The 72,089-nt window shown below is 37.3% G+C and overlaps 2 protein-coding genes across 3 annotated transcripts; one reads left to right on the top strand and one right to left on the bottom strand.

Annotated features, from left to right (window-relative positions):
* Positions 1 to 31,506: 31,506 nt before the first annotated feature.
* Positions 31,507 to 32,120, top strand: LOC123302410. The gene is made up of 2 exons (XM_044885336.1): positions 31,507 to 31,551; positions 31,607 to 32,120. The coding sequence occupies exons 1-2, from the start codon at positions 31,528 to 31,530 to the stop codon at positions 32,099 to 32,101; spliced, it is 519 nt and encodes a 172-aa protein (XP_044741271.1). The 5' UTR covers positions 31,507 to 31,527; the 3' UTR covers positions 32,102 to 32,120.
* A 20,098-nt stretch (positions 32,121 to 52,218) lies between these two features.
* On the bottom strand, positions 52,219 to 53,410 carry LOC123302401. Of its 2 annotated transcripts, none has more exons than XM_044885325.1 (2): positions 53,040 to 53,410; positions 52,219 to 52,845 (listed from the first exon to the last, which is right to left on the bottom strand). In XM_044885325.1, exons 1-2 carry the CDS (start codon positions 53,110 to 53,112, stop codon positions 52,328 to 52,330), a joined length of 591 nt encoding a protein of 196 aa, XP_044741260.1. In that variant the 5' UTR covers positions 53,113 to 53,410; the 3' UTR covers positions 52,219 to 52,327. The 2 variants fall into 2 exon arrangements, 1 of the variants encoding a protein (XP_044741260.1); XR_006535503.1 differs by lacking the exon at positions 52,219 to 52,845 and adding an exon at positions 52,923 to 52,979.
* Between the last annotated feature and the right edge of the window lie 18,679 nt (positions 53,411 to 72,089).

Genomic DNA, 72,089 nt, shown 5'->3' with positions numbered 1-72,089 from the left:
AATCCCCTTTTAACTTTATAAACATTCGCTCGTCTCAGACATTCCAGGTCCCACGGAAGGCTACCGGCCAAGACCTGCATAGCCTCCGTGGAGACCGTTTTACAAACATTCAGGCAGCCATGGAGTATGACACGTTGTGCCATACCCAACATTCTTCTGTAACACTCGTACTGTACACATTCATACCAAATACTAGATCCATACATTGCACATGCTTCAAACAAACTTTTTATTAATATTCGTACAACCCTCCCGTTAAAACCCCAACATTTTCGCAAAACCCTCCTTAACCCCCCAATCACTCTCATCATTTTTTCTCGCAAGGCAGCAATATGCTCCCTAAAGCTCATTCTCTCGCCAACCCGCACTCCCAGGTAGGTCACCGTGGTAACCAACCTGACATATCTCGCCTCATTATCCAAATTCACACGCATCCTTCTATTTACATTCATTTTACCTTTAAGGAGTATAGCCACTGTCTTGCTGTCAGACACCTCTACCCCCATTCTAGCGCCCCATTCATAAACAGGTCTCATATACTCATTCACTTTTCCTTCTAATCGTATTCTTGAATCATCATCAATCATTAAGAGGAGGTCGTCTGCAAACGCAATCACTTTCACATTCATACCCTGGAGCCTGTTAAGAAGCTCATCCATACATAGATTCCATAGCGTCGGACCTCCAATGGAGCCTTGCGGACATCCCCTCATAAGCCGGAACCATACTCTTTCATTCGCAGAATCCGCACATGCATACCTATTTGAGAAGTAGCTTCTCCACATTCGCATGTCTTGCTCTCCCACTCCATACACAGTCAGTTTCTCCAAGATACACTCCCATTGCAGGCAGCTGAATGCATTCTTAAAATCAACGAACACTCCTAACATATATTTTTTCTCGCATACTCGTACATTCTCTTTTACTCTAGCCCAGGCATCTTCTGTACTCCTTCCAGCCTTAAAGCCATATTGGAGATCATTCCATCTGCCATCCATGTTTTCATTCAACCTCCTAATCATGACTCCTTCGAGAACCTTGTCCAGCCCATTGAGCAAGCTGATTGGCCTGTAGGACCTCGAGTCACTCGAGTCCCTATCAGGGCCTTTCAGGATTGGTACAACTTTTGCCAATTTCCAAGGTCCTGGGAAGAGCCCCTCTCTCATACAACCATTAAAGGTCTCAGTCATAAATTGTGGAATTGCTTCCCAGACACGCTCAATCATATCATTCTTCAATCCATCTATACCCGGAGCTTTGCCCCTCTTCATCCTCTCCACCACACCCTCAATTTCATCCGCCGTATATTCTTCATCGATTACCCTGTTCTCCAATATGGCCTGCATCTCATTCACACCCGCACATTCAACTGAGTCGGGGAAGAACTCTCGCATGAGGACATTTACTGTTTCGCGCCAATTCCTGGTCCATACACCATCCACACAAAGAGTATTAACACCCGATTTCCTTACATTCTTACATATCTTGTATACTTGTCCCCACGGATCATCCCGCCCCGACCCAACGAACTGCTTCCAATCATTCAGCTTTGCTTGCCTCATGCAACTCTTAAAGTCTGCCTTCGCACGACTGTGTTGCTGACGCAGCTGAACTACTCTGGGTCCATGCATTCTCCTTTCTCTCTGTAACTTCTTTCGTAATTTTTTCACTTGTGCTCGTTTAGAAGACAATTCAACTGCCCACCATCTCACTCTTTTATTCGCTTTACACACACCCTTCTTCAAACATTCGTCATTGGCATCCCTAATCCATTCCTCAAGTGTCCTCACCCTGGCCATCGCTTCCAACCTTGAGAAGTTTCCTAACCCAAGTCTAGCTGCATGACCTTTTAAAACCTCCATATACCAATCCCAATTCGCTCCCTTTACACTCCACTTCGGCTGGTTGATAGAGGTGTCATTTTTATCCATACATATACGCATTAGGATCAGGTTATGATCGCTAATGCTCTCTCGCGTAACACACCAATCGATTCTGCATCTATCCCAGTTTCCTTTGCATATTGTGACATCGATGTCACTTTCACCCACTGCATTCTCAAATGTAGACAGCCGACTTGGCTCATTCAAGACAGTGAGGTTCCTGGCTACAATCCACTCTTCTAGGCTATTGCCTCTAGCCTCCACAGGCCTACCCCTCCACTGTCCCTTACTGAACCAGAGGCCGGATGCCGCATTTGCATCCATTCCAATTATCAGTTTTCCATCACATTTATCAACCACACTATCCATATACTCGATATCAACATCGATGTCACCACCAAATTCACAATAGATACTACTTACATACATTTCACCAAATATTCCCTTAATCCATACACAAATACCCCTATCACTTGAACAATCATTAACCATCATACATTCAATGGTCGGATCGCACACAACTATCGCAGCCTTCATCCTGCCATACGCAAACACTTTCATCCAACTTGGCAGTCCACAAACCCGCTCATGGCACACATAAGGCTCCTGTAGCAGCGCAACCGCTATCCCATTCGTACCTAGCCATTCCCCCAGTTCGTTCATTACCCCCGCAGACCTTTGGCAGTTCAGTTGAACCAACCTCAGGTCCACGCTTGGCTGTGCTTCCTCTCTGCAATCTAATCTACTCCTCTTACCCCCTTCTCCTACTTCATCTTCGCCCTGTCCTTTCCTCTTTCTTGTCCTATCTAGACCCATTATCCTCTCTACTCTCTCATCCCTCACTAACACTACTCTCAACTCCTTACCCCCTTCTCCTACTTCATCTTCACCCTGTCCTTTCCTCTTTCTTGTCCTATCTAGACCCATTATCCTCTCTACTCTCTCATCCCTCACTAACACTACTCTCAACTCCTTCCTCAGCTTTTCGCTTGCTGAAGGTCGGGGGTAGCAAAGCTGACCACTACCAGCACCGACCTGTACTGGGGATCCGACCCCCTGCACCGTAAGACCCTCAAAGGTCTCAGTCATAAATTGTGAAATTGCTTCCCAGACGCGCTTCCCCAGTTTTGCGCGCTTCCCCAGTTTTGCTAAGGTTTTCCTTCCCAGACGTGCTCTCTGCTTTGTGAAGCAAGCAGTTTAAGGGGACGAGCACCCCCCGGTTTAGCGGGTTTTCCTTCCCGTGTGCTTTGGTCCGGGGGAGCAAGAACTCCTTGCCAATCTGCGGTCCATGCCTACGATTAGCTCCTCTATCCGCCACCTGAGGACCCGCCTGGTACCAGTGTGCTCTGGTCCCACCGTATTTGCATCCGGCGGCAGGTGTAGATAGGGACATTAATATGTATTTGTCGTACGTGGGGTACCTAGCTATTTTTGTTAAGCCTTACCCCCACGGTCAGACAGTGCCTAAACACTGCCCAACAAGACCCCCTTCCGATAGGGCAGGCCACTGGGATACGCCCAGTTAGCGCGCTGAAACTTCTAGTGTGTCTTCCATCTCAGCTACCAAAGTCCCGAGACAGGCAGGACCGTTACCTTGGTGAGGTTCGCGCCCAATCCATAGCACTTATGAGTCTGCAGCTCATCACCCGAGTTGAGGTCCGCAACTCACACGTCGTGATAGCGAGTCAGAGTTACACCTCGTGTTAGTAACTCTTAGCTATTAAAGGAATGAACCTAAAGGTAACGAGCCAGAGTTCCAACTTAATCTCGGTCACTCTTAACCACTTCACTCGCCTGCGTTATTCAGGCTTTCAACCACTGCCACGTAAGAATCCGTTACCGCAATTAACTTGCAGCATGCAAGAAGTATACCTGTGTGAGGGTTGTTCTCGCACACCGGGCCATTGCAAGTTTCCCTTACTACTCAATGAGCCCTGAGTTGGGGCAGGTACCCAGGTATGCTTAGTTATTACGCCAAGCACACCCAGTCCGAATCAACGCTCCCTGCAACGCTAATCCGGTTCACACATACCTAATGCGTTCAAATGTGGGACCACCCGAACAAAGTCAGGTGCGCCAGATTGAAATCAAGGGAATAATAAAAATAGGCAGCCAGAATAAATAAAAGTAAAAAGAAATAAAATAAGGCAAACATACTTTGAATGAAATATGTTATGAGCTATGCCACTTGTTTTACATATCAATAAATAAGTATACAACATTTCAATATATAAGAAGTACACACATATAAATGTGTATGAATATGAATAAGCTGTTGTATACCAGTAAGCAGATGATGTGAAAGTCAAATAGGAATACAACACAGACATTAACGGAACTGTACTAAACAGTTGAAGGAAATGGTCATGTCGGTTAACTGTGTTGCATGATAAAAATAAAATATAATAATTTAGGTATTGTTATAATTCCAAGAATTCCAACAATATACTATTAATGATTTGACGATGCAATGGTTGACGTGGTATAAATCGAAGTGATTTCATTGTCTGTAAAGACAAATAAATTTATAAAGTAACAGTAATCTGCATGTTACTTTAATACTTTAAATATAGTTATGAATAAATACCAGAGAAGATTCCCTTCTCAAAAGAATGTGGAAACTATATATAAAATAAAATAAAATAAAAGCAATTTGGCTCGAAGGCCTTATTACTTACACTTTAGCTCGTAAAGCTAATGCTAAAATCCAGAATGTATTCGTCCGCACATCCAGATGTATTCGTCCGCACAGCTTAGGGTGGTGGTGCTTATATTCCCATCGCTTTTTGGTAAAACACAGACATTTCATCCATTTTGAGGACAGGGCGTCCCCTCATGCGAACTCACGAGGCTCACAGATGTTTAAGTCACAATTACGTAAGTATTTGCTACTACCAAGTGTTGTGTGTGTGTGTATAACCTGGGGTTTCCCCAGGTTACGTATGGTTTGTGTGTGTGTTTGTGTGTGTGTTTGTGTGTATTGGTGTATGTTCCGTGTATTTTGGATGAAATGATAGTTGATGAAGATGAATGATATGAAAAAGATACTTTGTAGTTGGGGCAGCTCCAAAGTCCACCAAGTTTTGGGGATGCCCCCCTTCCATTTCTCTTTCAACCCATGCCCCCTACCTAACCTTACATTCCTTCAGCTATGGCCCGTTTCCTTACCATAGCTGCTTTCAACACAAATACACTAAAGCATTCTTTTGTTTTTCTTGATGTCAGCACTTGACTGACATCCCATTCCCCTCGCCTGTTGCCCTTTATTCCCATTGCAGAGAGGTTTCTAAATCGTTCGTACATGCCACAATCACACAACATGTGTAAACTATCCTCCCATTCAGCCGCACAGGGACAACCTGGGTCCTCGCATATACCCCTGCTGAACCTGAAGCCGTTAGGTGCGCCATGCCCAGTAAGGATGTACCCTTCATCCCATGTAAACTGCCAGTTTTTCATTCTCTCACTCATCATTAGTCGAACATCCTTCACGAAGTCGTATGTTTTCCGCCCATTCTGACTCATACTCCACCTCTCTTGCCATTTATCTATCGCACGCTCTCTTACCATTTTTATCGTATCGCTTTCACCCATTTCGTTCACCTCCTCATTACTTACTAAATCTATTTCACCCATACTTAATCCCCTTTTAACTTTATAAACATTCGCTCGTCTCAGACATTCCAGGTCCCACGGAAGGCTACCGGCCAAGACCTGCATAGCCTCCGTGGAGACCGTTTTACAAACATTCAGGCAGCCATGGAGTATGACACGTTGTGCCATACCCAACATTCTTCTGTAACACTCGTACTGTACACATTCATACCAAATACTAGATCCATACATTGCACATGCTTCAAACAAACTTTTTATTAATATTCGTACAACCCTCCCGTTAAAACCCCAACATTTTCGCAAAACCCTCCTTAACCCCCCAATCACTCTCATCATTTTTTCTCGCAAGGCAGCAATATGCTCCCTAAAGCTCATTCTCTCGCCAACCCGCACTCCCAGGTAGGTCACCGTGGTAACCAACCTGACATATCTCGCCTCATTATCCAAATTCACACGCATCCTTCTATTTACATTCATTTTACCTTTAAGGAGCATAGCCACTGTCTTGCTGTCAGACACCTCTACCCCCATTCTAGCGCCCCATTCATAAACAGGTCTCATATACTCATTCACTTTTCCTTCTAATCGTATTCTTGAATCATCATCAATCATTAAGAGGAGGTCGTCTGCAAACGCAATCACTTTCACATTCATACCCTGGAGCCTGTTAAGAAGCTCATCCATACATAGATTCCATAGCGTCGGACCTCCAATGGAGCCTTGCGGACATCCCCTCATAAGCCGGAACCATACTCTTTCATTCGCAGAATCCGCACATGCATACCTATTTGAGAAGTAGCTTCTCCACATTCGCATGTCTTGCTCTCCCACTCCATACTCAGTCAGTTTCTCCAAGATACACTCCCATTGCAGGCAGCTGAATGCATTCTTAAAATCAACGAACACTCCTAACATATATTTTTTCTCGCATACTCGTACATTCTCTTTTACTCTAGCCCAGGCATCTTCTGTACTCCTTCCAGCCTTAAAGCCATATTGGAGATCATTCCATCTGCCATCCATGTTTTCATTCAACCTCCTAATCATGACTCCTTCGAGAACCTTGTCCAGCCCATTGAGCAAGCTGATTGGCCTGTAGGACCTCGAGTCACTCGAGTCCCTATCAGGGCCTTTCAGGATTGGTACAACTTTTGCCAATTTCCAAGGTCCTGGGAAGAGCCCCTCTCTCATACAACCATTAAAGGTCTCAGTCATAAATTGTGGAATTGCTTCCCAGACACGCTCAATCATATCATTCTTCAATCCATCTATACCCGGAGCTTTGCCCCTCTTCATCCTCTCCACCACACCCTCAATTTCATCCGCCGTATATTCTTCATCGATTACCCTGTTCTCCAATATGGCCTGCATCTCATTCACACCCGCACATTCAACTGAGTCGGGGAAGAACTCTCGCATGAGGACATTTACTGTTTCGCGCCAATTCCTGGTCCATACACCATCCACACAAAGAGTATTAACACCCGATTTCCTTACATTCTTACATATCTTGTATACTTGTCCCCACGGATCATCCCGCCCCGACCCAACGAACTGCTTCCAATCATTCAGCTTTGCTTGCCTCATGCAACTCTTAAAGTCTGCCTTCGCACGACTGTGTTGCTGACGCAGCTGAACTACTCTGGGTCCATGCATTCTCCTTTCTCTCTGTAACTTCTTTCGTAATTTTTTCACTTGTGCTCGTTTAGAAGACAATTCAACTGCCCACCATCTCACTCTTTTATTCGCTTTACACACACCCTTCTTCAAACATTCGTCATTGGCATCCCTAATCCATTCCTCAAGTGTCCTCACCCTGGCCATCGCTTCCAACCTTGAGAAGTTTCCTAACCCAAGTCTAGCTGCATGACCTTTTAAAACCTCCATATACCAATCCCAATTCGCTCCCTTTACACTCCACTTCGGCTGGTTGATAGAGGTGTCATTTTTATCCATACATATACGCATTAGGATCAGGTTATGATCGCTAATGCTCTCTCGCGTAACACACCAATCGATTCTGCATCTATCCCAGTTTCCCTTGCATATTGTGACATCGATGTCACTTTCACCCACTGCATTCTCAAATGTAGACAGCCGACTTGGCTCATTCAAGACAGTGAGGTTCCTGGCTACAATCCACTCTTCTAGGCTATTGCCTCTAGCCTCCACAGGCCTACCCCTCCACTGTCCCTTACTGAACCAGAGGCCGGATGCCGCATTTGCATCCATTCCAATTATCAGTTTTCCATCACATTTATCAACCACACTATCCATATACTCGATATCAACATCGATGTCACCACCAAATTCACAATAGATACTACTTACATACATTTTCGGAGGTGGAGTATAGACTTCGTGGAGTATAGACGTGTTTATGCACAGTTATTGAATCAAAATTAATGGTTTTTTATGTATAATTTTTGTTAAAAATTTGATAATATAAGTTTTTAAGAATAGTGTGGTGATATATTTGTAGGAAATATTGAAAAGTGCAAATATAAAGTTTTAGTTTTTGAGTTTCAAGTGAAATTTGAAATTTGTTTGTGAATTTTTCTTGATGTTGACTATGTTTAGTTAATTATATTGAATGCAATAAACAATAAACAAATACGAGAAGAACACTCATCATCTTTTATTTATGTGATTACTCGATACAAGTACTCTGCAGCACAGTGGTTAACGCGTTCGCTTTGTAATTTGCATTATAGAGTTCCGAGCGTTCGATTCCTGTATCTGACATCTAGGATACAATATATTTTTGTGTATTTCTTTATATAAAAATTTTGTAATATTATTGAACAAAATAACATGGAGCTATCTGCAGAAAATAAAATTCTACTTGAAGCCATTTACAAAAGATTTGATGAGAACGAAGCAAAATTTAAAGAAGAAATAACTAAATTAAAAACGGCAAATGAAGAATTAAAACATCAAATTGAAAGCAATGAAAAGAAAATTGTAAGCCAAAATGAAACTATTCTGCAGCTACAAAAGAAGATTAATTCAAATAATATAATTATCCATGGCATTGAACCCATGGCTAATGAAGAAAACTTAGAAGATGCTGTCATAGATTTGTTGAATAGTAAATTGGAGTTGCACGTGAATAGAAATGATATTCAGCAAGTTTATCAACTAGGACGTAATAAAAGTGCCAATAATCCGATCAAAGTTACATTAAATAACCATAAGATGAAACTAAATATATTCAAGGAAAAGAAGAAACTTATGGGGACCTCAATTTACATTAACAATGATCTACCAAAAGAACTTAGGATTAGAGAAGCTGAAGAAAGGAAAAAAAGAAAAGAATCTAATGCGAGGCGTGGACATAAGAGACCCGGTACACAGTCATCAAACGAAATTGATGAAATAGAGGCGAAGATTAAACAAGATCTGAAACGTAGCAATTACAAGGGTAACAAGAATGATTCAAGACACGTAGGAAAAAACTAAGAATGATATTTTGGAATATTGAAGGAGCTAAGAAGAAACTGATGAAGAAGAGTTTTATAGAATATGCTAATAACTTTGATATAATAGGATTGGTAGAAACATGGACGGTTTCCGATGAAAAACCTTGCATGAAAGGATATGAATGCATAAGCAGGAGCGGTATCCGTTTTGCAAATAGGGGTAGATTTCCTGGAGGCTTGGCAGTATTCTATCGATGTGGTATGAAAGGTATGGTAAGTGAGATTAAAAACAGTTTGAATGAAATTATGTGGGTATTGATTGAGAACGATCGGGAAAAATTACTGGTGGGAGTGGTTTATTTGCAACCGGAGGGCTCCAGATATTCTAACAGCCAATTTTTTTCAATGTTGAGCACTGAAATAAGCGAATTAATACAGAGATATCCAACTGCTTCAATAATACTAGGTGGCGATATGAATGCTAGGATTGGGGTGGAAATGGATCACATAGATATTGAGGATGATGTGTTAATACCAAGGTATAGTATGGATGGATATGTGAATGCGAATGGCAAGAAATTTTTGAGTATGGTGAAAGAGAATGATTTAGTGATATTGAATGGCAGAGCATTGAATGACAGGAATGGCGAATGGACGTATGTATCTAAATTAGGTAAAAGTGTGATAGATTATGTGTGTGTAACGAAGGATTTATGGAACTCACGGGTAGATATGAAAGTGGGCGAAATAGTTGAATCTTCCCATTTTCCTCTAGAAATGACAGTTCCTACCATTAGAATGCTTGATGAGACATGTAATATGATGGAACTCGATCGATATAGGTGGGATTTGGACAGGGAAGAGGATGTAATAAAAAGAATTTATAGTAATGAATCCCAATTGTTTTTGATTGGCGTGAGCCATTTGATAGAAATTAAGAAAATTGATGAAGCTGTTATGGTACTACAGGAATGGATGGCTTTTATTAGCAAGGAGCTAAAAGTTCCAAAATATCGGGGTAATAAAGTTACATCAAAGGATGAGTGGTATGATATCGACTGCATAAGGAAAAATAAGGAACTAAAACACAAACTGAGGAAGATGAGAAGAAATAAAACTGAATCGACACTACAAGAATATTTGGAATGTAAATCCTCGTTTCAAAGTATGTGTGAATATAAAAAGATGATGTGTGAGGCTGAATATGTACGTAGGGTGAATGAGGCTGCAAATGAAAGTAACTCAAAGTTATTATGGAAAATTCTCAGGTTTAAAAATAGAGGTGTTATGAATGATGATGTAAGTGTGGATGATTGGAAAAATTACTACTGCAAGCTCTATGGTATGAACGAAGAGTGTGAAAATGCAGCAGGAGAAGGGGTAATGGCCGATGAACAAAATACCAACTTTGACATATATTTTAATGATGAGGACATATGCTGGGCTATAGGTATGGCAAAGGATAATAAAGCACCAGGGCGGGATGGAATCTTAAATAAAGTAATAAAAATAATGTACAACGAATGTACAGAATTTGGACCTTTGCTAAAAAAATTGTTCAATGCCATGACTATTGACCATGCGTACCCTCACATTTGGACCACAGGTATAATTACCAATATATACAAAGGTTTTGGTGAACGCACTGATCCTGGAAACTATCGTGGTCTAACTCTTATGCCTAATCTAAGTAAGCTATACACAAAACTCTTGTCCGATCGTCTGTGGCAATGGCTGGATGATAATGAAATTATTAACTGCGCGCAAGCTGGATTTCGAAGGCAATATGAAACAATGGATAATGTCTTGGTACTAAAAACGCTAATTGATAATTCGCTAGCAGTCAAAAGGACCAAGACTTATCTCTGTTTTATTGACTTCGAGAAAGCCTTTGACAAAGTCAATAGAGAACTTCTATGGAGTAAGTTATTGCATATTGGTCTACCTGTGCAATTAATAGATATATTAAAATCTATTTATAAATCAACTTCGTACTGCATTCGGTCGGGTTGGGGGGGCGTAAGTACAAGCTTCAAAACGTATAATGGTCTACGGCAGGGATGCCATCTATCAGCGCTCCTTTTCTTGCTGTATATTAACGATCTGTATGAATGGATGGAGAACATTAGTACTACGTCTCCTTGTATTAAAGGCTATGAAGCTAAGATTTTGTTTTATGCAGATGACGTGGTACTAACCTCCAAATCAGTTGGTGGGATGAGAAGAAGTTTAAGAGCGTTAGAGGAGTATTGCGATAAGTGGAAATTGAGTGTGAATGCGAGAAAAACAAAGATGATGATTGTGAGTAATGGACGGAAGCGTGGCGCCAATGAGGTATGGATGTATAAAGAGCAAATGATTGAGAATGTTAGGAACTTTGAGTATCTGGGAGTGGTGCTATCTGGGAATGGAAGTTGGAATGAGCATGTGGAGCGAATGAGAGATAAAGCCAAAATAACATTAATTTATATAAGACGGTATGTGTACAAATATGAGAATTTTCCAGTAAATGTGATTGTGAAAATGTGCAATGCTTTGGTATTGCCTATTTTAACCTATGGAAGTGAAGTGTGGATCACAAATTGTAACAATTACAACAACCAATTTAAAAAAATTAATGTGGTCCTGCATAATTTCTATAAGGAATTACTATGTGTATCCAAATCTACGCCAAACTCTGCAGTTAATCTAGAGCTTGGAGTTAGGAACGCTGAATATCTCTGTATTCAAAAAGCTATCAATTATCGTAATAGAATAATTAACTCTGATAAAAGGTTGCAAATAACATGTATAAATGACAGAACAATGAGTGTGCTGAATGAGTTATTGAACGAAAGAGGATTAAATGGTGTGATTGAAATGGATGACAAAGCATCTGTGAAACGAGTGGTAAACCAGATTGCTTTGACTGGAAATCTGGAAGATATCAGGAGCAAAGAGAGTCTGAGCATGTTTGCTATGCTAGACCACTACGTTCAAGGTGCCAAATATTTAAGTATATGTGAGAGGAATGAAAGATATGTGATTGCTAGTTTTCGAATGTATGGTTTTAGATGGAATAGCGTGAAAGTTAATGGAGTAAGAGTTTGCGTTTTGTGTAATGCAGCCGAGAGTGTGAAGCATTTGATAGAAGACTGTCCGGGGGTAGAAGGAAAAGAAAAGCAGGATATTAATAAGTTTAAAATGTACACTGCGGAAGATATACTAAACGTTTCTGAGCCTAAAAAAATTAAGCCGGTGGTCGCCTTTCTAAGGTTTATTTTAAATAAAAGAAACGCTTACCTCCATTGAAACCGCCCATGTTTTTATAAATTTTTATTAAAATTTTTTTATTCTATTATGTTTTTATTTTTTATTTTTTTTATGGTTGTAATAATTAAGACTATTCTTATTTTTGTTTAATTTTTCAATCAACATGTATAGTCCTTTTTGATTTAATAATTTGTGAAATTTGTGTAGCTTATTTTGATTTATGTCAAATAAAGATATATTATATTACATACATTTCACCAAATATTCCCTTAATCCATACACAAATACCCCTATCACTTGAACAATCATTAACCATCATACATTCAATGGTCGGATCGCACACAACTATCGCAGCCTTCATCCTGCCATACGCAAACACTTTCATCCAACTTGGCAGTCCACAAACCCGCTCATGGCACACATAAGGCTCCTGTAGCAGCGCAACCGCTATCCCATTCGTACCTAGCCATTCCCCCAGTTCGTTCATTACCCCCGCAGACCTTTGACAGTTCAGTTGAACCAACCTCAGGTCCACGCTTGGCTGTGCTTCCTCTCTGCAATCTAATCTACTCCTCTTACCCCCTTCTCCTACTTCATCTTCGCCCTGTCCTTTCCTCTTTCTTGTCCTATCTAGACCCATTATCCTCTCTACTCTCTCATCCCTCACTAACACTACTCTCAACTCCTTACCCCCTTCTCCTACTTCATCTTCACCCTGTCCTTTCCTCTATCTTGTCCTATCTAGACCCATTATCCTCTCTACTCTCTCATCCCTCACTAACACTACTCTCAACTCCTTCCTCAGCTTTTCGCTTGCTGAAGGTCGGGGGTAGCAAAGCTGACCACTACCAGCACCGACCTGTACTGGGGATCCGACCCCCTGCACCGTAAGACCCTCAAAGGTCTCAGTCATAAATTGTGAAATTGCTTCCCAGACGCGCTTCCCCAGTTTTGCGCGCTTCCCCAGTTTTGCTAAGGTTTTCCTTCCCAGACGTGCTCTCTGCTTTGTGAAGCAAGCAGTTTAAGGGGACGAGCACCCCCCGGTTTAGCGGGTTTTCCTTCCCGTGTGCTTTGGTCCGGGGGAGCAAGAACTCCTTGCCAATCTGCGGTCCATGCCTACGATTAGCTCCTCTATCCGCCACCTGAGGACCCGCCTGGTACCAGTGTGCTCTGGTCCCACCGTATTTGCATCCGGCGGCAGGTGTAGATAGGGACATTAATATGTATTTGTCGTACGTGGGGTACCTAGCTATTTTTGTTAAGCCTTACCCCCACGGTCAGACAGTGCCTAAACACTGCCCAACAAGACCCCCTTCCGATAGGGCAGGCCACTGGGATACGCCCAGTTAGCGCGCTGAAACTTCTAGTGTGTCTTCCATCTCAGCTACCAAAGTCCCGAGACAGGCAGGACCGTTACCTTGGTGAGGTTCGCGCCCAATCCATAGCACTTATGAGTCTGCAGCTCATCACCCGAGTTGAGGTCCGCAACTCACACGTCGTGATAGCGAGTCAGAGTTACACCTCGTGTTAGTAACTCTTAGCTATTAAAGGAATGAACCTAAAGGTAACGAGCCAGAGTTCCAACTTAATCTCGGTCACTCTTAACCACTTCACTCGCCTGCGTTATTCAGGCTTTCAACCACTGCCACGTAAGAATCCGTTACCGCAATTAACTTGCAGCATGCAAGAAGTATACCTGTGTGAGGGTTGTTCTCGCACACCGGGCCATTGCAAGTTTCCCTTACTACTCAATGAGCCCTGAGTTGGGGCAGGTACCCAGGTATGCTTAGTTATTACGCCAAGCACACCCAGTCCGAATCAACGCTCCCTGCAACGCTAATCCGGTTCACACATACCTAATGCGTTCAAATGTGGGACCACCCGAACAAAGTCAGGTGCGCCAGATTGAAATCAAGGGAATAATAAAAATAGGCAGCCAGAATAAATAAAAGTAAAAAGAAATAAAATAAGGCAAACATACTTTGAATGAAATATGTTATGAGCTATGCCACTTGTTTTACATATCAATAAATAAGTATACAACATTTCAATATATAAGAAGTACACACATATAAATGTGTATGAATATGAATAAGCTGTTGTATACCAGTAAGCAGATGATGTGAAAGTCAAATAGGAATACAACACAAACATTAACGGAACTGTACTAAACAGTTGAAGGAAATGGTCATGTCGGTTAACTGTGTTGCATGATAAAAAATAAAATATAATAATTTAGGTATTGTTATAATTCCAAGAATTCCAACAATATACTATTAATGATTTGACGATGCAATGGTTGACGTGGTATAAATCGAAGTGATTTCATTGTCTGTAAAGACAAATAAATTTATAAAGTAACAGTAATCTGCATGTTACTTTAATACTTTAAATATAGTTATGAATAAATACCAGAGAAGATTCCCTTCTCAAAAGAATGTGGAAACTATATATAAAATAAAATAAAATAAAAGCAATTTGGCTCGAAGGCCTTATTACTTACACTTTAGCTCGTAAAGCTAATGCTAAAATCCAGAATGTATTCGTCCGCACATCCAGATGTATTCGTCCGCACAGCTTAGGGTGGTGGTGCTTATATTCCCATCGCTTTTTGGTAAAACACAGACATTTCATCCATTTTGAGGACAGGGCGTCCCCTCATGCGAACTCACGAGGCACACAGATGTTTAAGTCACAATTACGTAAGTATTTGCTACTACCAAGTGTTGTGTGTGTGTGTATAACCTGGGGTTTCCCCAGGTTACGTATGGTTTGTGTGTGTGTTTGTGTGTATTGGTGTATGTTCCGTGTATTTTGGATGAAATGATAGTTGATGAAGATGAATGATATGAAAAAGATACTTTGTAGTTGGGGCAGCTCCAAAGTCCACCAAGTTTTGGGGATGCCCCCCTTCCATTTCTCTTTCAACCCATGCCCCCTACCTAACCTTACATTCCTTCAGCTATGGCCCGTTTCCTTACCATAGCTGCTTTCAACACAAATACACTAAAGCATTCTTTTGTTTTTCTTGATGTCAGCACTTGACTGACATCCCATTCCCCTCGCCTGTTGCCCTTTATTCCCATTGCAGAGAGGTTTCTAAATCGTTCGTACATGCCACAATCACACAACATGTGTAAACTATCCTCCCATTCAGCCCCACAGGGACAACCTGGGTCCTCGCATATACCCCTGCTGAACCTGAAGCCGTTAGGTGCGCCATGCCCAGTAAGGATGTACCCTTCATCCCATGTAAACTGCCAGTTTTTCATTCTCTCACTCATCATTAGTCGAACATCCTTCACGAAGTCGTATGTTTTCCGCCCATTCTGACTCATACTCCACCTCTCTTGCCATTTATCTATCGCACGCTCTCTTACCATTTTTATCGTATCGCTTTCACCCATTTCGTTCACCTCCTCATTACTTACTAAATCTATTTCACCCATACTTAATCCCCTTTTAACTTTATAAACATTCGCTCGTCTCAGACATTCCAGGTCCCACGGAAGGCTACCGGCCAAGACCTGCATAGCCTCCGTGGAGACCGTTTTACAAACATTCAGGCAGCCATGGAGTATGACACGTTGTGCCATACCCAACATTCTTCTGTAACACTCGTACTGTACACATTCATACCAAATACTAGATCCATACATTGCACATGCTTCAAACAAACTTTTTATTAATATTCGTACAACCCTCCCGTTAAAACCCCAACATTTTCGCAAAACCCTCCTTAACCCCCCAATCACTCTCATCATTTTTTCTCGCAAGGCAGCAATATGCTCCCTAAAGCTCATTCTCTCGCCAACCCGCACTCCCAGGTAGGTCACCGTGGTAACCAACCTGACATATCTCGCCTCATTATCCAAATTCACACGCATCCTTCTATTTACATTCATTTTACCTTTAAGGAGTATAGCCACTGTCTTGCTGTCAGACACCTCTACCCCCATTCTAGCGCCCCATTCATAAACAGGTCTCATATACTCATTCACTTTTCCTTCTAATCGTATTCTTGAATCATCATCAATCATTAAGAGGAGGTCGTCTGCAAACGCAATCACTTTCACATTCATACCCTGGAGCCTGTTAAGAAGCTCATCCATACATAGATTCCATAGCGTCGGACCTCCAATGGAGCCTTGCGGACATCCCCTCATAAGCCGGAACCATACTCTTTCATTCGCAGAATCCGCACATGCATACCTATTTGAGAAGTAGCTTCTCCACATTCGCATGTCTTGCTCTCCCACTCCATACTCAGTCAGTTTCTCCAAGATACACTCCCATTGCAGGCAGCTGAATGCATTCTTAAAATCAACGAACACTCCTAACATATATTTTTTCTCGCATACTCGTACATTCTCTTTTACTCTAGCCCAGGCATCTTCTGTACTCCTTCCAGCCTTAAAGCCATATTGGAGATCATTCCATCTGCCATCCATGTTTTCATTCAACCTCCTAATCATGACTCCTTCGAGAACCTTGTCCAGCCCATTGAGCAAGCTGATTGGCCTGTAGGACCTCGAGTCACTCGAGTCCCTATCAGGGCCTTTCAGGATTGGTACAACTTTTGCCAATTTCCAAGGTCCTGGGAAGAGCCCCTCTCTCATACAACCATTAAAGGTCTCAGTCATAAATTGTGGAATTGCTTCCCAGACACGCTCAATCATATCATTCTTCAATCCATCTATACCCGGAGCTTTGCCCCTCTTCATCCTCTCCACCACACCCTCAATTTCATCCGCCGTATATTCTTCATCGATTACCCTGTTCTCCAATATGGCCTGCATCTCATTCACACCCGCACATTCAACTGAGTCGGGGAAGAACTCTCGCATGAGGACATTTACTGTTTCGCGCCAATTCCTGGTCCATACACCATCCACACAAAGAGTATTAACACCCGATTTCCTTACATTCTTATATATCTTGTATACTTGTCCCCACGGATCATCCCGCCCCGACCCAACGAACTGCTTCCAATCATTCAGCTTTGCTTGCCTCATGCAACTCTTAAAGTCTGCCTTCGCACGACTGTGTTGCTGACGCAGCTGAACTACTCTGGGTCCATGCATTCTCCTTTCTCTCTGTAACTTCTTTCGTAATTTTTTCACTTGTGCTCGTTTAGAAGACAATTCAACTGCCCACCATCTCACTCTTTTATTCGCTTTACACACACCCTTCTTCAAACATTCGTCATTGGCATCCCTAATCCATTCCTCAAGTGTCCTCACCCTGGCCATCGCTTCCAACCTTGAGAAGTTTCCTAACCCAAGTCTAGCTGCATGACCTTTTAAAACCTCCATATACCAATCCCAATTCGCTCCCTTTACACTCCACTTCGGCTGGTTGATAGAGGTGTCATTTTTATCCATACATATACGCATTAGGATCAGGTTATGATCGCTAATGCTCTCTCGCGTAACACACCAATCGATTCTGCATCTATCCCAGTTTCCCTTGCATATTGTGACATCGATGTCACTTTCACCCACTGCATTCTCAAATGTAGACAGCCGACTTGGCTCATTCAAGACAGTGAGGTTCCTGGCTACAATCCACTCTTCTAGGCTATTGCCTCTAGCCTCCACAGGCCTACCCCTCCACTGTCCCTTACTGAACCAGAGGCCGGATGCCGCATTTGCATCCATTCCAATTATCAGTTTTCCATCACATTTATCAACCACACTATCCATATACTCGATATCAACATCGATGTCACCACCAAATTCACAATAGATACTACTTACATACATTTCACCAAATATTCCCTTAATCCATACACAAATACCCCTATCACTTGAACAATCATTAACCATCATACATTCAATGGTCGGATCGCACACAACTATCGCAGCCTTCATCCTGCCATACGCAAACACTTTCATCCAACTTGGCAGTCCACAAACCCGCTCATGGCACACATAAGGCTCCTGTAGCAGCGCAACCGCTATCCCATTCGTACCTAGCCATTCCCCCAGTTCGTTCATTACCCCCGCAGACCTTTGGCAGTTCAGTTGAACCAACCTCAGGTCCACGCTTGGCTGTGCTTCCTCTCTGCAATCTAATCTACTCCTCTTACCCCCTTCTCCTACTTCATCTTCACCCTGTCCTTTCCTCTTTCTTGTCCTATCTAGACCCATTATCCTCTCTACTCTCTCATCCCTCACTAACACTACTCTCAACTCCTTACCCCCTTCTCCTACTTCATCTTCACCCTGTCCTTTCCTCTATCTTGTCCTATCTAGACCCATTATCCTCTCTACTCTCTCATCCCTCACTAACACTACTCTCAACTCCTTCCTCAGCTTTTCGCTTGCTGAAGGTCGGGGGTAGCAAAGCTGACCACTACCAGCACCGACCTGTACTGGGGATCCGACCCCCTGCACCGTAAGACCCTCAAAGGTCTCAGTCATAAATTGTGAAATTGCTTCCCAGACGCGCTTCCCCAGTTTTGCGCGCTTCCCCAGTTTTGCTAAGGTTTTCCTTCCCAGACGTGCTCTCTGCTTTGTGAAGCAAGCAGTTTAAGGGGACGAGCACCCCCCGGTTTAGCGGGTTTTCCTTCCCGTGTGCTTTGGTCCGGGGGAGCAAGAACTCCTTGCCAATCTGCGGTCCATGCCTACGATTAGCTCCTCTATCCGCCACCTGAGGACCCGCCTGGTACCAGTGTGCTCTGGTCCCACCGTATTTGCATCCGGCGGCAGGTGTAGATAGGGACATTAATATGTATTTGTCGTACGTGGGGTACCTAGCTATTTTTGTTAAGCCTTACCCCCACGGTCAGACAGTGCCTAAACACTGCCCAACAAGACCCCCTTCCGATAGGGCAGGCCACTGGGATACGCCCAGTTAGCGCGCTGAAACTTCTAGTGTGTCTTCCATCTCAGCTACCAAAGTCCCGAGACAGGCAGGACCGTTACCTTGGTGAGGTTCGCGCCCAATCCATAGCACTTATGAGTCTGCAGCTCATCACCCGAGTTGAGGTCCGCAACTCACACGTCGTGATAGCGAGTCAGAGTTACACCTCGTGTTAGTAACTCTTAGCTATTAAAGGAATGAACCTAAAGGTAACGAGCCAGAGTTCCAACTTAATCTCGGTCACTCTTAACCACTTCACTCGCCTGCGTTATTCAGGCTTTCAACCACTGCCACGTAAGAATCCGTTACCGCAATTAACTTGCAGCATGCAAGAAGTATACCTGTGTGAGGGTTGTTCTCGCACACCGGGCCATTGCAAGTTTCCCTTACTACTCAATGAGCCCTGAGTTGGGGCAGGTACCCAGGTATGCTTAGTTATTACGCCAAGCACACCCAGTCCGAATCAACGCTCCCTGCAACGCTAATCCGGTTCACACATACCTAATGCGTTCAAATGTGGGACCACCCGAACAAAGTCAGGTGCGCCAGATTGAAATCAAGGGAATAATAAAAATAGGCAGCCAGAATAAATAAAAGTAAAAAGAAATAAAATAAGGCAAACATACTTTGAATGAAATATGTTATGAGCTATGCCACTTGTTTTACATATCAATAAATAAGTATACAACATTTCAATATATAAGAAGTACACACATATAAATGTGTATGAATATGAATAAGCTGTTGTATACCAGTAAGCAGATGATGTGAAAGTCAAATAGGAATACAACACAAACATTAACGGAACTGTACTAAACAGTTGAAGGAAATGGTCATGTCGGTTAACTGTGTTGCATGATAAAAAATAAAATATAATAATTTAGGTATTGTTATAATTCCAAGAATTCCAACAATATACTATTAATGATTTGACGATGCAATGGTTGACGTGGTATAAATCGAAGTGATTTCATTGTCTGTAAAGACAAATAAATTTATAAAGTAACAGTAATCTGCATGTTACTTTAATACTTTAAATATAGTTATGAATAAATACCAGAGAAGATTCCCTTCTCAAAAGAATGTGGAAACTATATATAAAATAAAATAAAATAAAAGCAATTTGGCTCGAAGGCCTTATTACTTACACTTAAGCTCGTAAAGCTAATGCTAAAATCCAGAATGTATTCGTCCGCACATCCAGATGTATTCGTCCGCACAGCTTAGGGTGGTGGTGCTTATATTCCCATCGCTTTTTGGTAAAACACAGACATTTCATCCATTTTGAGGACAGGGCGTCCCCTCATGCGAACTCACGAGGCACACAGATGTTTAAGTCACAATTACGTAAGTATTTGCTACTACCAAGTGTTGTGTGTGTGTGTATAACCTGGGGTTTCCCCAGGTTACGTATGGTTTGTGTGTGTGTTTGTGTGTGTGTTTGTGTGTATTGGTGTATGTTCCGTGTATTTTGGATGAAATGATAGTTGATGAAGATGAATGATATGAAAAAGATACTTTGTAGTTGGGGCAGCTCCAAAGTCCACCAAGTTTTGGGGATGCCCCCCTTCCATTTCTCTTTCAACCCATGCCCCCTACCTAACCTTACATTCCTTCAGCTATGGCCCGTTTCCTTACCATAGCTGCTTTCAACACAAATACACTAAAGCATTCTTTTGTTTTTCTTGATGTCAGCACTTGACTGACATCCCATTCCCCTCGCCTGTTGCCCTTTATTCCCATTGCAGAGAGGTTTCTAAATCGTTCGTACATGCCACAATCACACAACATGTGTAAACTATCCTCCCATTCAGCCCCACAGGGACAACCTGGGTCCTCGCATATACCCCTGCTGAACCTGAAGCCGTTAGGTGCGCCATGCCCAGTAAGGATGTACCCTTCATCCCATGTAAACTGCCAGTTTTTCATTCTCTCACTCATCATTAGTCGAACATCCTTCACGAAGTCGTATGTTTTCCGCCCATTCTGACTCATACTCCACCTCTCTTGCCATTTATCTATCGCACGCTCTCTTACCATTTTTATCGTATCGCTTTCACCCATTTCGTTCACCTCCTCATTACTTACTAAATCTATTTCACCCATACTTAATCCCCTTTTAACTTTATAAACATTCGCTCGTCTCAGACATTCCAGGTCCCACGGAAGGCTACCGGCCAAGACCTGCATAGCCTCCGTGGAGACCGTTTTACAAACATTCAGGCAGCCATGGAGTATGACACGTTGTGCCATACCCAACATTCTTCTGTAACACTCGTACTGTACACATTCATACCAAATACTAGATCCATACATTGCACATGCTTCAAACAAACTTTTTATTAATATTCGTACAACCCTCCCGTTAAAACCCCAACATTTTCGCAAAACCCTCCTTAACCCCCCAATCACTCTCATCATTTTTTCTCGCAAGGCAGCAATATGCTCCCTAAAGCTCATTCTCTCGCCAACCCGCACTCCCAGGTAGGTCACCGTGGTAACCAACCTGACATATCTTGCCTCATTATCCAAATTCACACGCATCCTTTTATTTACATTCATTTTACCTTTAAGGAGCATAGCCACTGTCTTGCTGTCAGACACCTCTACCCCCATTCTAGCGCCCCATTCATAAACAGGTCTCATATACTCATTCACTTTTCCTTCTAATCGTATTCTTGAATCATCATCAATCATTAAGAGGAGGTCGTCTGCAAACGCAATCACTTTCACATTCATACCCTGGAGCCTGTTAAGAAGCTCATCCATACATAGATTCCATAGCGTCGGACCTCCAATGGAGCCTTGCGGACATCCCCTCATAAGCCGGAACCATACTCTTTCATTCGCAGAATCCGCACATGCATACCTATTTGAGAAGTAGCTTCTCCACATTCGCATGTCTTGCTCTCCCACTCCATACTCAGTCAGTTTCTCCAAGATACACTCCCATTGCAGGCAGCTGAATGCATTCTTAAAATCAACGAACACTCCTAACATATATTTTTTCTCGCATACTCGTACATTCTCTTTTACTCTAGCCCAGGCATCTTCTGTACTCCTTCCAGCCTTAAAGCCATATTGGAGATCATTCCATCTGCCATCCATGTTTTCATTCAACCTCCTAATCATGACTCCTTCGAGAACCTTGCCCAGCCCATTGAGCAAGCTGATTGGCCTGTAGGACCTCGAGTCACTCGAGTCCCTATCAGGGCCTTTCAGGATTGGTACAACTTTTGCCAATTTCCAAGGTCCTGGGAAGAGCCCCTCTCTCATACAACCATTAAAGGTCTCAGTCATAAATTGTGGAATTGCTTCCCAGACACGCTCAATCATATCATTCTTCAATCCATCTATACCCGGAGCTTTGCCCCTCTTCATCCTCTCCACCACACCCTCAATTTCATCCGCCGTATATTCCTCATCGATTACCCTGTTCTCCAATATGGCCTGCATCTCATTCACACCCGCACATTCAACTGAGTCGGGGAAGAACTCTCGCATGAGGACATTTACTGTTTCGCGCCAATTCCTGGTCCATACACCATCCACACAAAGAGTATTAACACCCGATTTCCTTACATTCTTACATATCTTGTATACTTGTCCCCACGGATCATCCCGCCCCGACCCAACGAACTGCTTCCAATCATTCAGCTTTGCTTGCCTCATGCAACTCTTAAAGTCTGCCTTCGCACGACTGTGTTGCTGACGCAGCTGAACTACTCTGGGTCCATGCATTCTCCTTTCTCTCTGTAACTTCTTTCGTAATTTTTTCACTTGTGCTCGTTTAGAAGACAATTCAACTGCCCACCATCTCACTCTTTTATTCGCTTTACACACACCCTTCTTCAAACATTCGTCATTGGCATCCCTAATCCATTCCTCAAGTGTCCTCACCCTGGCCATCGCTTCCAACCTTGAGAAGTTTCCTAACCCAAGTCTAGCTGCATGACCTTTTAAAACCTCCATATACCAATCCCAATTCGCTCCCTTTACACTCCACTTCGGCTGGTTGATAGAGGTGTCATTTTTATCCATACATATACGCATTAGGATCAGGTTATGATCGCTAATGCTCTCTCGCGTAACACACCAATCGATTCTGCATCTATCCCAGTTTCCCTTGCATATTGTGACATCGATGTCACTTTCACCCACTGCATTCTCAAATGTAGACAGCCGACTTGGCTCATTCAAGACAGTGAGGTTCCTGGCTACAATCCACTCTTCTAGGCTATTGCCTCTAGCCTCCACAGGCCTACCCCTCCACTGTCCCTTACTGAACCAGAGGCCGGATGCCGCATTTGCATCCATTCCAATTATCAGTTTTCCATCACATTTATCAACCACACTATCCATATACTCGATATCAACATCGATGTCACCACCAAATTCACAATAGATACTACTTACATACATTTCACCAAATATTCCCTTAATCCATACACAAATACCCCTATCACTTGAACAATCATTAACCATCATACATTCAATGGTCGGATCGCACACAACTATCGCAGCCTTCATCCTGCCATACGCAAACACTTTCATCCAACTTGGCAGTCCACAAACCCGCTCATGGCACACATAAGGCTCCTGTAGCAGCGCAACCGCTATCCCATTCGTACCTAGCCATTCCCCCAGTTCGTTCATTACCCCCGCAGACCTTTGGCAGTTCAGTTGAACCAACCTCAGGTCCACGCTTGGCTGTGCTTCCTCTCTGCAATCTAATCTACTCCTCTTACCCCCTTCTCCTACTTCATCTTCGCCCTGTCCTTTCCTCTTTCTTGTCCTATCTAGACCCATTATCCTCTCTACTCTCTCATCCCTCACTAACACTACTCTCAACTCCTTACCCCCTTCTCCTACTTCATCTTCACCCTGTCCTTTCCTCTATCTTGTCCTATCTAGACCCATTATCCTCTCTACTCTCTCATCCCTCACTAACACTACTCTCAACTCCTTCCTCAGCTTTTCGCTTGCTGAAGGTCGGGGGTAGCAAAGCTGACCACTACCAGCACCGACCTGTACTGGGGATCCGACCCCCTGCACCGTAAGACCCTCAAAGGTCTCAGTCATAAATTGTGAAATTGCTTCCCAGACGCGCTTCCCCAGTTTTGCGCGCTTCCCCAGTTTTGCTAAGGTTTTCCTTCCCAGACGTGCTCTCTGCTTTGTGAAGCAAGCAGTTTAAGGGGACGAGCACCCCCCGGTTTAGCGGGTTTTCCTTCCCGTGTGCTTTGGTCCGGGGGAGCAAGAACTCCTTGCCAATCTGCGGTCCATGCCTACGATTAGCTCCTCTATCCGCCACCTGAGGACCCGCCTGGTACCAGTGTGCTCTGGTCCCACCGTATTTGCATCCGGCGGCAGGTGTAGATAGGGACATTGAAGAAACAAAATTTTACGTGAGGTACCTGCTATTTAAGCCTAACCCTCACGCCCCCCATGGGGACGGGATTGAGATACGCCTCAATCAGCGCGCCGCGGGCTAACAGCCAACGGCTACCAATCTTTCCTTTCGGTGTAAGCCTAGGGAAGCCCTTTGGTGAAGAGCGCGCACTACCTAAAACGCTTGGGACTCTGCAGGTCCCCACCCGAGCAGAGGCCGAAGCCAGACGCTGCTCACCCGCCGATACAAGGTAGACAGGAGTGCTTCCTCAACTGAAGGTCTCAGCAGGCCTGCGCTACCCCCTCTAGCTTGCGATATAAGCTCTAACACACTGCCCCCACGAGTCCGTCCTCATTTCACTTGCACACACACAGGCCAGTGGAAACACCCTGTGTATGGGGCTTGGACGCAAGTGACCCATGGTACCCAATTAACCGCCTGGGTTCGGCGTTGTCCCTGAAACATGCCTTGTTATGTCATAGGTGACTACTTGGCATGTCCAGGCCAGGCTAGCGTTCTTACAAACACCAGCCAGGCATACACATGACATTTTAACAAAGTTTAAAATCCAGGTGAAGCCGAGTCCCACCCACATAAGGACCAGGTGAAGCCTGACCCGCAATGACTCTATCCCGCCCCAGATAGATTCAAAAATAGCCCCTGGTGAAGAAAAAAAAAAGAAGGAAAAAACAGATAAGAGTCCGACAATGAAACATTGTCGGACTAACGCCACAACAAAAAAAGAACTGGCAGCAGGAAACCTCTGCCAGTCTAAAAAATCCGCTAACCAGCTAGGATAAAAATCATTATGGGGTGTGGTCGACGGGTCCCCCCGACGCCACGCCCCAAAACAGCGCCATCACCTCAACTACTAAAAATGTCGTGCCTTCTGAAATGAGACACGACAACACGAAGAACACAGCACAGTAACATCACCAATTTGGACTGCAACTCGTCCAGTCGGACAAGACAGTCATACATGCACCACTAGTTTCCAATAGCTACCTCTTCGCCTTGTTGCGCTCCAGCGAGCCATCGAGTGCGTAGGGCAAAAGCCCTGTGCACAAACTCCCTGAAGCACTTGCGGCTACTTGTGGTAGCCAGGACCCTATCAAAATGCCAGGAACCCCCTTCCCAGTAAATGGACATGTCATCCAGGTTCCGGAAGCGGTCGTATGCTCCGCAATCGCACAAGAAGTGCACTGCATCCTCACATTCAGCACCGCAGTAGCAACCTGGATTGTCCGCCAAGCCCCTCACAAAAAGGTGGCCGCAAAGTCGTCCGTGTCCCGTCAGGAGGAAACCCTCCTGGAGGGAAAACGTCCAATTGCGCCACCGATTAATGTTCCTGACATCCGGAATAAACCGGAACGTCACACGGCCCCTCCCCGTCTGGCACCACCTCTCCTGCCACCGAACAACCGCCCTCTCATTGATGAGAGTTTGGAGTTCGGCCCTACTCAACTCATCAACTTCTTCATTTGAGAGCAAATGAAGCTCCCCAAAGCGGTAACCCCTTCTAAGTTTGAAGAGGCCTGCCCTCCTCAATACTTCGAGGTCCCAGGGAAGCATCCCACCGAGCACCTGAAGGGCCTCGGTCGAGACCGTCCGACACACCCTGAGTGCCCCGTAGAGAACAACCCGCTGTGCCGCCCCAAGCACAAGACGAGCGCTCTCAAATTTGAGACACTCATACCAGGCAGCTGCACCATAAAGCGCAGCTGCCTCCACCCAACCTCTAATAAGGATTCGGGCAGACCTCGTATTTATCCCCCAGTCCCTGCGCATGACCCTAGATATTGTGGCCATGCACTTAACCACTTTGGGCCTGATTGCTCTCACGTGGGCTACCAAACTCATCCCAATACCAAGTGTAACTCCGAGGTAGACCACTTGTCCAACCCCGGAGATACGTTTGGTCTCCCCTCCCACGATCACCCGCATACTGCGACGTTCCGGGTCTAACCTGCCCCGCAGGAGCATGCAGACTGTCTTACTGTCCGACACTTCTGCTCCAACCCGTCGTCCCCAGTTATAAACTGGCTCCATTATTTCTCCAACGGTAGTTTCCAGCGCACGCCTGGAACTACCTTCGACAAGGATCAAAAGATCGTCTGCATACGCCACGACTTTGACACCATTGTTCTGTAAAATGGTGAGAAGCTCATCCATGACCAGGTTCCACAATATTGGGCCAGCAATTGAGCCCTGTGGACATCCCCTGGTCAGCTTCACCCAGATCTCATCATTCATGTTAGTGGCGCAAGCGTAGCGGTCCTTAAAGTAGTCCCGCCACATTCGGAGATCTGCATCTCCAACGCCAACTTCCACCAATCGCCGCATCACTGCTTCCCAGTAGAGACAACTGAAAGCATTTCTGAAGTCGACAAAGACCCCCAGCATATACTTCCGTTGCCCGTCCTGGACAATGTCACTCACCCGTTGTAAGGCGTCTTCTGTGGATCTCCCAGAACGGAACCCGAATTGGGAGTCGTTCCACCCATCCCCGATGGCAGCCTCGAGTCTGCCAACCATCATTCTTTCCAGTACCTTTCCAATACCACTCAGCAGACTGATTGGTCTATAAGACCGGGGGTCACTGAGTGGTTTATCATGGCCTTTGGGTATCGCTACTACCCTGGCCAGTTTCCACACAAGCGGAAAGGTACCTTCACTTAGGCATTCATCGAAAAGCGCCTTGAGGAAGAGGGGTACCGACTCCCACAAGCACCTTATCATTTCGGCTGTGACAAGGTCCAGTCCGGGGGATTTGCCCCTTCCCATCTTCAAAACCGACAATTCCAGCTCATCCACATCAAAAACCGCTTGTAGGTCCTGACTTTGGTTCGGGTGACGAACCGGTGGGGCCACTTCCGTCGATGGCCTGTTACAACTTGCAGCATCTGGGAAGAAGACGTACAGAAGAGCTTCGATGCTCTCCCTCCAGGTGGACGTCCATGTGTCCCCCACCTGCAGGGATCCCACCTCGCTCAGTCTTTTTCCTCTGCACGCCTTATAAATCGCACCAAATGGGTCATCCGAGTTCGCACTCACAAACCCGTGCCAGTCCTTCCGCTTAGCCTCAGCCAACGCACTGAAGTACTCTCGCCTACGGCTTGAGTACTCCCTGCCGAGGAGGAGAGATCGCTCACCACCTCTCCTTCTTTCCCGCTGGAATTGTCTCCTACATCTATTCACGACCCGTCGGAGCTGCCAAAGCTCCTGGGTCCACCAGGGGGCCTTTTGCCTGCGCCATGTACGTTGGCGCCTCAGAAACGTCGCATTTGTCTCATCCAACCATCCGGAAAGAACATGAAGTCTGGCATTAGCGCCAAGCTCCATGAATCTTTCAAGACCGTAGTCGTTCGCCAATTCAGCCAAGAAGTGTTTGTAGACCTCCCAGTCCACACCACGCACACACCAAGGCCGTCCCACCACGTTGGGGGCTGCATCGTGAGTCGCATTATCTATAGTGATCAAAATAAGATTATGATCACTGAATGCTACCTCGTCATGCAGCTCCCATGAAAACTGACATTCTTGCCAGTCGCCACTACAAAGAGTGACGTCAATATCACTTACACCCGCGGGGCCTTGAAACGTATACCCGTGATTGGGTTCGTTGAGCACCTGTAAGTTCCGCATTATGATCCATTCTTCAAGTATCTCACCTCGGATGGCTGATCTTCGCCTCCTTTGGTTGAGAACTTTGCTGAACCACAACCCAGATGTGGCATTAGCGTCCATTCCCAGTATGAGCTGCCCTTGGCAACCCATCACCATTAGGTCCAGGACATCCACATCCGTTTCAATACGGCCGCCGAACCAACAGTAGGCACTACAAACGTAGAATTGCCCAGTCCGACCGCTGACCCATGCACAAGCACAGCATTCCGTAGAAAATCGCTCAACCAGCATACAGTCCAGGGCCCGGTCGCAGATGACTATAACAGCCTTTTGCCGACCAACACCCAAGACTCTCATCCACGCTGGCAAGCCACGCACAGCTCCATGCAGCACATAGGGCTCTTGGAGGATAGCAATGCTAACTTGGTTCTGGACAAGCCAGACTCCCAAGTCGCACATCACTCCGTAAGCCCGCTGACAATTTAGCTGCGCTATCCTAAGAGCCATTACCTTACGGTATTAGGCGGCCCCGTAGGATCTCCTTCCTTTTCCTGTATTCAGGGCAGTCAGGACTAGCTGCCCTATGGTTCCCGGGGCGCGAACGCCCAACGCAGATGTGACACCGCGGAGGAGATTTACAATCTTCCTCCTTGTGCCCACCGCTTCCACATTTCCAGCATCTCCTGATGCTTTCTTTGCACTCCCTAACTATGTGCCCAAAACCAAGGCACATGTAGCACCGAGGTACCCTATCAAAGGGCATGACTCTAAGTAGAAGAGTCATGTACCTCCTGGCGCAGTTTGACCTCAAGTAACCCCGCTTGGATGGTACACTTTTCAAAAAAGGGCAAACCTAGGTGAATGTTGGAAACCTCGGAAGTTGGATGACGTCATTGACCAATAGTAAATCAAGATGGCGTTGGGAGGTGTGGTGGGGCGTGGCTGACAGAGCGTTAGTGTGTTTCTAGGCGGAAGTGGGGCTTAAAGTGGTGGGCGTGGTTTTGGAAGTGGGGGTTAAAGGGGGCGGGAATTGGACGTTAGATAATCGAGCCCACTTTCAACCCCAAAGTATGGTACACTTTTCCAAAAAGGGCAAACCTCGGTTGAATGCGAAGTTGGAGGGGGACGTCATTGACCAATAGTAGCGCTGTAAAAATCAAGATGGCGTCGGGAGGTGTGGTGGGGGAAGGAATGGCTGCCTAAGCATTGATGACGTCATTGGCTTTGACCAATAGTGGCGGAGAGTGAACGGGGGGCGGGACGTTGACATTAGTCAGCAATTTTCAAGAATATGTTAATTTAACCTTGAAAAATATTGTAATTTGACACTTTATACATGATAAAATTCAAGACACGTGACCGGATGTTAATATTTTTTTTTTTTTATTGAATTAGCAATGTAATATGACACTTGAAATTTACATAATAAAAATACATGTTCAAACTTGTTTGAATGGACTTTGATCTTAAAATAATTTTACACGTGTCAGCTATTCTCAAAAATATGTTGAAATAGATTTGACCTTGAAAAATATGATATCATCATCTTGTAACAAGTTCAAACTTGTTTGAAATAATTTTACATGTGTCAAAACACGTGACCGGATGCTAATATTTTTTTATGATTAGCAATGTAATATGACACTTGAACGTGTTAGATAATAATTTGCAAATCTGAATTCCAAGAAAAGAATATTATGAGTCAGCAATTTTCAAGAATATGTTGAAATAGATATCATCTAACCTTGAAAAATATTGTAATTTGACACTTTAAGTATACACGATAAAATTCAAGATACGTGACAGGATGTTAATATTTTTTTATGATTAAGCAATGTAATATGACACTTGAAATTTACATAATAAAAATACATGTTCAAACTTGTTTGAATGGACTTTGATCTTAAAATAATTTTACACGTGTCAGCAATTTTCAAGAATATGTTAATTTGACCTTGAAAAATATGATATCATCATCTTGTAACAAGTTCAAACTTGTTTGAAATAATTTTACATGTGTCAAAACACGTGACCGGATATTAATATTTTTTATGATTAAGCAATGTAATATGACACTTGAAATTTACATAATAAAAATACATGTTCAAACTTGTTTGAATGGACTTTGATCTTAAAATAATTTTACACGTGTCAGCAATTTTCAAGAATATGTTAATTTGACCTTGAAAAATATGATATCATCATCTTGTTACAAGTTCAAACTTGTTTGAAATAATTTTACATGTGTCAAAACACGTGACCGGATATTAATATTTTTTATGATTAAGCAATGTAATATGACACTTGAAATTTACATAATAAAAATACATGTTCAAACTTGTTTGAATGGACTTTGATCTTAAAATAATTTTACACGTGTCAGCAATTTTCAAGAATATGTTAATTTGACCTTGAAAAATATGATATCATCATCTTGTTACAAGTTCAAACTTGTTTGAAATAATTTTACATGTGTCAAAACACGTGACCGGATATTAATATTTTTTATGATTAAGCAATGTAATATGACACTTGAAATTTACATAATAAAAATACATGTTCAAACTTGTTTGAATGGACTTTGATCTTAAAATAATTTTACACGTGTCAGCTATTCTCAAAAATATGTTGAAATAGATTTGACCTTGAAAAATATGATATCATCATCCTGTTACAAGTTCAAACTTGTTTGAATAAAAATACATGTTCAAACTTGTTTGAACATGTTTAAACTTGTTTGAATCGCATTAGATCTTAAAATAATTTTACGCATGTTAGATAATAATTTCTGCTGGTGGGGGGGATTTTTGGAGTGGTGGTAATCATATAAAAAAGGCGCTCGACATTACGGTAACATCAGTTTTCATTAAATATTCATAATATTAATCAAAATGAATAGAGCAGAATTAAAATTATTAGATAGTTGTTTAGTGCGACCATGCATAAAAATGGACGACTTGCCACTGAAAAAAAAATTAAAAATACTAAAAATGGAGCGGATTCTAACGATACATGGGCCATCAATAAAAGTTTTACTGGATATAAGCCTAGATGGTACAGAAAACGAGGGAGTTTTTCTACCATCTAGGTTTGCAGTGTTGACGGACAACATGATTAAATTATTTAACACAAAACCGGGGTATTTGAGGGTGGAGGAGAAAATTGGAAGAAGTCACCAACTGAGACTGCGCCTATTCGAAGACGATGGTGATAGTGATGATGATGACTATGTTCAAGAACATCAAAATTTTAACAAATCATTCCTATATTGAATTTTATTACTGCAAGATATATATATTTTATTGTTATTGTTATAAAAAAATTGTAAAGTTTATGTTTTTGATATTTAAAAAAAAATAATACTAAATAAATTATGGATATTTTTGTAAAAAATGGTGTTTATTTTAATTCATTACAATTATGGGGTACAATGTCGCTACAAAATCATATTGATCTGTTTCAAAATTCGGAGATGATTTACCCAGAATATTTTAATGTGAGTATTGTTTGATAAGATCTGTTTAGAAAATTGTAGCCAAATATTTTTATAGATGGAATTTTATCAACTTATGGAGGCATGTCGTTGGAGTATACCTACAAAGTTAATCGACACATTACGGTATTCTTATTTAGAAGTTGATGATTGCTTTCATATTGCTGCATTCATAGTAAGAAATTGTTTGGATGCAATCTTATTTGTAAATTATGCGAAAAAGTTCAACTACTTTAAAAGAGATTTCAATCAGTTTGAAATATTACTAAATGAATGTTGTGATGATCTTACTCATGGAAGTAACTTGAGAAAAAATTGGGGTACATACGATATTCGCCGAAAACAATGGATTGGTGATAGTGCTAGACATGATGAGAGAATGTTTTTATGGTATGAACAAATAGATCCTAAAATTCTCTGTAGAATGCTATACCAACAAATGGATGGTGGAAATATACCGAAATGGTTCGAGCCATGGATATGTGCTACAAATTGTAATGAAATTGACAGATGTGATTGTGGAAGAAATAGTGATGATCATGATTGTATATAGAAATAAAAACATGAATGTAATTGTCTATGATAAGTTTTTTTTAAAAATGTGTTTGTATTTACAATAAAAAACACCTATAATTTAATTAATCATTGTTTTGTTTTATCTATGAAATGACCTCACCACCTTATTTTCAGGTTATAAATACACCTTGTTTGTGATAATTATATTCGCACCATCAAGTAATTTTGAGTAATAAACATGAATCAAAAAACATTTGTATTACAACAATATTTTTATATTGTTTTGTGTTAGTTAAAAATTGCTTCAATAAAATTTCATGAACATAGTCTAATATATATTCATATTAAAAAATACATTTCCTTTTTTAAAACACAAATATGTTCACAAAAGCGGTCCACTATGACAAAATTTTTTTGTTACAAGTATGTTCACAAAAACTTTCCACTATAAAAGGAGACTTTTTTTATCAATATATGAATCATGTAAAGAGTCGAACCCTAACCACCTGACTTTAACGTTAGATCCATGTTTAGCTAAGACCTTTTCCACTAAATAAATGTTTGGATCGTGAACTTTTTGTAATTCTTCAGCATAGAAACCACCCTTTATATCTTCGTTGTTGTAATCCTTCAATAAATATGTTCTTGGGTTTGTAAGTTTCACCTCGTGAATGGTGAATATTTCTGGTAACTACTCCGATTTTATAAGTTTTTGTTAAAAACTACTCCGATTTTATAAGTTTTTTAACAAAATTGATTTGATAACTGCTTTAATACTCTGATTTTTTCAATTTTTTTAATAAAATTGTTTTTATATCTGCTTTAATACTCTGATTTCTCAGTTCATATCTGGTTCATATCCAAATCTAACGGGACAGGAGAAAGAGAATTCTCAAGAATATGTTGAAATAAATAACATCTAACCTTGAAAAATATTGTAATTTGACACTTTAAATATACATGATAAAATTCAAGACACGTGACCGGATGTTTATTTTTTTTTTTATGTTGAAATAGATAACATCTAACCTTGAAAAATATGATATCATCATCCTGTTACAAGTTCAAACTTGTTTTAATCGACTTAAAATAATTTTACACGTGACCAGATGCTAATATTTTTTTATGATTAAGCAATGTAATATGACACTTGAACGTGTTAGATAATAATTTGCAAATCTGAATTCCAAGAAAAGAATATTATGAGTCAGCAATTTTCAAGAATATGTTGAAATAGATTTGACCTTGAAAAATATAATATCATCATCTTGTAACAAGTTCAAACTTGTTTGAAATAATTTTATATGTGTCAAAACACGTGATCGGATATTAATATTTTTTTATGATTAAGCAATGTAATATGACACTTGAAATTTACATAATAAAAATACATGTTCAAACTTGTTTGAATGGACTTTGATCTTAAAATAATTTTACACGTGTCAGCTATTCTCAAAAATATGTTGAAATAGATTTGACCTTGAAAAATATGATATCATCATCCTGTTACAAGTTCAAACTTGTTTGAATAAAAATACATGTTCAAACTTGTTTGAACATGTTTAAACTTGTTTGAATCGCATTAGATCTTAAAATAATTTTACACGTGTTATGAGATTAGAATAAAGGTTTTATTTAATAAAAATCTTATAAATATTTTTTTTTTATTTATTAATGATTAAAATTTACATTTTAAAAAAAATTTACAGAAAAAAATTATTATTATGAATCTGAAAAAACACACAAAGTATTGGTGACACTACAGTTCAATAAATTCATCAAATCCATTCCTATAACGACCTGCATTCATAGAGAAATTTTTCATTATTACAACAAATCCATTTGGTGAACTCCAACAATGTCGATATAAATCATGAAATTTTTGAAAATTCATATCAGAGCCAACATGATTGTAGAATATGTGTTTTAGATTCATTTCATCCGTTTTGAATAGCACCAAGCAATTAACATTGCCCCTTATGTTATGCTTTAGAACACGTGCGTAGCTCTGACATAGGTAGAAACAATCAATTTTTCGATGACGATCCATACTAAAGTATTCTCTACTTCTCTGTTGTGAATGACAGCTCACATCATCAAAAATGAAAAGACTTTTTTCTCGAGCTTCATTCAGACTAGGAATTTCACTAGTATCACTAAGTGGAAAAATAGCCAACCCCTTCCACTAATTTTAAAGTCTCTTCTAGTAATTGATATTTCGGTTAGTAAACAGATTTACTGTAAACATAAATGTTTTCAAAGTGTAAACCATTTTCATCTTAAATTAAATTCAACATAACATTGGTTTTACCACAACCACTAGGGCCACATATTATTGTTCATAGTGAATCTGAAAATAGACGACCATGATATGTTTGTGTGTCTGTATTTTCTGGTAATAAACACCCAGAGCGGGTTGTTGTTTATGAAAATGCAATGTAACTAAGACTAAAATTTCAATACAACCCAGAGCACTTTACGATACAGATCTACATGCGTATGCTAAACAATTTAAAATTCCGTATTTTTGTAGTGTTTTTATGTGTGACACCCTACCTAAAAGATCATATAAATATGAAACAGGAATTATCAACCATGATGTATCCAAAAATAGTGTTGCACACTGTACGGTATATAAAAAGTATAAACTGCAAGCTTTGGTAACTTAAAGCCATCATAGGAAATAATTAAATATTTTTACATCATAAAAGGCGGTGTTTAGTTAATAACAGAATACCCTGTATATATATATATATATATATATATATATATATATATATGTATTGGTGCGTCGAATTTTTAACACAATCCTGAATAAATTCTTTCTCAAGATGATTTTTTGCATGATTGCAGTTTATAAATGTATTTTGTTTTAATATAAAATTATAATTTTTTTAAATAAAATTTTTTTATCTAATCTATAGTACAAGTTGATTTATTATATTCAATATAAAGAGCATATTATATGGGTTGATTGATGATGCTTGTTAGATTTGAAAACCAGACCTCTTTCTAAACAGGTCTGTATCTAAACAGGTCTCTTTCTAAACAGGTCTCTTTCTAAACAGGTCTGTTTCTAAACAGGTCTCTTTCTAAACAGGTCTGTTTCTAAACAGGTCTCTTTCTAAACAGGTCTATATCTAAACAGGTCTCTTTCTAAACAGGTCTGTTTCTAAACAGGTCAAAACCAGTATTAAACAGGTCAAAACCAGTATTAAACAGTTTTTTCAACCTAGTATTGAAAACTTATGAAAAAAAAAAAAAAAAAAAAAAAAAATATTGATTCCAATAGTGATCGTAATATAATAATTGATAAATTAAGAAGACTACATTCTACAAACATCAGAAGAGAAATACTATCTATAATCCATTACTTGAAGAAAACAAATATAATTAAATAACAAGTTTATAATAACTTTATCAAAAATTAAAAAGCCGGAGTAAAATCGGTGAAAGCCGGAGTAAAATCGGCGAAAGTCGGAGTAAAACCGGAGTAAAATCGGCGAAAGTCGGAGTAAAATCGGTGAAAGCCGGAGTAAAACCGGAGTAAAATCGGCGAAAGTCGGAGCAAAATCGGTGAAAACTGGAGTAAAACCGGAGTAAAATCGGCGAAAGTCGGAGCAAAATCGGTGAAAACCGGAGTAAAACCAGAGTAAAATCAGCGAAAGTCTGTATCTGTTTAATACTGGTTTTAACCTGTTTAATACTGGTTTTGACCTGTTTAATACTGGTCTGTATCTGTTTAATACTGGTCTGTATCTGTTTAATACTGGTCTGTATCTGTTTAATACTGGTTTTGACCTGTTTAATACTGGTCTGTATCTGTTTAATACTGGTTTTGACCTGTTTAATACTGGTTTTAACCTGTTTAATACTGGTCTGTATCTGTTTAATACTGGTTTTGACCTGTTTAATACTGGTCTGTATCTGTTTAATACTGGATTTAACCTGTTTAATATTGGTCTGTATCTGCTTACAAACCCAAGAACATATCTACTAAAGGACTACAACAACGATGATATAAAGGGTGGTTTCTATGCCGAAGAATTACAAAAAGTTCACGATCCAAACATTTATTTAGTGGAAAAGGTCTTAGCTAAACGTGGATCCAAAGTTAAAGTCCGGTTAGGGTACGACTCTTTACACAATTCATATATTGACAAAAAAGTCTTATTTTATAGTGGACCGTTTTTATGAACATACTTGTAACAATAAAAAATTTGTCATAGTGGACCGCTTTTGTGAACATACTTGTGATTTATAAAAAAAAAAATAAAAAATATCACATTGTAAAAATATTATTTTTATTGTAAAATTTTATCTCTAACATATAAAAACAGAGTTGTATTATAATAATATTTAAAAAATATATATTTATAAATTATCGAAAATACATTATAATTATTATTCTGAAAAGTATAAAACAGAGTTGTATTATAATAATATTTAAAAAATATATATTTATAAATTATCGAAAATACATTATAATTATTATTCTGAAAAGTGTCCATTGTCATCATCATCATCTTTCTTCATAAGATAATTTTCAGTCATTTCTTTCACTTGAACATAGTCGGATAACTCGTTTGATGTAAATACACTGTAGTAAGATTGTTCAAAAATGGATAGTCCTACAATTCCATCTGTTTGTCCAGAGTGGATATTTTTTAAAATCCAGTTCCAAATTTGTTTGTCTTCATCGTCTGACGATGGGGAAAATTTCACTTCTAAGTCCATTTGTTCTACCTTATCAATAAGGTAGTTTAAAGTTTCCGGTCGACCACATTTAATTGCCATATTAACTAATGTTTTAAAATACTTTGTTAACACATTGTTTAAAGTACTTAAACTACAATTATCTTTAATCATATTAACAATACAGTTGTTATCACTATTATGATTACCAAAGTCTTGCATTTTGTATGTTTAAACTAACACTAAATTGTTTTCTATAATAATTCAACCTAACTATCAGTTTTTTGACACCCCCACCACTACTCTATCAATTGTTCATGCGCACTACTCTATCAATTGTTTGTACACCTATCACAATACCGAACCACTTTGAGGATCATCACAACAGCAGGACACATTTCTGAAACAACAGCAAAAATTAGCTAAATATTAAAAACAAAAAATATAAAATACTTACACTCAACAAATAATGCTATAGTGGCCCCATGGTTTTGTTTCACATGAATTGTGAGTAATGTATCGTTTTTGGTCAAATGGTGATAAGCCCACTTTCTGCTGTTTGATGGTATGTAAGCGGTGTCGCTTGGATTGGATGCTTTGCTGAACATGGTAAAAGTTACGGTTCTCAAGCAAACACCGCTTATAGTCCTCAAAAGTAAGTTTTCGGATAGCTGACTTCTTGAGACCCTTGGATCGTTTAGTCTCTTTTTTATTTTGCACCCGAATAGCATACATTTTGCTACGTAATCCGACAAATTCTAGCATAACATCACCATTATTTTCATCGGACATTAAACCCTTGACTTTCTTATTACGTAGTGGCATACCATAGATGTTGTCGGGTGCATAGTCAGCCGTATCAAAACGATTAATATCCTGTTTCATGACCTCATAGACGTCAGTATTTTTCACGCTATAAATTAGACTATCGGTGTCTGTGTATAATAACCTAACATTTGTGGGGTTGTACCGTTGGTACATGTAGTTGTAGTGGAAGTCATACACAAACGTTTTCGATATGTCTAAAATTGTGAAGCCTATGTAGATGGGTTTGTTGAAACGTATCTGTGATTTTTTCATTTCAACAATACTGACGTCATTGTCGAGCACCATCATACTGTGAAAATTGGGATTGGCAATTAATTTCTTCACACCATGTTTTCCATCCCAATTTTTTCGTATGTACACAACCCGATGTTTCCTCACATTCTCCATGGTTTTACCGAAGATGGCATTAATCATGAGTTTGAATAATGCTTTTTCAAACTCATTTGAGGCGTTCTTGCGCATCTCGGTATTGAAATCAATATATGGTTTCAACCATGCAGATTGATCGAATTGTAACACACGGTGGTATTTTGTTACCTTAACACCGAGTTGTGTATACAGTTTTAAATTCCTGTAGTGCACGACATAGTTGGTCTTATTGTAAAGGGTTGACAGAAGATATTTTTGTTTTGATCCAGGTGGTTTCGTTGTCTCCGGACATGGCGGTAAATCGCTAAAGTTATCATGTAGATGTTGGGGTATTTCAAGGTCTACTTCTAAAATGTACCCGACTGGTGAATCATCTGCAACATCCTCGATGTTTGGTGTGTCGACCCACTTAAAATTTCCTGTTGGTAGGTATCCACACATTGCTGCACCATATAGGTTCACCACATCATAATACATAAGGTAGACATCTTCTTGAGTTTTATCATACCCCTCTTCCATGTACTTATTGTTTGCCTTAGCATAGCGATTAGAACATTGACTTACACCGCCTCTGATTCCTTTCTCGATAAACAACAAGTCATCAATATCCGTGAACAATTCCAATTTGATATTGGTGTATTTCAACATGGCGCTCCACGTATAGCCAGGAAGTGTGTAATAGTGACTAGGATCAAGACTATAGCTATGAATACAAGTGTTACGGAAATTTTCAAAAATATCCGCAAGTAGTAACACATCAGTTTTCATATACAGGTCTGAATAATCACCTAGTGTATGTAAATTGAATGTGTTCCATACCTGTATCGCATGGTTATAATCCTCATCCGTTATGTGTTCATCTGTTAACACACTGTAGAACGCCTCCTTTGGTGGTAATTTTGTCTCTTGGAGACGTCCCCAGCTACTCATGTATTCATATGGAAATACACCTTTTCTCGTCAGCAATTGAAATTGTTCATCATTACTGACCTATAAAAAATTAAAAAACAAATTACAACCCTGTATTAAAAATTATTTATTTTTTATCATTTACCTCTTTATGTAAAATGGATTTTTTATCATTATCTAAATATGAGGCCAGATTTTCCAACTTGTCTGCGAGAAATCGGAAGGAATCAATGAATCTTAATTGAATGTCCGAGACGTGCTTTGTGAAACTGATGTACTTTTCTTTGTTGATGGGCAACACATCAACTTGACCGTCGATTTCCGTCAGCAGAGCTTCAATAATAAAATGCGAATCGTATCCACTTAAGTTGTGCATCACAACAGGTATCACCCTTGAATCTTGATAATGCAGATTACAAAATTGGTGTGCTGCTCCACGGTAGATACCTAAAATAGATTAATATAAAATTAGATGAAATTAAAAAATAATAAATAACCTGCATTACCTGTGCGATGTGAATGGTCGCGAACACGTATGGAATTGGATACGAAATCTTTACCACAAATGTGACACTTCTCTGCTGACATAAAATCCAGTTCTTGTTCGACGGTGAGCGGATACATTGGTTTAACGTGTTTTATTTTTTGCTCTAATGAGTACGCTACTTGTTCCAGTTCATGAACAAACCACTTGACACAATCAGCACCACGGTATGCCTTATAAAACGATTGGTTGGGATCATGGGTACAATGAACATAGTAACCTACACTGTAGGGTACATGTTTTTGAATATTTTTTGTATAAGACCCATGATCCATTTCCATGTCTTCATGATGTTGTGGTACCAATAGTGCCTCAAAGTCAGCGTACACCATATACTCAACACGTTCCTTGCTGTTGAAATCTTTGAACTCAACGAACCGCTCGTCATCAGTTTCAGGCATTCGTACCCGCACTGCTTCTTTCTCACCACAATTTACTGAATGCTGTTGGAGTTTGACTTCTGTAGCAAAATAGTTGAGACATCGATCACATAAATAAATTTGGCGGCGGTGTTTTGTTACACCCGATCGACACAACTTTGCTAAATTTTTTATCCAGCAAAAGTGGTGACTGTTCCCATTCTCCACAGCCAGTAGATGAATTTTCTGCCCCGCAGTGTTCGAACTAACGCGTACAGGGAAAATTTCCAAACCATGTAGAAACGTATCTTTGTAGCCGTACACGTTAATCGATAAATGCGGGTTCATCTTTTCAAATTTATTAATTTGATCCAGAGACATGGGAAACTTTAATCCATCAAATTTTAAATGATATTTATAGTGCTGGTACTTAGTTAAACGTTGAGGATCCTTTTCAACCGGGTAAAGTGCTGACATTATCGACCATAAAAAGCAGTGTTGGTCATCATTCCGGACATTAATCACAGCTTTTCTACATTTAATTGCAGATGGTAGTTCGCAAAATGTTCCAGCTGTGATCGGAGAGTACTTATTCATGTGGACTCGAATATTTATGATCATGTCAAGAGCCCAACCGCTATCGCGTTCCTGGAATTCTTCCAATTTTTTCAACAAATAGTTTTTGACATGATCAATGTACCACTCCTGCATGTCCGTTGTCAGATACATTTCCTTAGCCGACGTTATAAAAGTTTTCAAATCCTCCTCTTTGGTGATGGGCTTAATGAAATTGCCCGTGAACATAATATACACCTGAAATAAAATCTCATTAGACTATTTAAATTATAAATCTTAAATTTTACTTACCTTGAGGGGATGATTCACTAGCTCACGCCGAACGTGTCTTCTAAACATTGGAAATGCCCGGTTGAAAAATATATTTGGATCTTTATAATCCAAATTGGTAATCATACCAGTCTTCACCCTGCCCTGGTGGTGGGTTTCAATTGTCTCCCAGATTAGATGTCGATTTTGTTTTTTGGTGACACCACCACCTTGCTTAACTAAATCTAATCGCAGTCGGTGAAGTTGCCGCTGGTATGATTTACAAAGTCCAATATTAGCTTCAAGACGCAGAGGATTTTCTTTCTTTAACATCAACATCTTTTTGAATAAGCGGATGTTCTGCTTATTAAGTATCATCCATCGCTCAGCTTCCTCCACCGTCTTGATGAGCCTCAACGCTCTCTCCACTTTCTTCATCATATCAGTGCTACCACCTTGAGGTACCACGTTTAGCGTCTGCATAACATTTCGTTCGTAGGTGTCCATCTTTCAAAAAATTATATTTAAGTTTCACAATAATATTTAAAAAATTTTACACTTACCGTTATATTTTCAAATACTAAGCAAAATATACGTTACCGAACGTTCAACACTAAAGTTAACTTACAACTGAGTAATATTTGTTTTTTGTATAAAATATATAGACTAAGTTTAGAATAATAAATATACCAAAAACAAAAAAAAAAACAAAAAATAATAATAATAATAATAATAATAATAATAATAATAAAAATAACGTAAAAAATATATGAGGAAAAAACTAACTGAAGCAAAGGTGAATTTCAAAAGAGATACTTCAACAGCTACGTACATCACTTTTTATACCATTATCCCCACCACTAAAAAAGTTGTAATTTGATATTTTTATAATCGTAATTCAAACTAATTATTTTTTCTTGGAATTCAGACAAGTTTAAACATGTTCAAACAAGTTTGAACATGTTCAAACAAGTTTGAACTTGTAGCAGGATGATGATATCATATTTTTCAAGGTCAAATTAACATATTCTTGAAAATTGCTGACACGTGTAAAATTATTTTAAGATCAAAGTCCATTCAAACAAGTTTGAACATGTATTTTTATTATGTAAATTTCAAGTGTCATATTACATTGCTTAATCATAAAAAAATATTAATATCCGGTCACGTGTTTTGACACATGTAAAATTATTTCAAACAAGTTTGAACTTGTTACAAGATGATGATATCATATTTTTCAAGGTCAAATTAACATATTCTTGAAAATTGCTGACACGTGTAAAATTATTTTAAGATCAAAGTCCATTCAAACAAGTTTGAACATGTATTTTTATTATGTAAATTTCAAGTGTCATATTACATTGCTTAATCATAAAAAAATATTAATATCCGGTCACGTGTTTTGACACATGTAAAATTATTTCAAACAAGTTTGAACTTGTAACAAGATGATGATATCATATTTTTCAAGGTCAAATTAACATATTCTTGAAAATTGCTGACTTGTGTAAAATTATTTTAAGATCAAAGTCCATTCAAACAAGTTTCAACATGTATTTTTATTATGTAAATTTCAAGTGTCATATTACATTGCTTAATCATAAAAAAATATTAACATCCGGTCACGTATCTTGAATTTTATCATGTATAAAGTGTCAAATTAGAATATTTTTCAAGGTTAAATTAACATATTCTTGAAAATTGCTGACTAATGTCAACGTCCCGCCCCCCGTTCACTCTCCGCCACTATTGGTCAAAGCCAATGACGTCATCAATGCTTAGGCAGCCATTCCTTCCCCCACCACACCTCCCGACGCCATCTTGATTTTTACAGCGCTACTATTGGTCAATGACGTCCCCCTCCAACTTCGCATTCAACCGAGGTTTGCCCTTTTTGGAAAAGTGTACCATACTTTGGGGTTGAAAGTGGGCTCGATTATCTAACGTCCAATTCCCGCCCCCTTTAACCCCCACTTCCAAAACCACGCCCACCACTTTAAGCCCCACTTCCGCCTAGAAACACACTAACGCTCTGTCAGCCACGCCCCACCACACCTCCCAACGCCATCTTGATTTACTATTGGTCAATGACGTCATCCAACTTCCGAGGTTTCCAACATTCACCTAGGTTTGCCCTTTTTTGAAAAGTGTACCATCCAAGCGGGGTTACTTGAGGTCAAACTGCGCCAGGAGGTACATGACTCTTCTACTACTCTATGTGCCAGGAAGCCGACGTAAATCCTGCGCTCCTTCAGGATGGTCTTCCGCCATTCCGTTGGTAGCTCACACAGGACATTCTGGGTATCACCCTTGCCCATCCTGTTGAGCACCTGGAACTGCTTTTTGACCTCCTCCAGGGTCAGGTTCTTCAAGCTGGTTCTGGCCACCGCGGTGACCAGCTTATCATCCGTGCAGGATTTAGGTACATCATGTACCAAAATCTTAGGCAGAAGACCCTTCGGGTCTTCTACCTGGAGACCGCCCGCACGAAATGCGCCACACTGCTTAAGCATTTCTGCTTCTTCAGCCGTTTTGGTCTCGATAACGAGACCATCCCGCATCCTCCGAACAGCCCTAATGCGGACATCTTCGGGGGGGGGGTGACGCACTCCAACATTTTCCCCTTTACCTGATCGCCGGTAAGGGGTTCAGCAGCAGATCGTACGACCACTGCGTAGGACCTTGCAGGTCCTTTCTTCTTCTTCTTCTTCTTCCTATTTTTCTTCTTTGGCTGCGGTTGGGCTTCGGCAACCGCAGGTTTGGCAGCCCTAACACCACTAGGGCCTGGTGTTGCACCCGTCGTCACCTGCGAGTACGCGCGGGGTGCCGGTGATGGCGCTTTAGCCACCTGTGGTACCGCACGGCCCGTTTGGGACATATGCGTCGCCATAATACTCGTGACCATCACACGAATCTCCTCCTTAAAACTGGCCAGTTCGCCAGTAATGGTCGGAGGAGATGGTGAAGGGACAGATTGTCCCTTCTCGAGCTCTTCCACTCGTTTCAACAATGCAGCCACCAGGTCCTTATATTTGGCATAGACATTGCCAACCTCGGTAACATGAGCTTTGCTATGTCTGCTTCCCACAAAGCCTGACATAACATTTTTCACGACTCTTCTCAAAGTCGCCGCTCTTTCGACGAAGCCCGCAGCTTCCGAGTCAGAAAGTTCGGACCCAGTTGCACTCGGTCTTGAGTCGCTGGGCTCGATTTTCCTCCTCTTTTCGCCCAAGGGCCTTCAGCTTGGCCCTTCTGCGCCCCGTCCGTCTCCATTTTGTCGCCCTTTCCGGCTGACGACTGGCCTCCAGCTTCCACAATCTTCAATGTACCATCCATATAATTCGTTGTACGACTAATCGTGTGTGAAGGAGCGAGCCGAGTATAGTTGGGAACGGGTACACCCAAGTAGCAACAGATCCCGTAGGTATCGGTTACTACCACCCCTGTACTCAGGGGCCCAACACTCACCTGGGGTTACCAAGAACGACACCGGAATTCAAGGACGTGCCGTTACCCGCTCGGAGCAACACAGGTTCCGACCCCTGTGTTCAACGCACACTTCCTGGCCAGGGTCCGAAGCTAGTCGTTAGACCTCCCAACCACACACGTCTCGGCAGCGCTAGGCGCACATCAGACTTTTGCTGATCCCAGATCAGCGTCGGCCACTCCCAACGTGAGTGAAAGATCGGCCAGCCACATATAGGAAAAACATCAAAACAATAGGAACAAAGACAGCCACTAACGCCACTGAACAACACAGGGATGCTGGTTTAATGGGTTTTCCTTCCCACACGCAAACTTTGGTCCGGGGGAGCAAGCTCCAACCAATCAGTGGTTAGTGCAAACCGATCGGCATCCCCTATCCGCCACCCGGGGACCCGCCTGGTACCAGTGTGCTCTGGTCCCACCGACGCTGCCGGTGGCAGGTGTAGATAGGGACAATGGGAATCTCGTTAATCCATTCATGCGCGTCACGTATTAGATGACGAGGTATTTGGCTACCTTAAAAGAGTCATAGTTACTCCCGCCATTTACCCGCGCTTGCTTGAATTTCTTAACGTTGACATTCAGAACGCTGGCCAGAAATCATACTGGCCATCGCAATGCTTTGTTTTAATTAGTCAATCGGGTTCCCCTACTCGGTGCCAGTTCTGAGTTAGCCGTTAAATGCTGGCCGAAGAGAACGATACGCATATATAATAAATAATAAAATCTACGTATACAAGTATATTTCAATTAAATTATTTTATCTATATATATTTAGTTAAGTCAGCAATTAAGCAATAGTTAATATTTTACTATCTACACTACACTATATAAAATTGTTAGCAGCGTTGGTTACAACATATTAAAGTATGTGCCGTAATCTTAGACCAGACCCACAACAAATAAGTATTTTTTGATATTGATTGAACTCGATTTTTAATAGTTCACTCGATTTGTATCACAATAGTCAAGAAAAGTTTTTTTCATTTTCCATGTTACTACGGGACCTCAAGAAGAGGGAACAATGAATGATTTTTTTTTTCTATTATGCCAATCAGAAAAAGATATGCCAGATTCCTATTCGATATTAAAAAAACTAAAACTATATATTCTCACACAAATTATAGTTTTATTAAAAACTTTGTAACTACATGGTGATTCCGTTGGTTTTCAAATTATTTATATTTAAAATATTTTTTATACATTGAAATAGAAACCATTATACCAAATTTCCATGTAACAAATTATTAAATTAAAACAAATTATTCAATCAACATATCTGTTTTCAATCAGCATATCTAAGACTTCGGTCGTATCTTCAAGTTTTTGTTTGACCGCTGTGTAATGTTCTTTTCATTGATTGTTTTTCGTCCCGTAACTCTTTGTTTCGCTAAAGTCAAGCTTTTTCTCTTGTTTCTTTTGGAAGATCTTCACTAATGAAGATACTTGTACCCTTGAGATATCTACGCTTACTAAATATTTCTTGTTTCATTTTATAATTTGAGAAGTATATTTTAGCATCTTCGAGATATCAGAATGGCTTTTAAAGTCAAATTTAACTAGGTCTCTTTATTTTTTTGTCTTTGTAAAGCAATTTTGTTGTTATTTTGTTCTTGAACTGTACCTTTTGTTAATATTTTTTCCTGTGTAAGATTGATTTTATGTCACGAATTTCTGACATTAAACTGTCCCTTTTGCTACTTATTTAGTCCAACTTGTGATCCCCAGATGGTGTTGCCATTGCTTTATTTAAGAAATTTATCAAATTATACTTAGAAACAAGTGAAAACAAACAATTGACTGAGTTAATTGTTGAAATACCATGTATAGACAGTGTTGATGAAGCAATTGTTTGTTTTTTGACGGCACGTTAATAAAAAAAGATATCCACTTTTAAATAGCTACACACACACTGATATTCCCATATTAATGTATACTATAAAATTTGCACCTAATAAGCGCCCTCGTGGGTAAACAGTGATGTTTACAAAAAAAATGTTTCAAACAAAAGTTGTTTATTTTTTATAAAGAATATTTTTTACATTTAAACTTTTGTTCTATCTCTAACGGTTTACAAGATGGGTCCTACGGACCCAAGACCCAATTGACCTATATTGCTCATTTACGAACTTGACCTGTTTTTAGGTTTTCATATAAATACATAAATAAATTAACCCCACATAAAATAAGGTAATCTAAAAATATGACAATATTTTAAAATGTCGCTGTTTTTATTAGTTGTTGTAGACATATAAAAAATATCATTCGATAAAATATTTAATATAAAAAAATTTGTCACTTAATGATATTACTTAAGAAAACGAACAAATAAAGGATTTCAATGGATTGAAAACAAAAAATTCCATTCCATTGTTTTGAGCCCTATTAACTAACCTGCGAACTACCAATATGTGTGTATGTCTTTAAAATTGAAAACCTGGATAAGAAGTGAAACATCAGTATGTGATAAAATTGAGTACAAAGTTAAAATCAACTTATACAAATACTGCTAGATTTTACGATGATGCCTTGGTTCATTAGATCTTTAATATGGCCTGAGGTGGGAAGAGTATGAAGGGTGGGTTTCTCACTGGAATGTCTTCCTTCATCTGAATCCCATAGTCGTAGTCTCGAGCGCAGCCAATTCTGTCTGTAAGGACGTCGTCAAAAGCGGCTTTTGTTGAACATGTGACAGGGTCGGGAACATTATAATATTACATGCGCTACCGGACGGGTGGTCTGTGAAGGGTATGAGATGTTTGGGGTAAATCCGAAAACTACTATGGAGTTGATGAAGTTTAGTTGAGCCTTCATTTTGGACAGAAAATTCACTCCCAAACAGAATCCCAGACAGAAAATTCAATAGTAAGTCATAAGTTTGGTCATTTTATTAAATTTAACTTGTATTACAATATCGAAAATAATGGATAGTTAACCTATATGGGAGACATCTTGGCTAGGAATCAACAATTATATTTACTGTCACCATTATTAATTTCACTTAAAAATTTTGGTGAATATTTGTTTTGCCATAAGGGCAATTACTTCTTTTCAAACTGTCCTAAAACTATTAAAATTTTTAGTTTTATTTTGGATTTACTCCTGAAGAAGATTCTGGAATTTATAATAAACGCGAAATTTCAATGCGTTATTATTGAGCGACAGGATCATGTTTTGGAAACTTTAAAAGAGACAAACAAATTGAGCACACGAATAACTTGGAGTAGTTGCAAATTTCTTCAAAAAATACGAATCGGCAGGCGCGCTGGTTCCAGCATTCACGCATTTCGTTCGTTTGTTCATCACAATTGCAGGGCTATTCTTTTCAGTTAAACTAAGACCGATTAAATATCTATTTGAGATAAACAATATTTCAAGATCAACTCATTTTAAATAAACTGAATGAATAAATGATGGTAATTTTTTTCTTTAATTATCAATAAGGAGTACGACGAAAACTATTTAAGCAATTTTATTGCGTAATTTTAGTACTTTAAACATTCCTTTTCAGATCTTTTCTCTCTTTCATTCCCTCCTCTATTCCTGATAGACTGTATGCTGCCAAATAAATGCATAAAATTGAAGCAATAAATTTGTTTATATTTTTCTTTAAATAAATTTAATGCTCACTTGTGTAAAAACTACACTGAAACTGTATAATATCATTTAAAATAAAAAATAATAACGAAAAATGAAGTTGAAATTGAAAGTTATTTATTAATATCGTCAGCCTAGCCTTGACCTATAATACCTCATCTTTAAATAAATATCATTAAATAAATATATCGAAATATAAGATAAATATTTATCTATAAACAAAACTCGGAATACAAAATGAGTTATAAATAAACTCGATTTCTTTTTTATGTATAGCTGGTTTAAATGGATGATTAACGTTTGGAGATGTTTTATACCTTCATTAAATTTCACCCATTTTATGTAATAATGAAATATTAAGTGCTCATTGATTTCGGTATAAACAAAAACTCGATTTCTTTTTTTATGTATAGCTGGTTTAAATGGATGATTAACGTTTGGAGATGTTTTATACTTTACTTTAATTTCACCCATTTTATGTAATAACTAGCTGTTAAACCCGCTTCGCTGGGTTGTTTTTGCACATTTGAATATCAAAATTGTTAAATGAAAGACTTTTTTTTTAATTCTCTCTGTATGTACGGAACAGTAAGATTTTTTTGGACGATCCTAATATTATGTCTACACTCTCTGTGTGTACGGAAAAGTAAGGGAAAGATCGATAGAAACCCATGGAACATTCCAGAATATTCGAGAAAGTTCTAGAAAATTCGATAGAAATCCATAGAACATTCCAGAATGTTCGAGAAAATTCTAGAAAATTCGATAGAAATCCATAGAACATTCCAGAATGTTCGAGAAAATTCTAGAAAATTCGACAGAACCCCATGGAACATTCCAGATTGTTCGAGAAAGTTTGATAAAATTCAATAAAAATCCATACAACATTCGAGAATATTCGAGAAAGTTCTAGAAAATTCGATAGCAATCCATAGAACATTCCAGAATGTTCGAGAAAATTCTAGAAAATTCGATAGAAATCCATGGAGCATTCCAGAATTTTCGAGAAAAATCGAAAGACATTTGCGCCAGTAGCGCCATCTTGTGAAAATTGTACTATTGACAGTGGCGCCATCTATTGAAAATTATTAGAACTATTTTTTTAATCTATTTTCTATGAATTCCTAGATCATTTTTAATTCCACCCCCACCAAACTACTTTATTCACAATGCACCCCCACCAAACTCCCTTATTCATAATGGGAGCCTAAGGGCTACCCAATGACATAATCCCCTACCGAAGGTCAATGGTTAGTTTTAGGGAAAATCGGGGACATACAAACAAACACTCTCTTTTTATATATATAGATGAAATAATAAGTGCTCATTGATTTCGGTATAAACAAAAACTCGATTTCTTTTTTTTATGTATAGCTGGTTTAAATGGATGATTAACGTTTGGAGATGTTTTATAGTTTCAATTAAATTTCGTATATGAAATCGTCAGTGGAGCAACTTCAAGACGCCAATCAAGTTGCTAGTCAATGGACTTCGTTCATAAAAGTTCTCATTGTCTGTTATCGCTGTAACTCCCCTTTGAGCTATTTTGACTTTACATTCAAAAACAAAAAGCGATACTCGGTAGAATTAATAAATATATTCCTTAACAGGAACATTGTTGAAAATATATGTGCTGTTCCGAATCCGATTGCGCGGGTAGTAACGCACTCGGTGATCACTTTCAGCGTACTCACAGCCTCCAATCTGTTGGTTAGTATTTTATCCCAATTAATAAACACATTTAAATTATTATTCATATTTATTTTGTCCAAATAAATAATTACATGAATTTTATTATTATTATTTTATTACATGAAGTTTTTTGTATATCCATTGAATGAATCACGTGTTCCTATATATCATTACTGAATGTCATGTTGAGTTTTGTTCCATACACCGTAATGTGTTTGTTCCATGCCACGCAGTCCATCTATGACTCATCATAGACCTGCATTTAATTATTTATATTTTTCTATAATATTTCATTGTGAAATAACGTCCCTAAAAATTAAAGCAATAAACTTCCAAATATTTTTTCTTTAAATCAATTTAATACTATCAACTCTGTAAAAACTAAACTTGAAACTTTATAATATCATTTAAGCTAAAAAATAATGAATGCAAAATGTGAATGATCCGAGTTAAGATTTCATTATCGTCCATTGTTGGTATTTCTAGCATAATCTTACAAATACAATTTACCAATACAAATTTTAAAGGATCTTTACCAATGTATTCTTGCAGTCTTTTTAACTCATCACTAGCTGCAACGCATACTAAATAAAATATAAATATCAATATATCATTTAAAGTAGCTTAAAATATCTTAAATTCGAAAGAAATATAAACGATTTTTTTTTATTTTTTAAGGTTAGGACAACGCAACTTACAATCACTGTCAAAAGTAGCAGCTATTAATATATTATTAATATTTATGGTTTATTAGTACTTACCGTCACCATCAATGCTGAAATCCACTCGTTATCGAATTTATATTAATTTTGGAAAATATTTTAAATTACAAAAGATACAAAAGACGGTGAATACGGTTATTTTGTTGGTAATGGGCAATTGTTTGGATTCGATATAATCTAAAAATAATGGAACATCGATGAATCGAACATTAAACAAATCGATAGAAATAATCGATGTTTAAAAAAAAAAGAATGTATTAAGCGCTCATGTATTAAAATTGTGATGATTGGTGTTCATGACGAATACACACTGACTGAACGTGAACGTGCATCAACAAATGCTAGCAGCCATTACTGAGTGAATGAACTAATTACTAAACAAACGAAAGTTTTATAATTAAGTTAATAATAATTAAATCTATTGTAACTGGTTTTATTTAATTAAAACCCATTCACAAATATTGCATAAATACATCAAAATTGAAGAGCAATTATCATGTTGATATTTTTTGAAATAAATAAGAATGGTTTTAGTTTTTCTGAAAATGTTTATAAAATTGTTCAAGAAACTACTAAAAAAATATGTGCAAATAATAAAATACGTTTTATGATTTGTGAATATTCCATAAACTTTTCTGAAAGTGCTTGCAAAATTGTTCAAGTAATAACCTGAAAAATATGAGAAGATGAGAAATAACGTTTTATAATTTGTTAATATTCCATTTAACATAATGCGTTGATTATTAATTGAAAAATGTTGACTTCATGTTGAAAAACTCATGTGATGAAATTTATTAACAGTATCAGTGCTTAATAATTTTTGTATGGAAGACACAAAATGAATTTGATGGAAGTGTTTCATTTTCTTCAAAATAAATTATGGGAGTTTTAAAAATACTTTGTTCAAGGTATCATGGTATTTCAATCTGAACCGAACAGAAAACTCCACACCGACGTTCTTTTAATTCAATAAAATATAATAATATGAAAATATTTTAATTTTCTCAAAATGATACCTAAAGTTCAGTTCAAAAGGAGTTTGTTACCGCAGTTTTTCAATTCATTTTTTTGAATTCGTTCTCGAAATGTGCTTTTTTTGTTGATTACTCAACACTATCATTATTCCTGTTGTATATTTTTTTGTCCTAATCAGTTCAATGGAAACTTGGACAATTTTCCAATATAAAGATGTCTTCTTCCAATTTTTTATTTTGAAAAATAATTTATTTCAATATTTATTGCTTTACGTTAACTTTACGTAATTTCGAAATGTGTTTGTGTTGTTGATCGTTCAATACTATATTTCAGTTTTAGATGCCAATGATGAAATTAATTCAAAGAAGACTTCATATTATTGGCGTTACCTTGCTTTAGGTCAAATTTGATCGAGTAAATGAATGTATTGATTACTAAATTTTTTTGATCCAACGCGGATCATTTTGTTCGAAATTGAATTAAGTAAAAGACAAAAATTAATTTTTGATCTAGCTCCAATTTCCGGGGATTTTGTCTTCTAAGTCCCCAAAATGAAATGCTTAAAAAATATAGGCCAGAATACCACTCAGCAAGTTTTTGAAGTCGCTGAATTCGAATCTAATCATGAAAACTGTGAAAATTCAAAATGATATCCGAAAATTTCAATTTAATAGCCGGCTCTCATTTGTCAATCGTAAAATTGAAACATGATTAAAACAAATACTTATATCAAGAAAATAAAATTATCGTGAGGATGAATGTTTCGAGGTTGCTGAATCCACACATACTAGTTGCTACAAATTTTTTATTGCAAAATCATAAATGCATATTCGAACATTTTTATGTTCAAATGATTTCATTGGAACTCCAGTTTTATTGTTTTTTGCTGATAAAGAATGCTCGTATAATGAAAAAAATGTACCCCCCCCTACATAAGCAATAGCATTTTTCTCTAAATCATTTAAAATATGACTCAAAACTTCAGATGGAATCTCAACCGCTGTAATCTCTGCTTCTCCTCTCTCCTGATTTTCACTCTAATAAAAAAAAACCATTAGTAAAAAATAAAAGTAATTTTTTGTAACTGTTTTCAGAAAATTTTAAAAAATTTTAAAATCGATAAAAATAACAATATTCTAACTATAATATTTTAGAAACGTAGAAACATAATCAAGTTCTTAAATAAATTTAACAAAAGTTATCAATAATTGTTAATAATCAAAACTTATTATTTACCTGTAGGATAAATGTTTGCAATGAAATCAGCAAATCCGACACATCATCTTCACAATTCCCTCCCACAGAATGTTTACTAACAAAGTTAGTGACCAGAAGAGATTTGTAAAACGGTCCAAAAGCATGGCACGATGGATTCGACCACCGACTTCCTCGTTGACGAACTTTCCCGAAAAATTCTCTAAGGGATCTTGGTTCAAAAACCTGGGAACCAACGTCTCAATTCCAAGATCCTTTAATTTGTTCGTCAGTATAATTAAATTTTCCAACGTAAACACCCAATTTTTGAAAGTCGGTGGGCGTGCCATTCGTCTTCCACTCGAGTCGAGGCATTCCATACTTTTGAAAATGGGGATAGCCTCTCTCCAAAACTTTACTTGTAAGCTATCCCGTTCCTTAAAATCTATCTGAGTTTTGAGTTTTTTTCCTCCTTCGTTGAAAGGTCCGCAACCATTGACGCTATCGAACACATCATCCATAAATTTTAGAAAAACTGCCGTTTCTGTAGCGCGCCTCTCCATTTTCGTTTCACCAATAGTGAATTCTGAAAAATAAACCTCATTAAAGTTTTTTTTTATATTTACACTTAATTGGCAATAAAAGTTTTACGCAAACACTTACACACTTTGCTAGTGATGGAATGTAGAAAATCAAATTTTAAAAATTATTGTCCATTTACTGAAGAATTAAGAATATTTGTAAAAATGTGAATCTTTAATAAAATAAACTTTATCTAACCACTTTTGGCCATTAAATTGATTCCTGCCGCAACTGAACGACTAAAAATTTGGGCACAAACAGAAACTTTCATTTTTTTTTAAATTTTTGGATTGTCATGATGCTCCGTCAACTTGTGCATTACTCTAAGATCGCCACTTGGAGAGTCCAATATCCAAGCCTTCAGGATATCGTTCCACTTCGCCACTTTTTTTTCACCGTCTTTCTGGAATAAAATATTTTTTGATATCAAATTATTTCTTATTCCTTTTAAGAGATGGGGAGTGTCAAAGAGAGGAATTATTGTTGATTCTCCAATTTCAAAAACTTGATGCCTGAGTTCCTCACCTCGGGCCAAATATTTTCCCCGCGTATCCTCTAGTAAACGATGGATCGCCATGATATTATTTGACCCTTGGTCACAAATAGTACCGACAACATTAAATCCAGCATTTTGGGCAGCCAAAATAATTTCTTTAATGGCCTTTACTATTTGTGGCCCTTTTGCGGCTCCATTCACAAACTGGTATAGCACCGGCTGTTTCCAATTTTGGACAATTCCTCATAAAAACCTGCAATAACGAAAAATAAAGTAAGTTTGAGTTAAAATAGATATCATAAAAAAAATTATAATATAAGATTTTTAGAATAAATGAAGAGTTGTGGATACAATGATTAAATTACAATAATATAAATCGGCATTTTTGTCAACAAATTCGATCTACAAATATATTTTATTATATGAGTGAGTAATAAAAGAGATTAAAAGTGAGTAATAAAAAATTATTTTGTAAATAAACATAATGACAGTAGACATAACTATTTATAGTCGATAACATAGAGTACAACATATATTTTTTCTTTGTTTTTGTTTAAATCAGCGCTCCAGGTAGCTTGATGTGAACTAAATTTATCTAATAAATTCTTATAATGTCACAAGGATACGAGATTTTAGCCTTTGGTTCAGTCGTCACACTGTCTCTCCGACCCATGGGTAACCTATGCGTATTTGTGGTAGTCACATACACAAAAATGAACGTTTCAACGCGTTTAGTATTGTAGATATGACTACTGTCCGAATGCTCCCTCTGTACGAATCCTATTTGCTTCCCCCTAATAATATTTATTTCACTATTATTGTAATACTGTACTAACTATAACTGACATACAACTGAGAGAATGGTACAATTTGTTCAGGCAATGTCGCTGCATTATACTGGATTCAAATTTGGTACGTTCATAACTTTGCGAAAAAAATATTTTGGGGAAAAGAAAAAAAATGTTTGTATATTATCTTCTACTTTATTTTCGGTACTAAAGTGGATCACTTGAAATTATCTTATAAATACAAAACGATAACTTAACATAAGAAACTCGTTATTAGTTACCGGAATACAATAGAATATATTAGCACCTATCGATAAATTTTAAAAGCTACATATATTTATTTTTCAAATCACATTTAAATATAACACATTCAACGCCGACAGATTTTATGCGCTACATATAGTTTCACATTTATTCAACGCCGACAGACTGATAATTCTGAAAAGTGAATTGCGTATGATTTTGGTAAAATTATTATAATTTTTGAACACTGAACGTATTATTAACGTTTCACGTTGCGACGTTTTATGGTGTGGCTAAAACGTTTGAATCGATTACTCCTAGTTTTATTTGTTTTATTTAATACGGATGCAAAACTATTTAATTATTTTTAAATTATTTATTGTCTACTTTTTAACAAAAAAAAAAAAAAAAAAAAAAAAATTAACTTCGGTAACAAAAAATAATAAGAATAATACACTTGAGCTTTAATTATGTTACTGCCAGTATCTGTAGGAACACTCACAATTTTTTCATTAGACAATCCCCAATCTTCACAAACATTAAGAATCATCCCTGTACGACTTTCATCGATTTCATTTCAAAGTTTTCTATAAAGTGTACAGTCACACCTAAGAAATTTCTTAACTGCATATCCTTCCATTCATCTATTGTAGGGATGAAAACAGCGCGGAAAAAGTCGACTTTTGATTTTAGAATTGACTTGGAATTTTTGGTTTCAATCCGGAACAGCATCAATTAACGAAACACCAATCATGCTCTTGTATTGTATTCCGTAAGAATATTTGGACGATCAATCGATATATGCCGCTTGGCCTTCTGTCATACCTCTAAATCTAGGCTTTCGGCATTTCTACGACTAAATTTGATGCCAAATTAAAAATTTTATAATCTTTCCAATTCCATTCATTTAGCTCTTTTGATCTCACAATTGCTGAGTTACATCCAAGAGAACAGGGTGCATGTAATCGTGAGAAAAGCCCCAGATACAATGGAAATTAATGGACTTTTTAAAAACACAATAACTATGAAACTCATAGTTAAAAGATATTTTACAAATTTTATTCGACATATTTCTTTATTTTCAATAAACAATTTATTTATCATTTGCACATTTTATTTCAACAACTTACACACAAAGAATTTTTTCAACATTCCTATAAAAGATACATTCTATATAAAAATTGCACGTAGTATGGCACCGAAAATAAGTTTGTAGTATTTAAATTAAGTATAAATGAAACGTTAAAATCAATATTTAATATCTATTAAATATCAATAAAATTTTAAAATATTAATTATAAACTGTTAAATAATAGTTTTTAAATTTAAAGTTTATAATTTAAATTAAGTATCTATGATACATAAAAATATAAAAATCTGTAATTTAAGAATCCCACATATCTTACCGATAATGAGGACAACCATTTTGACTGAGTAGCTAGGGTGTAGTTGTCGTAGTTCATGTAAGAGATCAAGGTATTTAGTCCGTTTTTGCTCCTCCTTTATGACTATGTTCGTTTTTGCAGGAGCAGAGAACTCGATGACATACATAGTCTTGGATGAGATATCCTGGAGCACTATATCAGGCTTAGTAGCAGAGAGCTGCCTGGTAGTTGGGAACGAGAAATTAGAGAAGATTATGCATTTCTCGTTCTTGACGACGGACTTGATCTCGCCTGGAGCATATGGTAGCACTGGCGTTGGGTCCACTTCATACTTGTGTCTCAAGAAGTAGTACAGCACACGGAGGGCAGCGTTATGGCGATGTATGTAGGCATAAGAAGGGCATTCCGAGATGAGGGCATCAGCGTCTCTGGCTGAGATTTGCACGCTGTGCACATAGTGGTGGAGTCTGCTTTTTGAGTTCACGCGCGAAGGCTCGCACTTTTGGGGTGAAGGGCTTTCTGGTACTCTAACGCACACTCGATACGTGATACCGTCTGTCGAAGAGGGGTCAACTTGGAGTCAAGTTGCTCTATACGCTTGCGTGTTTTCTTCTCGGCTGTCTCAGTAGACTTGGCGGCAGGAGAAAGAGCACACATTGCAGCATAGATTGAGCTATCGATTTCGAGTAGGCTACTTGTGTTGTTTAGATGATCGCCGACGATCTGGTTGATCAATGCAAGGTCTTGTGCTTTGGCAAACGTTTTGCGATACTTGGGACGTTTGCGTTTAGAAAGGTCATTATCGGTTATGACAAGGATATTTTGAAACCGTTCTTTAAGCTCTTCCAAACGAGTGTTTGGTGGCTCAGCAGGAAGGATCGGAGTTTCCTCTACGTTCGCTTCCGTGGTCGAAGTGAGTGGCGTTGCTGTTTCCGCCGTTAACACAGATAGTGCTGGGATATCTTCGGATATCGGAGGCGTAGGTGGTGAAGCCTCTAACACAGGTGGTGGTGGGGTATTTTGACATACCCGATCCTGTGTCTCAGTATCAGATCTCTCACTCTCTAATACTGGCTCATCCTGAGATATTCCATCCTGCGTCTCAGCGACTAATGTCTCACGTGTAGAATGATCTACACCAATAACAGCCGGCTCTTTCTCATCTCTTCGATTCACTTCCGCTTGCGTAGCCCTGCATCGTTTCTCTATTCCTGTTCGGAGTTTGTCAAATCCGGTTTTTTTGAGACGGGATACTTGATCGCGTAGATGTTGCGATTTCATATGGGAAAGTTCGGGAAGCTTTTCACACCAGAGGGTGTGCATCCTGCCCATATAGCCTCGTCGCGATGGTTCACTTGCTTCGTAGCAACTGAGCAGATCAGCCTTAAGTGCCTTCGTCCATTGAAAGCGCTGAAGACGACTGTTTTGTGTGCTCGCTCGACTTTCTTAAGAAGTGCCTTGAGATGGCTGTTTGTCTTCAGCGGCACGTCTAGCTTCGTGGACTAGCCTGGGATCCAAAGCCAAATTTGATTGCTTTCCCTCATATCCGTGAGAGCTACACCGTATAGGTAAGGTAGAAGCGTCACCTGCAAGGGGGCGGGGTTCTGTAGGACTGGGTCGACTACTACCCGCCTAAGGACTGAAAAATCTGCTTCTCAAATTTGACATTATATGGATTTGACTCATTTAGCTCCGCTGAGTCAGCACGGACCCACCTCGTCAGCCCATCACTTTGAGCAGAATTGATGGTTACCGGGTATGCCACGTGTCCTAGTGTTAGGCTCGGGCGTGAGGTTAAGGATTGCCTGCCCATATTATTATTATTATTTAAATTTGAAGTATTAATGAATTCATGCCTACCAAGGAGGGAGAGAGGATACAGGATTTACACCCCAGAGCCACCCATCTCCTTAAAAGGCATAAATCTTCACAAGCCAGCTACGTCTTTTGAAGAAAGTTCACTGACTTGTGGCCGTGCAGTCTGTTCGCCCGTCAGTCCACGCGGCATCCGTTGGTCCGTTTGTCTTCCGAGTCGGGGGTACGTAAGTCTGTCTGATGTCCTGGTCAAGCAGAATACTCGTAGAGAGCATGGAGTGGTTCTTCACTGACGTTGAAAGTTGTGATTTTGGCGTTGTTGTTAGGTTTCGTAGCATCGAATCCAGCGAGAATTCCGCATCTACATTGTTTCTTACTGATCCCATCTACTTGTGTCGTGCACTGAGGCCCACAATATCTGCCCATGTATCTTGTGATTCTTTTTTCCAATTCCTTAAGAAGATCAGTAATTTCTCGATTATTTCTGCATCGAAGTATTTGGTGCAGAATAAATGGTTTTCGAGACATTTCCTCTCTAAATTGTGCCATCCATTCGCAGTTTCCTTGTCCTCTAGATTCGTCCATACATTGTTGAAAATTTGTATTGTTTTGGTTATAATTCGTTTGATTTGATGTTCCGGCGTTAGTTTCTTCAAAGTTGTTATTAAGGATTTCGTTCAAAAGTTCTGGAAATAACTTGGACTTTGAAATACAACTCCAAAACAAGTTGGAAAAAAACAAACAAAAACACGAAACATACCATCTAATTTTGGTGTGTCCACTCTGTCAATCGTTATTTCCAATAAAGATTTACTTCTCTCGCTGTTTTCTTCATGAGTAGTTTTTTGTTTTTTTGTTGGTGGTTCGTCTGCCATTTTATTGCTGTTTTATTTGTCACTATGCTTTAAACTATAGTTGTTGACTATACTGTTTTATTTTCCTCACATGCTTTTTATATCATTTTGCAAACAAAGAATAAATGAAAATTTAATAAATTTACCCACCTAGATCGTCACGGCTTCATCCAGGACGGGTTTTAACTTGTTCCACTTTTGTTGTAGTTGTTAACTTTGAATATTTGAAAACCATGGTTCAGATCATGGCCAGGGCCATAGCCGGCCGATCTAACGGTTTCATACAATCCGGGATTTTGTTACAATGGTATGATTTTTAACATTCATCAAAATAACTACCTATTTAAACAATTTAGCAATCATAAAAACTGTTACACATTATCAGAGATAGATAAATTTGAATAGAAATAAGATACACCTCTATGTTTTATCGTACCAAGTGCTAAATTATGTGATGTGTACGATAATTATCGTACGAATGCTAGCGCTAACGATTGATTTTATAATTTAACCGTTTAATCAAGTTAAAGAAATACGTTGATAGCGTTTAAGATCCTAGTGAAAAGAGCCTGTTACCACTTAGCCCTGTTACAACAAGTCCCACGCTACCTTACTTTTACCTTCATGTTTTAAGAAAAGTTGAAATAAAAATAAATTAAAAATGTTGTTGCAGTAAAAAAATATTGACTGAATGGATGTACTTTTCCAATAATAGTGGAGTCAATGAATACATAAAACAGGCAATCTTCGGAAGTCCTCAAGAACAGCTCCGATTTTGATGTTTTTTTTTTTTTTTTAATTTTGTTTTTTTATATTATTTAAAATCAGAAACCTCTTAGAGCGGGGACGGAACTATTTATATTGTTTAAACAATATCAACGATATTTATGCACAAAAAAAAAATTTCTACTATACAATATCCATTAAAAACTTGTAAATATATTAATGAATGTTATAAACAATTATCTATAAGTTTGTTCTGTGTAGTAATGGCATGGAATTAATTTGTGGACCAAAATATAAATTTTTTATTGACCATAGAAAATTCATTATTTTATATACAAAAAAAGTACATTTAATTTTCATTCTCATTTTGCGTTTCGGAGACTTCTTGATCTTCTTCAAGTGGTGGGTGGTTACTGCAGTTATTTCCACTGCAAACTATGCAGGCTGGTAAGCAATGAAGACCACTTTTTCTGCAGCCACACGCTGAACCGCATCATGTTTTGCGAGAGCAAAAAATCAATTTTAAAACGTTGTCAGGTGCTGCTGGTTGTGTCATTTTGATTGGTTTCAAATAATTCTCTTTTCGCCAACCCCATTCTTCAGGTGGTATCGATGAATTATTTTTCCATTGCTGAACTTGTAAGTAGACTCTTTTAATATGTTGTTTTGCTGCATCTTCTGTCGGAGGTAAGGAATTAAGTTGTACGCTTTTATTTTTTGAAGCTAATGTTATGAAACGTTTAGATCGCAGTTCATTCAAGCATTTGGCAGTTTTAGCACCATACATTGTTAGAATACAATCAATACCATCATTAAAAAGCACTTCTTCATTTTGCTCTTCAACCATAAAATTTTCAGCTGCTGCATGTAATTTTTGATTATCATTAAAAACTTTAATAAAACTATTTTTTCCTTTGCTATAGAAAGCGGATGTCGTATCACATTCAGTGAATGCATGAATAAAAAACAGATAGAAACTTGTAAATAATTAGAAACTAATTAATATTTATTTTGCAAAGTCCACTTTAATTAAAAATAATTGTGACAATTGTTTCGATTTTTACATCATATTCATACAAATGTGAAGTTTAACAAAATATTTCTGTTTATATAGTAAACATTAGAAAAAGGATATACATTGCTTATGTGTGTTAGACAAAAACAGACATAAAAATTTGTTTTTGTAAACAAAAAAAACAATCTTACAATAAAACGATAATACATTTAATTACCATATAAGGTAAGAATATTGGTTTTCGGATTAAAGTATAAAAATACAATAACAGGTACACAAAAAAAAACAAAAAATCTAAATAAATTAAATTAAATTAAATTAAGTCAAAATCTAAACATAAATATATTGCCATTACTTAAAGCAAAGGGAACAATCTGGAATTAAAAAGTTCCGTTTGTTCGTTTAGAAGGATTTGAGATTCCTTTTTGTTTTTGTAAACCTCCATAGCTTCTAGAACATCCAGTTTGAAGCCCTTATTTTGGACATGCAAAATTTCCATATCCGATGAAGGTTTGTGACCTTCCTCCATTAAATGATTGGCAAAAGTGGAGTCAGATTTTTTCAATCTTAGCGAGCGCCAATGTTCCTTTTTTCTTGTTTCAAAGGACCTCCCTGTTTGACCTATGTACACACCTTTGCAATCATGGCAAGTTAATTTGTAAACCCCTGATTTTTTATTCTTTTCACACCTGTCCTTATTATTTATCAGGAGGTTGCCTAATTTTACGGCAGGCTTAAATGTAATATTAGTTATTTGTTTTCGTAATACACCTGCTATTTTATCAGAAATTTTTCCAAAATAGGTTACTGTTCTGAAAAAGTCATTTTCTTTGTCTTCCATAATAATTGAAGCCAGCGTTAATTTACGAAGAACCTTGTGTTTAATTTGATTTACTATTTTTGATTCAAACCCATTATTAGTCGCAATGATTTTTATAGTTTTGAGCTCTTTTTCCAAATTGAAAAAATCTAAGCTAAGATTGAAAAAATCTGACTCCACTTTTGCCAATCATTTAATGGAGGAAGGTCACAAACCTTCATCGGATATGGAAATTTTGCATGTCCAAAATAAGGGCTTCAAACTGGATGTTCTAGAAGCTATGGAGGTTTACAAAAACAAAAAGGAATCTCAAATCCTTCTAAACGAACAAACGGAACTTTTTAATTCCAGATTGTTCCCTTTGCTTTAAGTAATGGCAATATATTTATGTTTAGATTTTGACTTAATTTAATTTAATTTAATTTATTTAGTTTTTTTGTTTTTTTTTTGTGTACCTGTTATTGTATTTTTATACTTTAATCCGAAAACCAATATTCTTACCTTATATGGTAATTAAATGTATTATCGTTTTATTGTAAGATTGTTTTTTTTGTTTACAAAAACAAATTTTTATGTCTGTTTTTGTCTAACACACATAAGCAATGTATATCCTTTTTCTAATGTTTACTATATAAACAGAAATATTTTGTTAAACTTCACATTTGTATGAATATGATGTAAAAATCGAAACAATTGTCACAATTATTTTTAATTAAAGTGGACTTTGCAAAATAAATATTAATTAGTTTCTAATTATTTACAAGTTTTAATATGGATTTCCACAAACTAAAGCTCTCATCAATCAAAAACAGATAGGTTTTTTTAATATTTGGATATTTCTCTAATATTGTTTTTGTTGAGTAAACTCGTTGCAAGATATTATTTTTTAGTGGTTTTAAAAAAACATTTCTTTATCATCAGGTGCTAAAACCATCAATAAAACTAACACATCAATATCTTCAGCTACAACAACTACTTGAAGAGAGGAACAATCTATAGCAGATTGCATAATTAATCGATCAGCATCACTTTCGGCTTGACTCCACTCAACATTATTTTCGCCTAGTTTTTTGAAGAGAAGATTAATAAACCTATTTTTATTTTTGCTATTACCAAGTTTCTCTTTCGTTGTGTTTACAGGCATGTCTTCTTCAAATAAATAATCAATGGAAGTATTGCCGATGTATCTACGATTTCTCTTAGACACTTTAGTTCCATCATTACTATATTCATCAAATACAACTTTAACATTAGTGCCATAATTATTACGTAAATATCTAATATACTGTTGACAAATATCTGCAAATTTTTTATTTTTTTCCCATTTTAATCTATGAAGTAGCATACCACCATCAATAACATAGAAAAATTTAGTAACATCACTAACATCCGTTTGGCATTGTACAAAGGCATCATATAATGTTGATTTGGTCATTTTCCTCATTCCAGCATTATCAAACAGTGAAAGAGGATAGGGAGCCAGCTCGTAGTCAAAATATTGGCGAAGTTCATCATTACTTTTTCTTAAAAAGCATAAACGTTGAAAAATTAAATTTGGATCTATAGGATTGCAGTATTTATTAACTTTGATTTTACTGCTCATGATCAATAGAGATTTAACAGTATCTTTCGTGGTCATTTTCATATCTTTGAAGTTAAAACCTCTGATTTTATTTCTTAATTTAATTCCAACATCAAATGCTTCATAACAATTAATAGTTTCGTTACCTACAATTCCTGTGGAAATTGCCATGACCTCCTTTACGTCAGGAACGGGGTTGTTAATTTTAAAAAACTCTACAATTTTATCAATTGCTTTAGAATCTTCATTGATTCTGCTATTAGTAGCGTCAACATGCTGATATGATGATTTAAAGGCAACTCCACAAAACTCTTCCATTCCGTCGATTACGGCGGCTATAAATAACGTTGCTTTTATCCATTTGAAACAACACTGGGTGTTGCTCCACGTCTGAAAGGACCACCTTCTATTTTCAGCAGTAAAAATATAAAACTAGTCAAACATCTGATCTCAGACCTTGAATTCTTTCATCAGGTAGGGACTACCTTAACAACAAAAAGGTCAATTTCTATTGTATGAATAGTACTTTTTTTTATTTTAATATTAAATTATTGTTAAAAACTTTTTTGTAACAACTAATTGTTACAATAAGATTATTATATGGAGATTTTTTTACAAAAAAATAGAGATCAAACTGAATTTTTTATATAAATATCGTTGATATTGTTTAAACAATATAAATAGTTCCGTCCCCGCTCTAAGAGGTTTCTGATTTTAAATAATATAAAAAAACAAAATTAAAAAAAAAAAAAATTCATCGAAATCGGAGCTGTTCTTGAGGACTTCCGAAGCAAAGGCTTTATTGACGCCACTATAAGAATATATCTATCCGGCGTATGCTTGAGTAAGTCTCCACCGAAATTAACAAATTTATCGAGTCCGATTCATGGAATTTGAAATTTATTTTGTGAATGTTTAGTGTTTAGAAATGATCCGAGTATGAGACGAGTATGAGAATTATAAAGAAACATAAGGAATAAAGAAGAATCGTGAATAAAATTCAAGAATGTTATATCAATTATAAAACTAGTTTTTATGATTTTCTTATGGTGGCAAATTGAAATCGTAGACTATTCAAGGAATAACAGGCTTAGATCCAAATCATTTGTCATCAGTAATAAAATATTTACAAAAGTTAATTTTCAGGGTAGTTAAAAAAGTAGGGATCGTCATTATTTTTAAAATTTATTTTTAAAAACAATTATTTAAAAAAAAAAATAACAATAAAAAAAAAAAGCATCAATAAAAAATTTTTTAAATGTATTTACAAGATATTTCATTCAATATTTGCGGTTAATTCTTCGCAAACGCCGTCTTCGGTATCATGCAAATTTCCCGAGTCTTTTTTCTGTCTCCTTAAATTCCGTTGCCCTTCTCGATCTTTCGCACTATTGAATACAGCCCCAAGACTTTTACAGCCCCAAAAGTTGGTATCAGTTATTGGTGGCTGTTTTTCACTTTTGAATACCTCGTTCAACTTAGCTGTAATAAAAAGTATTGTATTTTCATCAATATTATCAACATATCATAAATGTTTTTTAATAAAAATTAATTGTACATATAAATAAAAAATTGACTTTCTAATTCAATATCATGACGAAAATTTTGAAGATAAAAGCAAGGCCATACAAATATATAAATAACATTAAAAAATTTTTTCATGAAATAACCCCCGCTATTAATACTTTTATAAATATTGAATGAAATTCTATAAAAATTGAAATTAATGGTTGTTGAAGTTAATTATTTTTGAAGTGTAAGTCTGTTAATTTATGAATTTTAAGTCTGTGATTATTATTTTGTTAATTAATGTAACCATATAAACCAATATGTTTAAATTGTTTTTTTGAAGTCAGTATTTGTATGATTGTAATATTATTATGTCAGTTAAATTACCACGTGCATTGCTCAATAAAGAATTAATAATTATCAGTATTATTTTCTTCAAATATCCAAGAAATCTTCAAGTTACAACAGGTTATGGGCCCAGGAGTGCTTGAATACAAAAAATTTTTGGATTAAAGAAGAAAATCGTCAGTCAGTATTTCAATATTAGTCAGGTCAGTCAAGGTTGTAAAATTTTGAAATTAAATCATGGATTCCATTAAATCGCACTTGGAAACATTGTCAGGAAACTCGCAAGGAGTTGTAAATTATGTATCTTGGAGGTTCAAACTGGATTTCGCACTAAAATCAAAAGATCTACACGAAGTTGCAACGGGTGCGAAAGTCAAACCACAAGGTCCTGCAAACAACGATATACAAACATGGGAAAAGAAAGATTTAGAAGCCCAAACGCTAATTGGCTTAAATGTAAGCAGCAATATTGCAATCAAAATAGCAAATTGCAAATCGTCTCATCTAATTTTATCAAAGTTAGAAACTCTGTATGGCAAAAAGTCAGAAATCACTATTGAAGGTTTACAAAGAAATTTTTTTGGATACAAATATGATGTAAATAAATCAGCTGTTGAAAATTGTATGCAAATTATTCAATATTCTGAGGAATTAGCTGCTCAAGGAGAAGAAATTAAAGAAAGTTGGACGATGACTAGAATTTTAGGAATGCTACCAATTAATCTTTGTCATTTTCGAACCGCTTGGGATAGTGTAAATGTAACCGACAAAAATTTAAATACGCTACTTGAATGTCTACGATTAGAAGAAGATAGATTAAAACAAAACGAATTTGAATATGAATCATCAACTCAAAATGTATTTATGTCGAAATCTAACAAAAAATTTAGTAAATTTACTTCTCAATTACCAAAAAAGACAGGAGTCGAATGTTTTAAATGTGGATTAAAAGGACATATTAAAAAGGACTGTCGAAACAAACCGTGTGCCAAATATTTGGAGTGGTGTAAAAATAATTATTCTTGTAATATATGTAATCAAAAAGGACACTTTTCGAAAGATTGCTCTAACAAAAATAATAAAAGAATTGCTAAACCAAGTTACAATAACTCAAATCGTCGTGTATATAACTGTAGGTTTATCGACTGTCGAAATGAATGATTCAAAATCGATAGATAAGTCAGGCAACTCATGGATTCAAGATTGTGGTGCAACACAACACATAACATTTCATAGAGATTGGATGATCAACTTCGTAACACTCGAAGAACCTGTAATGGTCACAATTGGCGAGGCTACAAAATTGGATGGTATTGGAATTGGTGACGTAGAGCTAGAAGCTTTTAATGGACAGAAATGGTACGAAATTATCTTGAAAAATGTACTTTACGTGCCTAAAATGAATTTTAATTTGTTTTCTGTAACACAAATGTTAGACAAAGGTAACATGTAAAAAGCAGATGCAAACCAGTCAGTATTTACTACAGCAAGTATGGATGAAATAGTAGCAATAGCTAAAAGACAAGGTAAACTATATAAAATGATGTTTCGCAAAGAAAATCCTGAAAAATGTTTATTAACTAAATCTGTGAAAGTCTGGCATGAAAATCTTGCACACCAAAATATCAAATATGTGAAGAAAATTTTGAAAAAGAACGAAATTAATTATATTGATGATTGGAATGAGTATGTCTGTAAAGGTTGTATTTATGGAAAACAACATCGTATATCTCATCCGAAAAATGATAAAGTTGCTGAGAACCCACTGGATATGATTCATGTAGATCTATGTGAAATGAATATTCGATCTATTGGAGGAGCCAAGTATTTCCTACTATTCAAAGATGATTTTTCACATTTTCGTACAGTTTATTTTCTCAAATCCAAAGATGAAGCTACTTCGGCAATAAAAGCTTTTATGAACATGGTTGAAAAATATTTTTCAAGAAAAGTCAAATGTCTAAGGTCGGATCATGGTACTGAAATCAAAAATACAAATGTAAGAAAAATTCTGGAAGATCTTGGAGTATTCCATACGAAGTCAACGGTATACTCACCACAACAAAATGGTCGAATCGAAAGGGAAAATAGAACAGTAGTTGAAGCCGCACGAACAGTCATACATGCTAAAAATATAAGGCCATTATCCTGTCGCTGGATTTTACGTCAAAAACGAGATGGTCGGATGAAAGCAAGACTAGTAGCCAGAGGTTTTGAACAAGAAGAAGGTGTCGATTATTCGGAAACTTTTAGTCCTGTCGCTCGTCATGTGTCAATAAGATTATTATTAAGTTTTGCATCATCAAACAAAATGAAATTAATAACTTTTGATGTCAAAACTGCCTTTTTGTATGGCGAACTGAATGAAGAAATATATATGCATCAACCCGAAGGATTTACAGATGGTACTAATCGTGTATGTAAACTAAATAAAAGTCTTTACGGATTAAAACAAGCCCCGAAAGCCTGGAATGAGAAAATATCAAAATATTTTAAATCATTGGAATTTGACAGTATAGACGACGATCCATGCATTTATTACAACGCAAATAGAAGTGTAATAATAGCATTAGTTGTGGATGATGGATTAATCATTGGAATTAACAAAGAAATGATATTCGAGACTCTAAATAAAATAAATCAAGAATTTGAAATTACTTTTGATAAAACTTTACAAAATAGTCTATCTTACCTCGGTATGCAAATTGATTTGCGTTCAAATGGAATTTTTGTTAGTCAACCAAATTATACTTTAAAAATCCTTCAAAGATTTAAGTTTGATACAATGAATGAAGTATCCACCCCAATGGAACTAGGAATGATAACAAGTCAGGAAAATTATATAAATGATAAACCATTAGAAAAATCAAAACCGTATCGGGAAGCAATAGGAAGTTTACTATATTTAGCAACAATTTCACGTCCTGATATTAGTTTTGCAGTGAATTATTTAAGCAGATATAACAGCAAGCCGATGGAAACCCATTGGAAAATGATTAAATGAATTTTTGCCTATTTAAAAGGCACAATAAAATTTAGAATTTCTTTTAATGGAAGTAGTCAACTTATTGCCTACACAGATTCCGATTATGGGGGAGATATAAATACGGGACACTCAACTAGTGGAGTACTTATTATGCGTGGAGGTCCTATTGTATGGTATTCTCAAAAACAACGTCTTGTAGCTACATCGACTGCAGAGGCTGAATACAGAGCTGCCGTTTCTTCAATTGATGATGTCTGTTGGTTACGTCGAATTGGTAAAGAATTGAATATTTTAGAAATTGAAGAACCTACTACATTATTTATCGACAATCAGTCTGCAATACACATGTTGAAAAATATGTCAGATGGAAAAATAACAAAAGGAAAGAAACATATAGATATATCAAGAAAATTTATTCAAGAGCACATTGAAAAAACAGTAAAATTGAAACATGTTAAAAGTTCGGATCAATTAGCTGATATTCTTACCAAACCACTTGCAAGAAAAATTTTCCAGAATCTACGATCAAAAATAATTATGGAGGAGTGTTGAAGTTAATTATTTTTGAAGTGTAAGTCTGTTAATTTATGAATTTTAAGTCTGTGATTATTCTTTTGTTAATTAATGTAACCATATAAACCAATATGTTTAAATTGTTTTTTTGAAGTCAGTATTTGTATGAATGTAATATTATTATGTCAGTTAAATTACCACGTGCATTGCTCAATAAATAATTAATAATTATCAGTATTATTTTCTTCAAATATCCAAGAAATCTTCAAGTTACAACAATGGTTCATGCTATAAAAACTGCTAGGTATTGGAATCAAGAAAAAAATTAAAATTTGTTGGGTTATCAAATAGTTGATTTGGTATAGTAAGGTAGAAAATGAATAAAAAAATTGGCATTCGCATTTTATGTGCCAACTCGGAAAAAACAAAACTCGATTTGAACTCGAGTTGTGTAACTCGAGTTAATTAGATGAGAGAGTTAATGTTTTTTTAAAATTTTTACCAATTTATTTCCCCACCTTTACATTAATAGTAAAAAAAAATTAGAACAGACAAATGATATTTTTATCTGTTTCAATTCTTTCATTTTTATATTATTTGTTTATAATGTATTGGAAGAGTTATACTAACTGAAGTAAAAAAGATAATTATTGTTTGAAATCAAATCATTTATTTATGTATTTTTGGCTTGAATTTCAATTTTTAAAAATATTTATATTTATTATTAATAAAACTATGTAATTATACAGCAGTCTTTTTAAAATAAAATCAAACTAACATTATGATGCAGGTATGTACATAGGTACACTTATAGGCTCATAATTGTTTTATAATATCATAAAATCACAATCACAATACTTTCAAGAACAAGAAAATTAACTAATTACTACCACAAACATTATTTTTGCAGTAGTTACACTACAACAATAACCGGCACTTTAAAGTTAACCTCAAATCTACACTTGTTTGTTATGCATGAATATAGTCTCAAATGATCGGCAAACTTCGCTCCATGTCGGCTTCATTCGGTTTTCAAACTCGAGTCAGAGAGAATTCAACTCGAGTGGGTTCGTTACTCGAGTCGACCATCACTATCGCATTTCATATAAATACAACGACTTTTAATATCAAAATTAAGTAATGTCAAAAATTACAATCAAAATACTTACAATATGCACATTTATAAAACTCCGTTTCACACATAACATATTTTCCCGCAACTGGCTTCTTTGCAGAGTAATTTTCTAAAAGTTCTCGACTGCAAAATTTGTGGAATATATTTCCTACGACTTTATTCATGGATTTTTGTTTTACGTCTATCTGGGCCCATATTATATTAAACTGAAATAAATGATACAATAAAACAAATAAAGATAACCATGATTAATTACAGGTTCTATAGTATTTTTAAAATACTCACTACTTCATTTCTTAAGGCCTCGTCAACCTTAATTTTTTCATCAAATTCCTTGAAGTTTTCTACCGATGTAAACGGAAGCTTCAAAGGATTATGATGCTTTGTTGTAGGTGGTGCTCATCGATTCTGATTATGTTCTATAAATCTTTTAAAAGCTATCTTCATAGCTATGATCTCACTTTGCATTGTCGATATTTGGCCAGTTAACTTCATGAAGGAGTTGGAAAAAGTTTGCTTCACTAACTAACACTAATATATATACATATATACATGTGGAGTATCGGAAATGGCACATCCTATTGGTTGTCCCTACTGGTCCTACTGGTCAAGATTAAAACAACAAGGTAGGCGAATTGATTTATTTTTGCTTCTACAACTATCCTACCCTCATTATCAATAAACATGAGTCTCGCTGATTCACAAAACCTTGATCCAGAAATCATTTCTCCTGATTTATCTGATGATGATGATACAACACAACACAGGGGAAGTATCCCGATTACTTTCCTTGCACAAATGATTACATCATTTAACGGTAATTCGTCAGAGTTATCTAATTTAAACTCACGAATAATTAAAAAAATTAAAGAAAGTACCATTTCGAATTCAATGTTAGTGGGCAAGTTAGCCTTAATAAATGAAATGGCTTTACGTAGCTAGGTTTACACATCACTGTAAGCCAGAAATTTCTAAAATTTTGAGGCATAAAACTTTTATGTCAATTAATGAAGCTCCAAGCATAGCCAGCGAAGAAGAATCTTTTGTCTTTATGCAAAATCAATTTAAAATTTCCTTACAAACAAATATTCAAACAAATAAAAAATACTGTAAAATTTGTAAAAGAAATAATCATAATACAAAGGAATGTCGCAATAAAAATTTTAAACATTCTGGTGATCCACCACAGTCAAAAAATTATAATAACTCGTTCAGAAAGTGTGATTTTTGCCACTTTCGAGATGACACAATAGACGAATGTAGGAAAAAGAAAAGGAACGAAAATCTTAATAACCCAAATCCTAAAGTAGCTCATGTCAACTCACAAGACAGCCTAAATTCAAACTTCGAGCAGCTCGGATTGAACGAAGCCCCAATCCAGAGCACATCGAAAGAGTCGGCTTCACTCAGCTTCCTCAAATGTTGTAAATGATAAAAAGATAACATTTACAAGCAACCATTCGAAAACTAACGAATTTCTATTTTTAATTGATACCGGAGCATCGTGTTCTATCTTAAAAACAAATAATTTAAATCCCAATCACAAAACAGATATAGATTCTCGTTTAAAAATAAATTTAAAAGGCATTACTCAAGGTCTAGTTGAAACATATGGTGTAGTATCAATTTATATGAATAAAAACAAAAGTCCATATCATCATTATTTTCACTTAGTTCAAACAGATAATATACCATATGATGGAATTCTAGGATCAGATTTCTTAAGTAAACACAATGCAATTATTAATTATAAAAATAATACTATAGAATTAGAGCCAGTATTAAAACAAAATGTTTTTAATTTTGTTTTAATACTGTTTTTAACCAATATTATTCAGCAATTGATTTGGCCAGCGAGTTTCATCAAATTATGGTCAAAGAGGAAGACATCCCAAAGACGGACGGCATTCACTGTCGGGAACGGCCACTGGGAATTTCTACGTATGCCCTTTGGTTTGGTAAATGCCCCAGCCAGTTTCCAAACTCTAATGAATGAAATCTTTGCTGATCAAATAAACCAAGGAAAGTGTATGTGCTACCTTGTTGATGTAATTATATTAGGCAAAAACCTCCAAAATCATATTGAAAATCTAAATGAAGTGTTAAGTATTCTAAAGAAAAACAATTTAAAACTTAATATTGAAAAATGCGAATTTCTACAAAAGGAATTAAAGTATCTTGGACACATCGTAACAGTAGATGGCATCAAACCCCAAGCAGAAAAAATAGAAAAAAATACTAAAATTAAATCAACCAACAAATATTAAACAAATTCAAAGTTTCTTGGGAATAACTGGTTATTACCGTTCATCGAAAATTACGGTAAAATAACAAAACCACTTACAAAACTACTGAAAAAGAACATAAAATTCGATTTCGATAAAAGTTGTGTAGACGCATTTAAATTATTGAAAGAAAAGATTACTTCAGCCCCTATTCTAAGACATCCTGACGACAGCAAAATGTTTTGTATCACCACCGATGCTACTAACGAAGCTCTAGGCGGAAATTATTCCACAATCGAAAAAGAATGTTTGGCAATAATTAAGACAGTAAAAAACTTTCATCATTTTCTGTTCGCAAGATTGTTCGAAATAAAAACTGATCACCGACCTTTAGTTTGGCTACATTCAGTGAAAGACCCAACTAGTCGATTAGTAAGATAGAGACTGAAGCTAATGAACTACCAATATAGAATAAAATACACCCCTGGTCAAACCAACTACACAGCAGATCTACTTAGCAGACCAATTCTTATGACTATCGTAAATAAATCGAAAAAATTTGAAGATTTCGACAAAACGATAAAAAATAACATTAAAATCCCATATATAAATAACATCGTCAATATAAGTAATTTAAAAACTCTTATAATTCCATTAACTAAAGATTTAAATATAAATAATAATTTAAAACATTTATTTTAAATTACTTCACCCGAGAGGACATAAGCAACGCAAATATCGGTCAAGTGATAAGAAACGAAAACGACACCCAAGCAATAATATTAATCATTTTAAAAAACACAATTCA

This window comes from Chrysoperla carnea, chromosome X, assembly GCF_905475395.1.
Source record: "Chrysoperla carnea chromosome X, inChrCarn1.1, whole genome shotgun sequence".
NCBI lineage: Eukaryota > Metazoa > Arthropoda > Insecta > Neuroptera > Chrysopidae > Chrysoperla > Chrysoperla carnea.
The sequence above is the reverse complement of the archived record's forward strand: the minus strand, read 5'-3'. Positions and strand labels throughout refer to the sequence as shown.

Bases quoted from the DNA above. Each gene is read 5' to 3' on its own strand.
- LOC123302410 (XM_044885336.1), top strand. From the start codon at position 31,528: ATGATTTACCCAGAATATTTTAAT. The intron at 31,552-31,606 runs GTGAGTATTGTT...ATATTTTTATAG, and splicing joins TTTACCCAGAATATTTTAAT to ATGGAATTTTATCAACTTAT.
- LOC123302401 (XM_044885325.1), bottom strand. From the start codon at position 53,112: ATGAAAGTTTCTGTTTGTGCCCAAATTTTTAGTCGTTCAGTTGCGGCA. The intron at 52,846-53,039 runs GTTAGATAAAGT...TTTATTTTTCAG, and splicing joins CAATTTAATGGCCAAAAGTG to AATTCACTATTGGTGAAACG.